Below are 55309 nucleotides of genomic sequence, written 5' to 3'. Positions count from 1 at the left end.
TGAATGAGAAAAAAAAATTAATGCTCTGATACCATATGGTTTGATAGTCTTTTGTCTCTCATCACAGGTGACCATATTAAAAGCCTCCTCAATGGTCGGCATAGGCATCAAAATCATAGTGTGCTTGCGAGTAGACTCATACGACTCATACGACATTGTCAAACAATTGTCTTTGTGTTGTAAACTAGAGAATTTAGGGGACAAAATCTCTTGTCTAATTAATCAATATCGAGGTTTACACAAGTATATATAGTAGAGTACATAAGTCTTAGATTAAACCGACATAAGGAGAACATGGCCGATGGGCCTTGGTCCAATGGACCTAAAGTCTTGAACACCTATGAACCGAGTATGGGCTTGGTTATGGAGTCCACAATCCAGTGTTTTAAAACACTCCCCCTTGGATGACATAACCATGCAAGTGCGAGGAAAGGTACAATGCAATGTGCTTGGGGATGCTGCCTCATTAAAACCTTACCAGGAAAACCCATTGGGACAAAACCTTGGTGAAGGAAAAAGAGTACAACACACATTGCTCCCCCTGTTTCAAGCATCACTCTAAGTCCTTAAGCCTACGCATTCCAATCTGGTGCGTGAGCTTCTTGAATGTTGTTGTCGGTAATGCCTTGGTGAAGAGATCGGCTGAGTTGTCGCATGCCTGAACTTGCACCACTTGAACTTCTCCGGCCTTTTGTAGTTCGTGTGTGAAGAAGAACTTCGGCAGTATGTGCTTTGTCCGATCTCCCTTGATGTAACCTTCCTTGAGCTGTGCGATGCAGGTTGTATTGTCTTCATAGAGTATGGTTGCTTCCTTGTTGTCTTCTAATCCACTATCTGTCCGAATATGCTGAGTCATGGACCGCAACCAAACACACTCACGACTGGTTTCATGTATGGCTAGGATCTCCGCGTGATTTGACGATGTGGCCACAAGAGTTTGTTTCATGGAACGCCAAGAGATCGCAGTACCACCGTGCGTAAACACATAACCTGTTTGTGACTTACCATTGTGTGGATCAGATAGATAACCTGCATCAGCAAAACCAACTAAACCATCTTTGTTATAGTTAGTATAAAATAGACCAAAGTCTGTCGTTCCTTGTAGGTAACGCAGAACGTGTTTAATACCATTCCAGTGCCTTATGGTCAGACAAGAACTAGATCTTGCTAGGAGGTTCACGGCAAAACATATGTCCGGTCTAGTGTGGCTAGCCAAGAACATTAACGCTCCTATAGCACTGAGGTAAGGCACTTCAGGACCAATTCTTCATTGTCCTTCTTAGGAGCGAATGGATCTTTATCCAAGTCTAAGCTTCTAACAACCATTGGGCTAGTCAATGAGTGAGCTTGCTCCATTTTAAACCTCTTGAGTACCTTTTCTGTATATGCCTTTTGATTCACAAGAATCCCATTATTTCTGTACTCAAGCTGCAATCCCAAACAGAATTTTGTCTTGCCTAGGTCTTTCATCTCAAATTCTTTCTTGAGATATTCTATAGTTTGGGCGATTTCCCCAGAGGTCCCAAGGATTTTTAAATCATCCACATAGACTGCTATTATCACAAATCCTTTGTTTGCAAACTTCTTTATGAATATACATGGACTGATTGGGTCATTCTTATAGCCTTCCTTAGCTAAATATTCACTCAATCGGTTATACCACATTCGACCACTCTGTTTCAATCCATAAAGCGATTTGTCTAGCCTTATGCAGTACTGGTCTCGAGAACCACTCTTATCTTTGAGTTCTATACCCTATGGTAATCTCATATAAATCTTATTATCCATTGGACCATATAAGTATGCAGTTACAACATCCATTAACCGCAAATCCAGTTTTTCTCTTATAGCCAGACTTATTAGATACCTAAAAGTCGTTGCATCCATCACAGGGGAGTATGTCTCCTCATAATCTATGCCAGGTCTTTGAGAGAATCCTTGTGCTAGAAGCCGTGCTTTATATCTCACTATCTCATTCTTCTCATTTCTCTTTCTTACAAAGACCCACTTATGTCCAACTGGTTTAATTTCAGGTGTTGTCCTTAAGGTCGGACCAAACACACTTCTCTTCTTTAAAGAGTTTAACTCCACATCAATAGCTTCTTTCCATTTAAGCCAATCTTTGCTTTGAGTGCACTCTAATATAGATGTGGGTTCTAGATCCTCATTTATCTCAAGTGCTACCTTGTATGCAAATATATCATCGATGTCGACATCTTTACGGTTCCATTTAATTCCAGACATTATATAATTGATTGATATCTCATTATTATCAATACCTTCAGGACCTTGAGGTTCAGCGTCCTGAACCCCATTCGGCTCCTTAGGATTTGCCGCAGCTATGTCTGCATTTTCTGTAATTCCCTGAACCTCGGTCTGTTTTGCACCTTTAGACTTCTGAGGGTTCTTATCTTTGGAACCTAATGGTCTACCTCGTTTCAAACGTGGTTTAGACTCTGTAGCAACTTGATTATTGTGTTCCTTCTGAACATCAATACGTACTGGTGCATTGCAAGCTGGTATGTACGATTTTGTTACTCTCTTTGGGTCAACAAAGGAATCTGGCAATTGATTAGCTAGCTGTTGTAAATGTATAATCTTTTGAACCTCTGCATCACATGCTAGAGTTCGAGGATCTTGCCAATTTAAGGATGTTTGATTCCATGTTAATTCCTTGACCAGCTTGCTAGTCTCACCACCTAACGTAGGGAATTCAGACTCAACGAATTGACTGTCCGCGTATCTGGCCTTAAATAAATCTCCTGTTAATGGCTCAAGATACTTTATAATAGTGGGAGACTCATATCCAACATATATTCCCATCCTCCTTTGAGGTCCCATCTTAGTTCTCTGTGGTGGAGCAATAGGTGTATAAACGGCACAACCAAATGTTTTGAGATGGGATAAGTCTAGATCTTGACCCGATAATAGTTGGGATGGTGAATATTTGTGTTCACTAGATGGTCTGATGCATATGAGCTCTGCTGCATGTAAGACCGCGTGTCCCCAAGCCGACACAGGAAGCTTCGATCGCATTAACAATGGTCGAGCTATCAATTGTATTCGTTTAATGAAGGATTCAGCTAATCCGTTTTGTGTATGGACATGTGCCACAGGATGTTCCACACTCACCCCCATGGACATACAGTAATCATTAAACGCTTGGGATGTAAATTCACCAGCATTGTCTAGACATATAGTCTTAAGTGGAAGGTCCGGAAAATGTGCTCTTAATCTTATGATTTGAGCTAACAGCTTAGCAAATGCTAAGTTTCTTGTGGATAACAAGCAAACGTGTGACCATCTGGTTGATGCATCTATCATCACCATGAAATATCTAAATGTCCCACATGGTGGGTGTATTGGTCCACATATATCATCTTGTATCCTTTCCAGAAAGTTTAAAGTCTCTTTTGTGACTTTTACTTGTGATGGTCTTATGATAAGTTTCCCTTATGCACATGTTACACAAGTGAGATTTGTAGGGATAACTTTTCTCTCTTTAAGATTGTGCCCATTAGAACTCTTAATCAGTTTACGGATCATGTTCGAACCCGGATGGCCAAGCCGGTCATGCCATAGAGTGAATTGTTCTTTGAACATTTTGTGCTTTGCCAAGTTAGCTTCTATCATGTTAATCTTAGCATGGTATAAACCAGTGGCTAGTGCAGGTATAGACTCTAGGACCTTCTTTTGTCCTTTTACAATTTCTGTAATGTATAGGAATTCTTTAGTTCCTTCACCCTTGGTTTCAACATGATAACCATTTGATCTTATATCTCTAAAGCTCAATAAGCTTCTCATAGAGCTGGGTGAGTATAAGGCATCACTTAGTTCAATGTGTGTGCCATTAGGCAACAATATGTGAGCCTGGCCGTAGCCTTCTATCAAATTTGCTATACCCGCAATTGTACTAACATTGGCACTTTTCATTATAAGATTTATGAAATATCTTTTGTCTTTTAGTATAGTGTGGCTGGAACCACTGTCCACCACTAGTTCACTCATGTCCTCGGCCATTTCTATAAATAGGACAATAATTTTATGTTTTAACAAGACAATCATATAAAATAAAATAAAATCCATTGAATTTAAGTCAAAGTCATTACATAGAAGGAAATTAAATCATAAAAGCATAGAAATTAAACCAAAATAAAATTTGAAATTCAATCATCATTCTTGAGGCAATCGGAAGTCTCATAGTCAAGTAAGTCATCCTTCTCATAATCGAAGTCTCCTTCGTCATCGATATGCACGTAGTTGGCTTCTGGATTCTTCTTTAGAACTTCTTGATATGCATCAATGAGATGTTTGGGAGTTCTGCAGTTCTTGGCCCAGTGATTTGACATACCACATCTGTGGCAAACCGATTTGGCCTTGGTGTGTGGTTTAAAGGACCCACGACCCCTACCGCCACGTCCGCGGCCTCCTCGGCCAGCCTGGCCTCCACGACCACCTCGTCCTCTGCCACCACGACCACGACCGTAGTGTCTTTCTCTGTGGACGTAGTTGGTCTCATTAGGCTCTTTAAGATCTTTAGGCTCTAATGCATTTTTCTTTCCCAAATCAACCTTGTGTGCTTCTGGTAATGGGGCTGTACCAGGAGGTCTCATAGCGCTGTTCATCAGCAACAACTCATTGTTCTGCTCAGCTAGCAATAAACATTCAATGAGTTCCCCATAGTCAGCAAAACCTTGATGCCGATATTGTTGCTGAAGAATTCTGTTATTAGGGCTGAAGCTAGACAATGTCTTTTCTATCAGCTCCTTCTCAGTCACCTCTTTTTCCACACAACCTAAGGAGTGAGACAATCCTAAAAAGCTCAGAGTTATAGTCCTCCACGGATTTGTAATCCTGGATCCTTAGGTTCATCGTCTTTTGGTGCCCGTATCAGCGTTTAAGCTGTGTCCAAAGGGCGAGAGGATCTTTTATGAAGAGGTACTGACTTTTGAGACACTCAGCAATGTGATGATGCATATGCTGGAGACACTTATTCTTTTTCTTGTCAGTGCTATCAAATTCCTCATCGATGCACTCATGCAAGCCATTTGATTTCAGATGGATCTCGGTGTCAACTGCCCATTGCAAGTAGTTCTTTCCAGAAGCTTGCAAGATAGGATAGTCTAGGCTCTTAAGGTTTGCCATCTGCATAAAAGGATAGACAACCGATAGTTAGCATGCGATATTTGAGATTGAACCATGCAACAAATATTGATTCAGGTCATGAGGTATTTGAGACCAAACCATGCCTTAGGCCATGCGGTAATTGAGACCGAAACATGCCTTGCCTCTTATAGATTTTTGTGGTTTAAATTCATGCATGCAAGACAACAAAAGCAAATAGATAATGCATGCAACAATTTCCTTATTTCTAGATAGGATTTCCTTTTTTTATGATTTCCTATTCTTTCTAGGATTTAGTAAATTTTGTTTCAAGAGTTTTAGATAATTACTATAATTAATTAGGAACTTATCCTAACCAATATTTTAATTTCCGATTTCATGTTTTAATTTTATAGAAACTTAACAAAAGTTTTAATTCAATCGGAATTTTCAATCCTAGAACACAAGATTAATTTTTGAGTTTTAAGAAATCCTAAAAGTGAATTCATGCAGTCGATTCTATAACATCCTATACAAGGTCCGATTTTAGTTATGATGCATGAATGATCCAAGTTTTAAATCCTAGAACAATTAGATTAACAATACTCGATTTTAACAGTTTTAAGTTCTAGATTCTTATGCAACAAATAATCAAGCAAGCATAGACAATTGATCAATCAATCGGATTTTAAGCTTGATATTTTTTGGTGCAATTCACAAACAATCTAACAGTCCTATGCAACCGATTTTAAAGTTTTACAGGAATAGAACTCTTAAGATTTGTTTGTTTGTATACTTGGATGTTTTAGGGTTCAATAGCTGGTAGGGTTCAGATTCGGTTATATGGTTCTAAGAGGGTTATACTTTATTTTACCTTTCACCGATTTGGATCTGACTGGATATGAACCGGGAGCTAACAGACCTCGGTTGTACCTCTTTCTCGATCACGAACCTCGAACAGAACCACGAACAGCTTTCCCGCGAACAGCTCCTTGTACCGCTTGCACTCGAACTCACCCCCGAACCGCGAACCACGAACCTCGATAAAGTTATCGATAGAACTTGATCACAAGCTTAAGGTATGCTCGTGAACAAGAAGATCTTCGAACAGAAAGGTGTTTAGTCTCGGATGGAAGTAAGAACAGAAAAACGGTTTAGGGTTTTTAGGGGAAAGAAGATAATCGGCGGCTGCCTTAGAGTTTTAGGGTTTAGAGGCTATCGTGCTGATAACGTGTTGTAAACTAGAGAGTTTAGGGGACGAAATCTCTTGTCTTATTAATCAATATCGAGGTTTACACAAGTATATATAGTAGAGTACATAAGTCTTAGGTTAAACCGACATAAGGAGAACATGGCCGATAGGTCTTGGTCCAATGGACCTAAAGTCTTGAACACCTATGGACCGAGTATGGGCTTGGTTATGGAGTCCACAATCCAGTGTTTTACAACACTTTGTTAGTTTTTTTAAATATTTAATTAAAACTATAAATAAAATAAATATAATTAAAAATTTAAAAAACAGATTTAAGTTTTCTACAGTAATCTAGTATTTTAATTTCCTAGATTCTTTAAATGAAAAAAATATTTAACATTAATTAATGTTAATAAAATAATTTCCCACAAGTACAAATTTAATATAAATTGTTAGTCCAACAATGTTTTGTTAGTTTTAAGCTAAAAATATTAATAAAAAAAACTATACATAAAACAAATATAATTAATTAACAAATAAAATAAGTTTAAGTTTTTATCTAATTTGAGGTTAGAAACTTTTGAATAAGTGATATTTTCCGTTTTAGAATAGGTTTTAGTAAATTTCAGTTCGAAATTTTTATAAGATGAGTTTCTTCTCGTTAGTCTGGAGACATAACTACACAACTAAAACATTTTTCAAATATAATTTGTTGTACTCATTCTCATTTTTACCAAAGAACCAATCTACAAGTACATACCCCATCCAAGAAATAATAATTAATGAATCGTCTTGAGAAATATTGTATTAATTTTTAATTTAAGAAGCGAGATGATTACAACCATAAGAGTAAACATATTTGACATGATGGTTGTATTTATGATGGTTATACTTAGGGATGTTAATTTGGGTATAAAACCCCCATTTAATATATTGGTATGTGTAAAATATTTTACCCATATAAACCCATATATCAAAAATAATCTAATGGAATAAAATAGGTTTATCTAACTAAACCCACATATTAAATGGGCTTTTATATTTCTAAACAGGTACCTATTATCATTTTTTTTTGGTTGCATAAAACAAAACGGTGCCGTTTTGACTTAGGTTAAACAACAATGTCTTGCTTTTCTTCTCCAATCCCCACGAGTCCAAGTCGAGAAAATGAGAGAGACTGAGCTTAGTTCCGGCAACAATCTCGATTCTGACGTGAAGATTGCTTAGTTTGCTGCTTTTTTGGATATGGGTCGTCGTCCTCTCTTCAATTTTCGATTTGGGTCATCTTCTTCTGTTCAATTTAGGGTTCCTACAAGGCTACAAGGTTAGTATCTTATATCGTTGAAGAGATTTGAAGAGTATCTTATATCGAAAAGCTTTTGATCATGAGTAGATTGAATTGAAGAGATTTATGAACTTTGTAGATTGAAGTATGTCATGAGTAGATTGAATTGAAGAGATTTATGAACTTATTTCGAAAAGCTTTTGATCATGAGTTGATTGAATTGAAGAGATTTATGAACTTTGTAGATTGAATTATGTCATGATTATATTGAATTGAAGAGATTTATGAACTTCGTTAGAACTTTGTTGTCTATATTTTGATTGAATTTGTATATTGATTGAAGCTTTTTTACTTTTGATTGAAGGATGGATTTGGAGTCTCTAGAAACAATCGCATATCTCAATGCCAACAATGAGATGATAGAAATGAATGAGGAAGATGCAGTGCAAAGTCTGCAAGCAACAGAGGAAAGTGAAACTCAAATTCAACGGTTCACTCAAACTCAAAGTCAAGCTCAAAGTCAGCGGACTCAAGCTCAAAGTCAGCAGACTCAAGTTCCACGTAAGAGACGCAAAACTTCACATGTTTGGGATGATTTTGTTTCAGTAGGAATAGAGAAAGATGGTAAAGAAAGGGCTAGGTGCATTCATTGTAGTACAAAATTAGTGATAAGTAGTAAACAAAATGGAAACTATGGAACACACCACCTGGGTCTCCATTTACAAAAGTGTCCAAAGATGCCTAAGAAAATAGATAAACCTCCATATGATCATAAAGTAGACCGTGAGATGATTACTGAAATTATAATCTATCATGATCAACCATTTAGGTATATCGAATATGAGAAAGTTAGGACTAGAGATAAATATTTAAATCCAGAATGCCAACCCATTTGTAGGAAAACTGCTGATGATGTATATGTGAAATATGAGATAAAAAAGAAAAAGTTAAGAGAAGTATTTGCCATGCATAATGGTAGAGTTTGTTTTACTTCAGACATGTGGTTGGCTCGTGGTAGATCGATTGATCACGGTGATTGAGTGATGGTACGAATTGTGTACATAATCAAACATCAATCGAATTAAATTTATTATTAAATAATATTTTTGTGTATTTAGTGACAAATAAATTCATAAAATCATTTCGATTTTTCTATAATTTTATTTTCAGATTTTCTTGTTTCAAATCTCTATTATACAAACAAAATAACAAAAAATTTGACGTTGGTGGAAATTTTCTACTAAACAATCAGACACTGGTAAAAATAATCTAAAGTATTATTTTCATCAATCATATAATCAGATTACTATTATTTTCGCCAATGCCTAATAGCGCTTATTATAATCTGCTTGAAAGGTGTAACAGTAAAGCCCATTAACTTTAAAATTTGTTTTGCATCGGCCCAAAAATAAAACAATACGAAAATGTTATAATTTCTGTTTCTTTTTTTTCTTTGGTCGGCTACAGAATTTCGAAACGCAGCGTTTCAAGGCTATTTCCCTTTTTTTTTTTTTTTTCTTTTTCTTTTTTTTTTTTCTTTTTTTTTGTCAAATAAACTATTCCCCTTTTTAACTCTCTCTCTGCGTCTATAAACAAATAAACCCTAATCGATTTTATCCCAGAAACCAGTTCGTCTTCTTCGATTCTCATTGTGACTGCTTTCGATTTCGGCAATGGAGAAAGAAGAGCTTAACAAATTGAATCACCTCTCTCTCGTATCCAATGTCTGCAACGAGTTAGAAACGCATCTAGGATCTGCGGAGAAAGTTTTGGCAGAGTTCATCATCGATCTCGGTCGTCACTCCGAGACTGTAGATGAATTCGATAAGAAGCTCAAGGAGCAAGGTGCGGAGATGCCTGATTACTTCGTCCGGTCGCTGTTAACTGTAATCCACGCGATTTATCCTCCGAAGCCTAAGTCTGAGAAGAAGAGAGAGGAAGGTGAGGATGTTAAATTCAAAGGTTTGGCGATTAAGGATACTAAGGATAAAGTCAAGGAGCTTGAGAAGGAGATTGAAAGAGAAGCTGAGGAGCGACGGAGAGCCGAGGATGGGAATAGGGATAGAGAGAGGGGTCGGGATCGGAGGGATTCGGGTAGGGATAGGGATAGGGATAGAGGTAGAGATAGGAACCGTGATGATAGAAGGGATCGACATAGGGATGATAGAGAGAGTCACCGTGGAGATGAGGAAGGTGAAGATAGAAGAAGTGATAGGAGGCATAGAGATAGAGGTCGTGGCGATGAGGAAGGAGAAGATAGGCGTAGAGATAGGCGTGCGAAGGATGAGTATGTGGAGGAAGATAGAGGCGGTGCGGTTGCGAATGAGCCTGAGTTGTATCAGGTATACAAAGGGAGGGTTTCTAGGGTTATGGATGCTGGTTGTTTTGTTCAGTTTGATAAATTTAGGGGAAAGGAAGGTCTTGTTCATGTTTCTCAGATGGCTACTAGAAGGGTTGATAAGCCTAAGGAGTTTGTGAAGCGGGATATGGAGGTTTATGTGAAAGTAATATCTATTAATAATGAGAAGTGCAGTCTTTCTATGAGAGATGTTGATCAGAATACGGGTAGAGATTTGATTCCTCTGAGGAAGCCTTCAGATGAAGATGATTCGTCTAGGAGTAATCCATCGTATAGAACAAAGGATGGACAAGTAACTAAGACTGGGATTTCGGGAATCAGGATTGTAGAGGAGAATGATGTTGCACCTTCACGTAGGCCGTTGAAGAAGATGAGCTCTCCTGAGAGATGGGAAGCGAAACAGTTGATTGCCTCTGGTGTCTTGAGAGTTGATGAGTTTCCAATGTATGATGAGGACGGAGATGGGATGCTTTATCAAGAGGAAGGTGCTGAAGAAGAACTTGAGATTGAGATGAATGAAGACGAACCTGCTTTCTTACAAGGGCAAACTAGGTACTCTGTTGACATGTCTCCGGTTAAGATCTTCAAAAATCCAGAAGGTTCCTTGAGTCGCGCAGCTGCACTTCAGTCCGCCCTCACCAAGGAGAGGAGAGAAATGAGGGAACAGCAGCAAAGAACAATGCTTGACTCAATCCCAAAGGATCTGAATCGTCCATGGGAAGACCCTATGCCTGAAACTGGTGAAAGGCATCTTGCTCAAGAGCTTAGAGGTGTTGGGTTATCAGCTTATGACATGCCTGAGTGGAAGAAGGATGCCTTTGGAAAAACCCCTACTTTTGGACAGAGATCTAAGCTTTCTATTCAGGAACAAAGGGAGAGCCTTCCGATATACAAGTTGAAAAAAGAGCTTATACAGGCTGTGCATGATAATCAAGTTTTGGTGGTCATTGGTGAGACTGGGTCTGGAAAGACAACACAGGTAACTCAGTATCTTGCCGAATCAGGTTACACAACAAGGGGAAAGATCGGGTGTACTCAGCCTCGTAGGGTTGCTGCGATGTCTGTTGCCAAGAGAGTAGCTGAGGAGTTTGGTTGTCGTTTAGGAGAGGAGGTAGGGTATGCTATTCGGTTTGAGGATTGTACTGGACCAGATACAGTGATCAAGTACATGACTGATGGTATGCTTCTTAGGGAGATTCTCATAGATGAAAACCTCTCTCAATACTCTGTAATCATGCTTGATGAAGCTCACGAGCGGACAATCCACACTGATGTGCTGTTTGGTCTTCTAAAGAAGCTGATGAAACGTCGACTTGATCTTCGTCTGATTGTCACGTCTGCCACATTGGATGCAGAGAAGTTCTCTGGGTATTTCTTCAACTGCAACATCTTTACCATTCCTGGAAGAACCTTTCCTGTTGAGATACTGTATACTAAACAGCCAGAAACAGATTACTTGGATGCGGCTCTGATCACAGTCCTTCAGATTCACTTGACTGAACCTGAGGGGGACATTCTCGTCTTTTTGACTGGACAGGAAGAAATCGATTCTGCATGCCAATCTCTATATGAGAGGATGAAAGGTCTAGGTAAAAATGTTCCTGAACTCATCATACTTCCAGTTTACAGTGCCCTTCCTAGTGAAATGCAATCTAGAATATTTGATCCTCCACCTCCTGGTAAACGGAAAGTGGTCGTAGCTACAAATATTGCAGAAGCTTCTCTAACAATAGATGGTATATACTATGTTGTTGATCCTGGGTTTGCAAAGCAGAACGTGTACAATCCAAAGCAAGGGCTAGAATCGCTAGTCATTACTCCAATTTCACAGGCATCGGCAAAGCAAAGAGCTGGACGTGCTGGTCGTACTGGGCCCGGGAAATGTTACCGTCTCTACACGGAAAGCGCATATCGTAATGAGATGCCTCCTACATCAATCCCTGAAATTCAAAGAATTAATCTTGGAATGACAACCCTGACCATGAAAGCCATGGGTATTAATGACCTGCTATCGTTTGACTTCATGGATCCACCTCAACCACAAGCATTGATCTCTGCAATGGAACAGTTGTACAGCCTGGGAGCTTTGGATGAAGAAGGTTTGTTGACGAAGCTTGGTAGAAAAATGGCAGAGTTTCCTCTTGAACCGCCGCTTTCTAAAATGTTGCTAGCAAGTGTGGATCTCGGGTGCAGCGATGAGATTTTAACGATGATTGCTATGATCCAGACGGGCAACATATTTTATAGACCGAGGGAGAAGCAAGCTCAGGCAGACCAAAAACGGGCAAAGTTTTTCCAGCCCGAGGGTGATCACCTGACATTACTGGCTGTATATGAGGCGTGGAAGGCAAAAAACTTCTCAGGTCCATGGTGTTTTGAAAATTTCATACAGTCAAGATCGTTACGACGTGCTCAAGATGTGAGGAAACAACTTCTTAGCATTATGGACAAGTAAGTAACTAAACTAGTATTGAGCTCAACTTGTAATGATAATGTGTGACAATCCAAGTCCAGTTTCTAAACGTTTGATTTTTGTTTTGCAGATATAAACTAGATGTGGTGAGTGCGGGGAAGAATTTCACGAAGATAAGGAAAGCAATCACGGCAGGATTCTTCTTCCATGGAGCAAGGAAAGATCCACAGGAAGGTTACAGGACACTAGTGGAGAATCAACCGGTGTATATACACCCGAGCAGCGCGCTGTTCCAGAGACAACCAGACTGGGTTATATATCATGATCTTGTGATGACGACCAAAGAGTACATGAGGGAAGTAACTGTGATTGACCCAAAGTGGCTTGTTGAGTTAGCTCCAAGGTTTTTCAAAGTCTCTGACCCAACGAAAATGAGCAAGCGCAAGCGCCAAGAACGCATTGAGCCTTTGTATGACCGGTACCACGAGCCTAACTCATGGCGTCTCAGCAAAAGACGTGCTTGAGAGTCTTTTCCTTTTGGTAAACGAATTCTTCTTCCTGACGTTTATTTTGTCATCTTCAAATGTACTCTTGTTTATGTATTGAAAGCTAAAAAAGCTAACAGAAGTGATGGATGAGCCACATAGATTATAGCTGCATCATCGTTTTTTGTAGACATGTATGAAAATTCATCTTTCCTTGTGCTTAGTCCAAATTGATTGTTAATGACATGCAGGTATGTTGTTTATCAGATGTAGTATAGAGGAATAGAGATGAAGTGTGATGTGAGTTTAGGCATTTCTGCGACTAGTTATTAGATATGTCAATCAGAAAACACCTAGAAAAAACAGAAATCGATTTTGACAGTCAAATTTATGTATGTTTTGAGCTTTCAGATCAGTTCATATACGGTTGAGATTAGAAGACCTGCAAGTCCAAAGGACTGTCTGAAATTTTCATTGAAGTCTGAACATTGAAAATGTATTGTGGTTTACTCCTTTTTTTACCTACTAATGCAATAATGCATGCAAGAAAAGATTAAGACATCAATTATTTGAACCTAAGATTTTGTAATAATATATAAAACTAAACTTTAGGGACAAGATCAATGATTACTGGAAATTTATTTTTGTTATCTTCTCTAAACGAGGTTACCAAGAAAACCAATAGTAATAAAATTGTACCGCAATTGGAAATCAATTTAAAAAAAACAACTCTTTTGGGGCCACTCAAACTCAAATATCGAAAACTTTTCTATAACAAAGAATATAAAAAGACCAAGCTTAGCTGTATTCCCAAGTTTTATATTCAAGATCAACTGAGTGTATGTGTAATATATTGCAAGAGGGAGAGACTGGGAAGAATAATATCACAAAAAAAATCCAATACCCTTTTGTAGCAGCCATGAGTTCCATGGGTGTATTTCGTAAAGTGGAAATGGATGAAAAATCATATTTAGTATACACATCAACACAAACAGACCACCCAACCTCCTCCGGTGAAGCTCAAGCTGTGGATTCTGGTGGTGATGACCTCCGTCTCCAACCTCAATTTTTTTGTCCACATGCTCGTATCAAATCTCATAAATTCATAGTAGAGAAGAGCTATGATGGTGTTGATTTCTTCAAGTTTCATCAATTCAATTCTTATCCTAACTTCCCAAGCACAACAAGCGGTGATCAACAAGGCGAATCTTTGCTTGACTGCGACGTCGACCACCATGGTATCTGTAAGCTCCCTGTAGTCCCTCTGTTTTGGTGCAATAATAAAAAACCTGATCGTCACGAGTTTAAGTGTGGTGCATGCCAAATGGAAATGCTTAGTGTAAGCTATTATACATGCCTTGAATGTGAAGAGAAGTTTCACAAAGAATGTGTAGAGTCTCCTCTTGAGATCAAACACCCTTCCCACCCCTTTCATTCTCTACGACTTTACAGTCATCCAATGCATATGGTTTGCGTTTGTTGTGGAAGACTTGTGTCCAACATGTTTTATCATTGTGCGACATGTGATTTGAGTATGGACCCGATTTGTGCTATGAAAACCGTACCCTTTGTTTTAGACCATCCAAAAAGCCACCTCCACCCTCTCACCTTTTTCCCTACACAAGCTTCTCTAGTTTGCAATATTTGTGCCCTTGTTAAGAAGCTTGATCCCACATACATCTGTATCCAATGCGTCTTCGTCATTCATAAAGATTGTATCGGTTACCCACATGTCATAAGAATATCTCGACACCAACACCGTATCTCATTTACTTCTTCTCTACCATCTGGGAAGTTGTCTTGCGGAGTCTGTCGTCAACAAGTTGACAACAATTATGGAGCATACTCTTGCAAGAAATGTGGTGATTATTTTGTTCATTCAAAATGTGCGTTTCATAGAAACGTGTGGGATGGGAAAGAACTCGTAGGAGTATCAGAAGAAGATGATAGAATAGATGATGGTGAGCCATTTGAGATGATAGTTGATGGAATAATACTTCATCCGTATCACAATCACTATCTACGACTTGAGATCAGCAGAGTTTATGATGAAAATAAGTATTGTCGAGGGTGTACTCTTCCAATCTACGAAGGTCAATTTTATTCATGCATGGAATGTGGCTTTATCCTCCATGAAAGTTGTGCAAAAGCTCCACGCATGAAACGACATCCCTTACATCCACATCCACTTACACTAAATGTTGCCACAAAGGAGCTTGGTAATAACGAAGGCATATACAATTGTAGTGTTTGTGGTCGTAACGGTAGTGGCTTCTTCTATGACCATCAGGTAGGAGAAGGAAGATTCAGGCTAGATTTAAGGTGCGCCTCAATTATCGAACCATTTGAATATGAAGGCCACAAACATCCCTTGTTCCTAGCTTCAGAGCTAGAGAAAAAGGTACGGTGTCAAACATGCAAAGGAAAAAGCTATTCAAAGTTATATTGCATGGAGTGCGATTATGTTATATGTTTTCGATGCGTTACCTTCCCATACAAGGTAAGATACAAGCATGACAGTCATTTTCTTAGGATATGCGATGGAAAAAAGGCAAGTGATGAACCGGACTGGTGCGAGGTTTGCGAAGGCAAAATAGAAGAAGTAAAAGAAAGAGAGTCGCCGTGGGACGAAAGAAAAGAAATGCGGTATTATAAATGCAGTGACTGTCGCACCACTCTTCATGTTGAATGTTTACTTGGGAGAGATATGTACATGAGGCCTGGTTTTAGTGTGAAAGATTACATTTCTTTTTCTAAGCATTCACTAGGAAGTGAGGGTTCGAAATGGACAGATGTTAGAATTCTTCTCAACAGTTCGCTCTCTCGACCAATATGCACTGGATGTATGCGCCGTTGTCCATTCCCAATAGTTTTCAAAGGCTACAACACAATCTTTTGTTCATGGGATTGTATTGGATATGGCGACGTGGTGACCGGGCTGCCAACGAGTTATCCTTTTTTCTCTATCACAGAAGTGGACTTAAACTGAAATATGCTGGTATTTCACTTTTGTAATCATTGTTTAATAAATTATTTAGTTACAAACTTACAATGATAGAGAGCTTATTACAATGAGCCGATGAAGTTTGATCTATGGCATAGTGAAGTGACCGGAGTTGCATAGAAACATCTCTGAATCACTTTGCAGATCTCAAGCCCGGCCCGTTTAAGGCCCAAAAAACCTTATATATTAACGTCATCGTTTTTTCTGTTTCGCACTTGTATAATCAATCAAACCTTTCAAGTTTCAATCCTGTTTTAAAATCTTGGTTGTTTCGCGTGTGAATCATCTTTTCAGGGTTTTAGGTTACGGGGTTTTAGAGTCTTTGTCTCAAACTTTATTCAATTGAAAGTAACGACTTGTATAAGATTCAGAGAGCTTATGACAATGATCCGTTAAAGTCTCAATCTTTGCAGGGTCATGAACCATGGCAGCGACCGGAGTTGCTTCTGTATTTGGCCGTATCTTGAAACAAGATAAAACCCACAAGCGTGTTATCCCCACCCGACCCAAATTTACAGTGACCCGTCAAATCATTGAGCACCTCGAAGGCGGCAGTGTATCTAAAGCTGTCTCTGTTCTCTTTGCCTCTCCGGAGCCAGTTTCGTACTGGCTATACGAGCGTCTTCTCCGTTGCTGTTCCTCGAAGTCACTAGTTGTGCAAGCCCGTAAGGTCCAATCCCATTTAGTAACTTTCTCTCCGTTGCCTCCGGTTTTCTTATTGAATAGAGCTATTGAGGCTTATGGGAAATGTGGGTGTGTGGATGATGCACGCGAACTGTTTGAGCAAATGCCTGAACGAGATGGTGGGTCTTGGAACGCTGTGATTACTGCTTGTGCGCTTAACGGTGTCTCGGATGAGGTGTTTCGTACGTTTCGTAGGATGAATAGGGATGGAGTACGAGCTACAGAGACTTCTTTTGCTGGTGTGTTTAAGTCTTGTGGTTTAGTCTTGGACCTGAGATTATTAAGGCAGCTTCATTGTTCTGTTGTGAAGTATGGGTATTCGGGTAATGTAGATTTGGAGACTTCGGTTGTTGATGTTTACGGGAAGTGTGGAGTTATGAGTGATGCGAGGAGAGTGTTTGATGAGATTGAGAACCCTAGTGATGTTTCATGGAATGTGATTGTGCGGCGGTATCTAGAGATGGGTTTTAATGATGAGGCAGTGGGGATGTTCTTTAAGATGCTAGAGTTGAATGTTCGACCTTTGAATCATACGGTTTCTAGTGTTATGTTAGCTTGTTCAAGATCCTTGGCCCTTGAGGTGGGGAAGGTAATACACGCCATTGCTGTCAAAATTTGTGTTGTGGAAGATACAGTTGTTTCTACTTCTATCTTTGATATGTATGTGAAATGTGACAGATTGGAGAGTGCTCGCAGAGCATTTGACCAAACCAAATCTAAAGATTTGAAATCTTGGACTTCGGCAATGTCGGGATATGCAATGAGTGGTTTAACTAGAGAGGCAAGAGAGCTCTTTGATCTGATGCCTGAACGGAATATAATCTCATGGAACGCAATGTTGGGTGGATATGGACGTGCTCATGAATGGGATGAGGCACTGGATTTTCTCACTTTGATGCGCAAGGAGATTGAAGATATTGATAATGTCACTCTTGTCTGGATGCTAAATGTCTGCTCAGGTTTATCAGATGTTCAAATGGGGAAGCAAGCTCATGCTTTTATCTACCGACATGGATATGATGTGAATGTAATTGTAGCCAATGCACTTCTTGATATGTACGGAAAATGTGGTGCCTTGCAGAGTGCCAATATTTGGTTCCGACAAATGAGTGAACTAAGGGATGAGGTTTCATGGAATGCTTTATTGACTGGTGTAGCTCAAGTTGGCAGGAGTGAACAAGCCTTATCTTTCTTTGAAGGAATGCAAGTGGAGGCCAAACCTAGTAAATACACACTCGCAACGCTCTTAGCAGGTTGTGCAAACATTCCTGCTTTAAATATAGGCAAAGCAATCCACGGGTTCCTAATCAGAAATGGCTATGATATTGACGTTGTTATACGGGGTGCTATGGTTGACATGTATTCCAAATGCCGATGTTTCGACTATGCTATTGACGTATTCAAAGAGGCAGCTACACGGGACTTGATCCTGTGGAACTCTATTATCCGTGGATGTTGTCGTAATGGAAGAAGCAAGGAGGTCTTTGAGTTGTTTATGCTTTTGGAAGATCAAGGAGTTAAGCCTGACCATGTCACCTTTTTGGGAATCTTACAAGCTTGCATACGTGAAGGTCATGTCGAACTCGGTTTTCAATATTTCAGTTCTATGAGCACCAAATACCATATATCACCACAGGTTGAGCATTATGATTGTATGATTGAACTCTACTGCAAGTATGGATGTTTGCATCAGCTCGAAGAATTTCTCCTCTTGATGCCTTTTGATCCACCTATGCAAATGCTGACAAGGATATATGATGCTTGCCAAAGATACGGCTGGAAAAAATGTGGAGCATGGGCTGCTAAACGGCTCGATGAATGATCATCACCTTCAGTTAACATGTATGACTCAAACAAAGAAATTGTGTACTGCAGTCATGTCGGACCATATGTATTCAGAAGGATTGCAGACAAATCCGGTGTCTTTTGAAGACCAGGAAGAGCAACGGGAAGAAAGCAGTTGAATTAGGACGTGGACGGATTAGAGAGACATCATTAGTCTATCCGGAGTCCGGACTCTCTAAATCATTTGTTTCTTCAGAAGGTAATTACAAATTCTCAACTCTTCTTTTTCTATTGCTTTTCATGGGCTTCTATATGAATGTGTGTGCACCTCCAGTTCTCATGGTAGCGTTCTCATGGTAGTAATGAGGAAGCGTCTGAACCTGATTTGAATACTTTCTTATAATAGGATGAACTTTGTTTTCTTTGTCGGTGAAACTAGACTTTAATACTTTCTTGAACCTGATTTTCACGAATATCAGTATCTACTGTGACAAGACTTTCTGCATTTGAACTCGTGCCTCAATGTTTGTGTCTTGATTTGAGGCTAATGGATCTTGGTTGAAGATGGTATTAAAGATATCTGCTAAAGAATGCGCAGAAGTGGTTTCAATCTGTCAGTTTTGCTTCTCAAATTCATTAATTTGTATTAGTTGAAATCAGGTGAAAGGATTTGTCTTTACCCCAAAACAAGCCAGAGCAATAGAGCTCTGAGTCTTTTCGCTTTGAATGCCTTAGACCCCAGATATGGTAAGCTTTCAAGTCTTCTGTATGGTACATATGGTATTTGATGCTGCTATATTCATGGTCAAAAGTTAGATGGAAGTTTGATGTTTGAGGTTATAAAATTTTTGTGATCAGTGATCAGATGTGTCCAAGCAAGTTCTTCTGCATTTCCTTGATGAAGCAACAGCTACAAGCTTACGATTTGGCTTCCATACATAAGGTAAAGTTATTCACACTCATGCAAATAGAGTGTAAATATTGCAGCTTGATCTCGACTTTTCGCATTTTTGTGACCAATTTAACACCATTTTTTGTTTTCTTAATCTCTGTTTCTAATTTCAGTCTTGAGATTTAAAGAATTCAGATGTGTATACAAAGCGCTCTGGACGTTGAGAGCTTCATATTGATTTTCAATTGTATTTAGGAATTTGATATTGGTTTAGTTTGCTATTCAAGATTGATATCAAATATCAAAATGTATATATTTACACAAATTTATATAAATATACAAGTAGAAGAATTAGAATTGAACCTGAATAAAAAGTTTAAACCGTTTTTTCTCCGTTCTCTCTCCAGAAGCAACTCTTCAGAAACCTTCCATATTCCTCCCCTTTCCGGCCGGCGCTGGCTTCTCCGGCGTCGGTCGGCTCTTTATTCTTTGCTTTTCCTTATTTGCATAGTTTTTGATTTCCAATAATACTCGCCAATGATTTCCAAAACTGTTTGGTTGATTTTAATCATCCGTTTACTTGCCCTTCTCTCCCTTTGTGAGAGTTTCTTTCCGACTACAATCCGGCCAGATCATCGGAGCAGTGGCGGTGATTTTCCGCTGAATTTTGTTTCAAGCGGTTTTCGTTGGTTCACGATTGAAAGAGATCCTCATCACCATCGTCAGATTTTTAACTCCGACGCAATCAAATCGAGGAACGGCTTTCAGTTCCAGATCTGGGATCCAGGCGGAACAAATTTTGGGGTAGAAGATTGCGATATGAATAACCGATTAAATTGCATCACTAACACTCGACTGCTTCTTCTCGGTGGGTAAGACCTTGTTTCTCCAATTATTGAAGAAGTTGACAAAAGTTGGTGATGGTGATATTATCTCCATCCTCTGGTCCGAAACTTCCACTTCATCGTCTATTTATTTGAGTTTTAGAGAAATTGGTTTCAAAATTAAGAAAATTACTCTTCTTGATGATGATGGTGGTGATTTCTTTTACCGGTCGGAAACTCTCCCTCTGTCGAGAAAAATCCAACATTTTTTTTTATCTCTGGTATAATCTGAGACATGAACCATTCATCTTACATGATTGGTATTCTCTCTTTATTCGGATAAACCAGATTCAAGAGATTAGCTTTTTGTCTCGATAACATCGTCGATGAGAATGAGAGATATAGGGATTCGATGACATCTTACCTTTGCTTTATTCCGTTAAAAACCTTTTCAAATTTATTCCGGTGGCATCAGAGACATACATGGGTAAGAGGACTACATCTTCCAAAGGATTTCAAAGGAATCTTGGTTACTATGTACAGACAGTGGTGTTCTGATTGGCAAATATGGCATGCTCTATCAACCTTCAGAAGACAGATTTCAGATTCGTTTCAAGCAACAATTCAGTTTTTCCTATCAACTAAAGTTATGCCAAAAGCATTTTGGAGTCTCAGCTATATGCTGTTAGCCAATAAAAAGTATGTGAAAGGGAGACATAACAGATCATATCTGTTAGCCTATAAGTATAAAGAGAGCATGGTTATCCTCCACTCTTTCATCGAAATTGTAATAATTTACTATATTTGCGTAAACGGTTGTTTTGAATCGATTCTGTATTTTGTAAACATTTTCTGATATCAATATATGTTGATTTGCGGAAAAAAAAAAAATACAAGTAGAAGAACACCATGGGCCATATTATTTGAATCGTTCGAATGTTGGCCTGGTTCCCCTCCTAAACCACGTTAGCCTCATGAGGAGGCGGTTGAAGCCGCAGTTGAGCCTCAACCAGAGACGTGGGAATGGGAATGGTTCCCTCCGCAGCAGCATTGGTTCCATCCAAAGCATCTACACATGCTTGCAACACCAAGTTACTACTGTCCCCTTGGGAATGGTTCCCTCCCCATCCACATGTTTGCAACTTAGGTGATTTTAATTTTGACTATAAACTCCACTGTTACGTAACGTTTTAAATAATACATCTGTCACATAAATTAACATTTATCATTACCATGTTTTCACAATTTTGATTAAGCGTAACCTTCTTTATCCTTTCGCAATGAAATAACACTATTGCATATAAAATAATTAAGGAATAATATTATGTCGACTAGTCTGGCCGTCATCGCCGTTATCGTGACATAAATATTGCCAAGTGACATATACATACTAACCATTTCTTTTGGACTAATGCTATTTATAAAATATGGTCCTACTATATATATTATGGATCCCTATACCAAGTCATTCTAATCTCAGTTGTTGTCCACCACGTATTACGTATACGCACTTACGCAGAAATATAAAACCTTATCTGTTTGGTGATTAGTATTATTCTTTCGCCTTGCTTTTAGTTCTTCTAAACTAGATTTGATTAATGATAAAATAATACGAATTAGTATTTGTGATCAAAAATATACATTCAATCGATATGTTTTGTGGGTTATTAGTGTTGCATAATATTCACATTCTTATAAGATTTCTAAACCATCTAATTACGCTGATCAAAAACATTCGCATCGGGAAGCATGAGAAGTCTTGGGAGTCTTTCATAATCGGTCAATTCTACTCTGACCCTCCATCTCAGGGTACAATTCACACCATTGTCAATGGCATATGGAGCAACAAATTCCGAGATATCTCAGTCTCAAAACTTGAAGGTAACGCTTTTCTCTTTAGAATACCGAATTTTCAGACACGGTCTAGAGTTCTAAACCAAAAACTCTGGAGCATCGACGGTCAGACAATGTTCGTTGCAAATTGGAAGCCTGGTTTCATTACAGTTAAGCCAGAACTAGCGTCGGTCCCAATATGGTTAGAACTGCGTAATGTCCCTTTGCAATTTTTCAACGACGATGGTTTGGAGCATATTGCAAGCCTTGTTGGAGACCCAAAATGCCTCCATCCCTCGACGGCAAACAAGACAAACCTAGAAGTGGCAAAGGTCTTCACTGTTATTGATCCTCGTAAACCATTGCCAGAAGCCGTCAATATCAAATTTCAATCAGGTGAAATTAAAAGGGTTCTAGTTTCTAGTCCTTGGATGCCACCAGTTTGTGGACACTGTAAGGAGATAGGACACAGCAAGATGGCCCATGTCTCTTGTTCAGGCTGCAGCTCAACTGCACACACGATCGTAATGTGTCCCAGGGAAAAAAAGAAGAAAAAGACATTAACTTATCGGGTCAAGCAGAACAAGTCTCCTAACTCTAACAGTCCTCCAGTGGTTCCTGATAAGGCTTATCTTTTAGAAAAATAAAAAGGCGTGCTGCCTTCTTCAAACACGACATTCAAGGATCCTAAGACAGTTGGTGATTATAGCGGTTTAGGTGATGCTAGTACCTCTGCAGGAGTCTCTGGTGCAGATGCAGATTCCTCGGATGTCTCCTCTAGTGACTACAATGGGAGCGAGCCCTATGAGAACAGTGAGTTGGAGCAAGATGACTTTGAGTTCACTACTGTGGTGTCGGCTAGGCAGCGCAAGCGTGAACGAGGCAAGAGCCTCAGAATCAACTATTTTTTATGTGTATAGACATTTTTTGTTGGAATGTCCGAGGCTTTAATAAGCTATCTCACCGGACCGGTTTTAAGAAATGACTTCGAAGAAATAAGCCTCTTTTTGGTAGTTTGATCGAGACTCATGTACAGCGGCCCAAGTGTGGCAAGTTTATCAATAGTTTAATGTCGTGATGGCAATATGAGGAGAATTACGACTTCTCAGCTCTGGCAAGGATTTGGGTCCTGTGGCACCCTAGTGTCAAGGTCTCCATTTTGTCAAAATCTCTCCAAATGGTAACATGTGAGGTTACTCTTCCTAGCTCAGCTGTTTCTATGGTTGTTTCTTTTGTCTACGCTTCAAATGAGGTAGTGGAAAGACTTGCTCTTTGGGATGAAATTTCAAACTTTTCTGTGAACCCAGCAGTCCAAGGTAAACCCTGGTCAGTTCTTGGCGACTTTAACCAAACCCTTCATCCTAGCGAGCATTCAAGATCTGATGGTTTCTCGGTTGATAGAGCGACTTCAGTCTTCAGAAAATGTCTTCTTAATGCTTCCCTACATGACCTTACTTTAAGAGGCTGCTCTTACACCTGGTGGAACAAAAGAAAACAAGACCCGGTTGCAAAAAAACTAGACAGAGCTCTAGTAAATGATCTTTGGGCTACACATTTTCCATCTTCTTTTGCATTTTTTGGGGAGCCAGATTTCTCGGATCATGCTTGTTCTTCTATCACTCTCTTTGTTGATTGTCAGAGGCAGAAGAGACCTTTCAAGCTTTTCACTTTCCTTCTTCAGGACCATCGTTTTATCGAGCTTATCTGTCAGAATTGGTTTTCTCTCAATATTCAGGGTTCTGAGATGTTCCGTATCTCACAAAAGCTAAGAGCTCTGAAAAAAATCATTCGGGACTTCAGTAGAGAAAATTTTTCGGGCATTGAGCTTAGAGTCAAAGAAGCACACGAGATAGTGATTCAGCACCAAGCCACCTTACTTTCAAATCCCTCATCTTCTAATGCTGAAATCCTCATCGAAGCTGAGAGAATATGGCAGTTCCTGGTCATTGCGGAGGAGAAGTACCTAAGCCAGAGAGCAGGTATAACCTGGTTGCGAGATGGAGACTATAACTCTGCGTATTTTCACAAGATGGTAAACTCAAGAAAAGCGATAAACCACATCCACTTTTTGGAAAACGCAAACGGTGAAAGAATCGATTCCCCTCAGGGCATCCAAGACATCTGTGTGGATTACTTTTCAGACCTCCTAGGAAGTGCCGTTTCACCTGCCTCATTCACACAGGAAGACATCACAAACCTCCTGGACTTCGGATGCTCAGTTGATCAACAAAACCAAATGGTAAAGCAATTCTCCTCGGAAGAGATCAAAGAGGCTTTTTGCTCTTTGCCAAAAAATAAATCTAGCGGACCAGATGGATATCCAGCAGAATTCTTTATAAATTGTTGGAGTGTTGTCGGGGGAGAGGTTATCTCAGCAGTCACAAAATTCTTTTCTTCAGGAAAACTCCTCAAGCAATGGAATGCGACCTCGTTGGTCCTGATCCAAAGATCCCGAATGGGTCGAAACCATCAGAGTTCAGACCAATTTCCTGTTTAAACACTCTCTATAAGGTCATTTCAAAGCTCATCGCAAACAGGCTCAAGGTTTTACTCCCGGATGTCATTTCCCCCTGCCAATCTGCCTTCATCAAAGGGAGAAACCTCTCGGAGAATGTGTTGCTTGCCACAGAAATAGTTCACGGCTATAACAGGAAAAATGTAGACCCTCGCGGCATGCTAAAGTTCGACCTGAGGAAAGCCTTCGATTCGGTTAGATGGGACTTCATTTTATCAGTTCTAAAGGGTATCAATCTGCCGGAAATCTTTATTAGTTGGATCGAGGAATGCATCACCACTCCGTCTTTCTCTGTGTCGCTATAAATGGAGTCTCTGGAGGTTTCTTCAAGAGTAAGAGAGGCCTAAGGCAAGGTGACCCCATGTCACCCTATCTTTTTGTTCTTGCAATGGAAGTGTTCTCAAAGCTCCTTTCATCAAGATACTCCTCAGGCTATATCTTTCATCATCCGAAAACATCAGAACTTAACATCACTCATCTGATGTTTGCGGACGATGTGATGGTTTTCTTCGATGGAGGCAGCTCTTCTTTACACGGTATAAATGAGACGCTCGATGATTTTGCTGGTTGGTCTGGGCTTAACATGAATGTAGACAAGACTGAGTTGTTCCTCGCGGGAGTGACTGAAGCCGAGGAATCAACGATTGCTCAATACGGCTTCCCTCAAGCTTCATTGCCTATAAGGTACTTAGGGCTACCCCTAATGAGTCGCAAAATCAAAACCGCCGAATATGCCCCTCTTGTGGAGAAACTCAAGAGTAAATTCACCCTCTGGTCTGTGAAGACTCTATCTTTTGCAGGGCGGCTCCAACTGCTAGCTTCAGTATTTCTGGCATTGTTGTTTTCTGGATTTCTACATTCAGGCTCCCGAAAGGTTGTATCAAAGAAATAGAGTCTTTGTGCTCTCGTTTCCTTTGGTCTGGAGGTATCGAAAATCCTCACAAAGCAAAAGTAGCTTGGTCTCAAGTTTGCTTGCCAAAGGATGAAGGTGGCCTTGGTTTCAGAAGTTTTTCCGACTAGAACATAACTCTCAATCTCAAGCTCATTTGGTTGTTATTCTCAAACAGTCGGTCCCTTTGGGTTAAATGGCACAGGCACCACCACCTCCCAGGATCCGTAAACGGCCCTATAGCAGCATTTTGGTCTATAAAAGAAGGCATAAATGACACCATGAACTGGAGATCTCTTTTACGACTTAGACCGATTGTAGAGAGATTCCTTAAGTGCTCTATTGGTAACGGTTTATCTGCTAGTTTCTGGCATGATTCCTGGAGTCCGTTTGGCCCCCTAATAAAGCTTTTGGGAGATGAAGGTCCCAGAAACCTGTGTATCCCAATAGCAGCCACGGTAGCCGATGCCGTCGAAGGAGCCACCTGGCGACTACCTTCCCCAAGATCTCAAGAAGCCCTTGACCTGCATACCTATCTCACTACAATAACACTCCCGCTGCACCCTGACCTTGAAGACTCCTACGGTTGGATAGTCAACAACATCGACTGCAACGACTTCTCTTCTTCAAGGACGTGGGAGGCTCTAAGACAGAGAGAACCTAAAAAAGACTGGTCACCTGTGATCTGGTTTAAAGGTGCTACCCCGAGGAATTCTTTCCACATGTGGGTATCTCATCTGAACAGACTCCCCACTCGCTCTCGGATGATCTCCTGGGGTCTGCAGGTTTCTCCACTTTGTTGCTTATGTGCAACGAGTGATGAGACTCGAGACCACCTCCTGCTTACTTGTAACTTCAGCGAATCAATTTGGAACCTTGTGTAGTCCAGACTAAGACTTACTCCACTTCAATTTCGAGATTGGGAAAGTATTCTCTCCTGGATCAAGCTCAGCACGACCTCTTCTCCGTCGGTGCTCCGGAAAATTGTCTCTCAAGCCACCATCTACGCTATCTGGAAGCAGAGAAACAATGTTCTCCATCATTCTCAAGTCATCCCACCAGCTGTTGTTTTCAAGACCATCAACCGAGAGATCATCAACACCATCCATGCTAGAAACCATCGCAGGAAATTCAAGAAGCTGTTGAGTCTCTGGATTATCTGAAGTTTGCATCAACCAGTTCAAGCTTTTCACTCTAACTTTGCTTCCTTATTTTTTATTTTATTTTTGCCAAGAAACCTAAAGCTGGGTACTCATTTATAAAACCAAAACTTTTCATTTTATATGATATTTACTCACTTAGCAAAAAAAAAAAAATTCCATCAAATTACAAGAAGAAAACAACTTTTGTCGTCGTCTATTGCATTATTGTTATGTTCATCAAAATCATCTTATAAAGTAGTAGACTCAACATGTACTATATACGTTGAAATTTTCGTGTATCAATGATTGATGAGAAATACTATAAACTTTTTAACTCCAAACAAGTGATATTTTTAGTCAACCAAAAGACAAGAGCACTTCTACGCCATTTCTCGTGTGTCTTGTATATCAAATAAATTAACTCATATAGTTTTCTATCTAAGCCCTATCTAAAACTTTGAAGAAGCCAAACATGTACACTTACACGTGGTGCACGTATACCCGACCGTGACCTTTTTATTTCTCTTGTTTATTAGCTTACGGACGTATTAAAAGTTCATCAAATGATTAGATGCTCTCATTAGTTTTATATTATTTAAACTAATCTGTTTGTTATGCATAATGAGATCATAAGTTTTGTTAGCCATATCCTAAAAGCATATTCTTCTTCCCAGTTTTATAACGAAGTGGTCAGTATTCTTTTGGCATTTTATATGCAGTCTAAATTAATTAGTCCAATTCTTATAATTATCTAAATTAGCTATAGATAACGTTAACAATTCAATTTTTCTTAAAAATGATGCAATCAACAGGACAATAATATTTTATGTAGCCTTTGTAATTAAATAAAGCATATAGAATTATGAAAAATTACATTTTTGTTATAAACTAGAGAAATCAAAGGAGGTTTTCTCTTGTCTTATTAATGAATCAATTGAATGTTACATATATATATAGGTTATAGAAAAACCCTTAGTACAAACCGACTTAGAAAAAGAAATAGGTAAAAGGTCTTCGGCCATGAGCCGTAAACACTAGGACGTGTATGGGCCTATGGACCGGTTATGGAAATCCACCATTCATGTTTTACAACACTCTCCCTTGGATGACATAACCGTGCAAATGCTAGGAAGAATCTCTGTAATGCGTTTGGGGGTGTTGCCTCGTTAAAACCTTACCAGGAAAACCTATTGGGACAAAACCATGGTGAAGGAAAAAGAGTACATCACACATTACTCCCCCTGTTCCAAGCATCCCTAGAAGTCCTTAAGTCTCCACATTCCAATCTGGTGTGTGAGCTTCTTGAATGTTGATGTCGATGGTGACTTGGTGAAGAGATCGGCTGAATTGTCGCAAGACGGAACTTGTACCACTCGAACTTCTCCGGCCTTTTGTAGTTCATGTGTGAAGAAGAACTTGGGTAGGATATGCTTTGTCTGATCTCCCTTGATATAACCTTCCTTGAGTTGTGCGATGCAGGCCGTATTGTCTTCATATATAATAGTCGCTTCCTCGTCATCGGCCATTCCACAATCTGATCGGATGTGTTGAGTCATCGACCTCAACCACACAGCTTCATGCATAGCTAGGATTTCGGCATGATTAGATGATGTGGCCGCGATGGTCTGTTTCATCGAACGCCATGAAATTGTTGTACCACCGTGTGTAAACACGTAGCCGGTTTGAGACCTTGCATTATGTGGATCTGATAGATAACCTGCATCAGCATAACCAACTAAATCTTCTTTGTTATAGTTAGTATAATATAAACCCAAATCTAACGTTCCTTGTAGGTAACATAATACATGCTTAATACCGTCCCAGTGCCTTTGGGTTGGACAAGAGCTAAATCTAGCTAGGAGGTTCATGGCAAAACATATGTCTGGTCTAGTGTGGCTAGCCAAGAACATTAACGCTCCTATAACACTGAGGTATGACACTTCTGGACCGAGAATCTCTTCATCGTCCTTCTTTGGACCGAATGGATCTTTATCCAAATCAAGGCTTCTTACAACCATTGGGCTAGTCAATGGGTGAGCTTGGTCCATATTAAACCTCTTGAGTACCTTTTCAGTATATGCCATTTGATGCACAAGGATTCCAACATTTATGTACTCAAGCTGCAACCCCAAACAGAACTTAGTCTTACCTAGATCTTTCATTTCAAACTCTTTCTTGAGATATTCAACTGTTTGGGATATTCAAATCATCCACATATACTGTTATGATCACAAACCCTTTGTTTGCAAACATCTTGATAAAAATACATGGACTGATGGGGTCATTCTTATAGCCGTCTTTGGCTAGGTACTCACTTAGTCTATTGTACCACATTCGCCCACTTTGTTTCAGTCCATAAAGGGATTTGTCTAGCCTTATGCAGTATTGTTCTCGAGAACCACTCTTATCTTTGAGCTCAATACCCTCTGATAATCTCATATAAATTTCATTTTCCAGTAGACCATATAAGTATGTGTTTACAACATCCATTAACCGCAAATCCAATTTTTCTTTTATAACCAGACTTAGCAAATATCTAAAAGTCGTTGCATCCATCACATGGGAGTATGTCTCCTCATAATCTATTCGTGGTCTTTGAGAGAATCTTTGTGCTACAAGTCGTGCCTTATATCTCACGATTTCATTATTCTCATTTCTCTTTCTTACAAAGACCCACTTGTGTCCAATTGGCTTTATATCGAATGGTGTCCTTAAGATCGGACCAAACACATTCATCTTCTTTAAAGAGTTTAACTCCACGTCAATGGCTTCTTTCCATTTTAACCAATATTTACTTTGAGTGAACTTTAATATAGACGTAGGTTCATGATCCTCATTTATCTCAAGTGCTACCTTGTATGCAAATATTTCATCAATGTCGACATCTTTTCGGTTCCATTTTATTCCAGACATGATATAATTGATTGAGATCTCATTATTATCAAAACCTTCAGGTCCTTGAGGTTCAGCGTCCCAAACCTCATTCGGTGCCTTAGGATTTGCCGCGGCCATGTCTATAATTTCCTTAACCTCGGTCTGCTTTGCACCTTTCTTAGACTTCTGAGGGTTCTTATCTTTGGAACATAATGGTCTACCACGTTTCAAACGGGCTTTAGACTCTGTAGCAACTTGATTATTGTGTTACTTCTGAACATCAATACGTACTGGTGCATTACAAGCTGGTATGTACGATTTTGTTACTCTCTTTGGGTCAGCAAAAGAATCTGGCAATTGAATAGCTAGCTATTGCAAATGTATAATCTTTTGGACATCTGCATCACAGGCTAGAGTCCGAGGATCTTGCCAATTTAAGGATGTTTGATTCCATGATATCTCTTTAACCAGCTTGTTATTCTCTCCACCCAACATAGGAAATTCGGATTCAGCAAACTGACAATCCGTGTATCTAGCCTTAAATAAATCACCGGTAGTTGGCTCAAGATACTTAATAATGGTGGGAGAATCATATCCAACATATCTTCCCATCCTCTTTTGAGGTCCCATCTTTATTCTCTGTGATGATGCAATCGGTACATAAACGGCACACCCGAATGTCTTTAGATGGGATATGTCTGGCTCATGACCCGTTAATAATTGGGATGACGAATATTTATTCTTTATTCTCACTAGATGGCCTGATGCGTATAATTTCTGTTGCATGTAATACTGCGTGTCCCCAAGCCAACACAGGAAGCTTCGACCTCAGGAGTAATGGTCGAGCAATCAATTGTATTTGTTTAATGAAGGATTCAGCTAATCCATTCTGTGTATGTATATGTGCCACAAGATATTCCACACTTCCCCCCATGGACATACAATAATCATTAAACGCTTGGGATGTAAATTCACCAGCATTATCTAGACGTATAATCTTAAGTGGAAAATCTCTTTAGTTACTTTGACTGGTGATGGCCTTATAAATGAGTTTCCCTTGTGTACATGCTACACACATGAGATTTTTTAGGAATAACTCTTCTCTCTTTTAGAGTGTGCCCATTAGAATTCATAATTAGCTTACGCATCATGTTAGAACCCGGATGGCCAAGCCGGTCATGCCATAAAGTGCATTGTTCATTGAACATTTTATTCATTGAACATTTTATTCATTGCCAAATTAGCCTTTATCATATTAATCTTAGCATGGTAAAAACAAGTAAATAATGCGGGTATAGTCTCTAGGATTTTCTTAGATCCTTGGGTGATTTCAATAAAGCATAGGAACTCTTGGTTTCCTTCACCCTTAGTTTCAACATGTAGACCATTCAAATGAATGTCTTTTAGACTTAATAAGCTCCTTTTGAGCTGGGTGAATATAAGGCATCGCTTAGTTCAAGATGTGTGTCTGGCCGTAGCCTTCAATTAAACTTGTTATACCCGCTATTGTGCTAATATTGGCATTTTTCAAAATGAGATTACGCAAAATATCTCTTATCATTCAAAATTGTGTGGCTTGATCCACTATCCACCACAATTATATTCTTGTCCTTAGCCATTTCTCAATATGGACAAGAATTTATGTTTTAGCCATAAAAGCATAACAAATGCATATTTAAAGGTAATAATATTATTGAATTTAAACCAAACAATAATCCAAAATCATAAGCCAATCAAATGCAAAGCATGAAACATAAAATTAAATCAAGACCACATTTGAGTTTAATTATCCTTTCTCAAGCAATCAGAAGTTTCATAATCCAGTAGGTCATCCTTCTCATGGTCGAAATCACCTTCACCATCGAGATGAACCATGTTAGCTTTTGGATTCGTTTTCAAATTCTCTTGATAGAGATCAACAAGGTGCTTAGGAGTTCTGCATGTCTTTATCCAGTGGTTATCCATACCACATCTATGGCAAGTGGACTTGGTCTTATGTTGCGGTTTAAATATATCGCGGCCTCTACCCCGACCTCGGCCAAAGCCGAATCGGTTTCCACGGCCTTGACCACCAAAATTGTGTCCTTCGTAACTCCCACGACCAGGACCACCACGTCCACTTCTCCCACAGCCACGGCCAAACCGGTCCATGCGGACATAGTTAGACTCTTTAGTCTCTTTCGGCTCTTTAGGCTCTTTAGGATTTTCTTTGCCATGTCAACCTTGTGAGCTTCCAGTAATGGAGCTGTACCCGGAGGTCTCAAAGCACTATTCATTATCAATATCTCATTTTTCTGCTCAGCAAGCAACAAACAATAGATGAGGCTTGCAAACGTCTTAAACCCCTTTTCATGATATTGTTGTTGAAGCAGTACGTTATTGGAGTGAAAGGTAGAGAATGTCTTCTCTAGCAAGTCCTCCTCAGTCACCTCGGTACCACATAACTTTAGGATTGAGACTATCTTAAATAGCTCTGAGTTATACTCATCCACGGATTTAAAATCCTGGATCCTTAAGTTTTTCCAATCAAATTGAGCCTTTGGTAGGAGCACCGTCTTTTGGTGTCCGTATCTGTTTTTCAACGCTGTCCAAAGGTCAAAAGGATCTTCAATAGTGAGGTACAGGTTTTTGAGACTCTAAGCAAGGTGATGGCGAATATGCATTATTGCCTTGTACTTGTTCTTTTCAGAACAATCATTATCATCCTCAATGCACTCACAAAGATCCTTTGATTTTAGATTGATCTTAGTGTCCAATGCCCATTGCAAGTAATTATCTCCAGAAACATTAAGGGCAGCATAGGAGAGGTTGTTGAGCTTTGCCATCTATAAAATAGAAAAACATGCATCCGATTAGCATGCGGTATTTAAGACCGAACCATGCAACAATTTAGGTCATGCGGTATTTGAGACCGAACCATGCCAATCACTTAGGGCCATGCGGTATTTGAGACCGAACCATGCCATGCTTATTTATACTCAAATTTTCGTGGTTTAACATGCATGAAAATACAATCCTAGACAAATTCTAGTATGAACAGGAAATATGCACAAATTTCAGGTTTTAGCAATTTTTCTTTTTCTTAGATAAAATTTTCTTTTATTAAATTTTCCTTTTTCTTTAAACAGGATAATGACAAATTTTAGGGAGATAATAATTCTCTAGGATTTCCGATTTTAAGATCTAATTTTAGGGTTCTGATTTTAAACAAAACAGCCAAGAACAATCGGATTATACTTAGAACAAAACAGATTAATATTTTCGATTTTAGGTTTCTAGTTCTAACGTTTTCATGCAACAAGCAAACAATCAATATCTACCAAATTTAAACATATCATAATTAGTGTAATTGCAAACAATCTAAGTAATCCTAAACCTCAAACAATCAGATTTTAAAGTTTTAGGGTTTTAGGATTTCAAAGCTTAGGGTTTTGTTTGTTGATTGTTTACTTTTAGATTTTAGGTTCTTATAGGATTTAAGTCCAGATTCGATACATGTGTTCTTATAAGGTTTGATTATTTACCTTATACCGTTTGGGGTTGACTGGAATTGATCCGGGAGCTAAAGACCTCGGATATACCTTGATTTTGATCACGAACCTCGGACTAGTCTCGAACAAAACTTGATCACGAACTGAAGCTTGACCACGAACACAGATTGATCACGAACTAGAACCACCGCCGAGCTACGAACTTGATCCGGTTGAGGGCTTGGACGAACATGGGTTTTATGTGTGGCGGTTTTTAGGGTTTTAGGGTTAGGGAATTTTCTCAGTTGGACTTTAGAACAAGTCGTGATGATAACGTGTTGTAAACTAGAGAAATCGAATGAGGTTTTCTCTTGTCTTATTAATGAATCAATCGAATGTTACATATATATATAGGGCATAGACAAACCCTTAGTACAAACCGACTTAGAAAAGGAAATAGGTAAAAGGCCTTCGGCCATGGGCTGTAAACACTAGTACGTACATGGGCCGTATATGGGTCGGTTATAGAAATCCACCATCCATGTTTTACAACAATTTTCTGTATATTTTAAGATTTCACAGTTAGGAAAAAGAAAACTGTTTTGTAATTGCAGTCAGTTATAAAAAAAAGAATGGTGTTTAGTGTTTTACTTCACAGTTAAATATTTACTGGATATGACTGTTTTGTAATTGCAAAAATCACAAATTAATGTCAATAATATTTCAAGGATTCTTATCTATAATTAAAAAAAAAACCGTCATTTACATTTTAAAAAAAATAGTTTAAATCTGAATATTTGATACATTTTGTATACAGCATTTCTAATCCTATTTGATCTCGTTCTACACTAACCATATTTTATGCACGGCGCTTTCTAATATCACCATTTGAATTTTCATCAACGTAAATGTCAGTTTATATATAAACACTTTGTTTGGTCAAGATATAAATATACTTTATATTTTTAAATTTGAGCATGTATATTTGATTTGATTATTTATGTTAATGTATGAGAACTTGAGAGGTCCAAAATCCCCACCGGCCATGGTGTCAGGCCGGCGATAATGGAGAAAAAAAAGCTTCACGGACCTGTCCACATTATTGTGTTCTTGTATAATAATTAGTTTGATTTGACAATAGTGAATAATAATGTTTTGTTTTCTAAACATTTTAAAGTGATAACGATTGTGATTAATTACTCGTTTCTACGATATATGAGGTGGATTATTTTCGTATTAACGAAAAGACAAAAATGATATAAAAACGAATAAAAACAAGAAAATTTTAGAAAAAAAAAACTCTCAAATTTTTAAACTATTGCTTCACTTTCTTCTATCTATTTTTTTGTACAGTTTTTAACTATTTACGTACTACAAAACTAAATTTTTTTCCCAGTAAATTGTTTTGTACTTCTTTGTGGTATCAGTTGAACTCAACATTTCAAAATTTAGATGATTAACAGTCGAACGATTGCTAACTAAATTGGGTTATTGACAAAAAGTGGAACCAAGATGACACAAAATTTATAATCACAATCAACTTTATAGTCTACTATGATGAATTATGATATTATTAAAATCTATTTCTTGAATCTTATACTAAAAAATGTATAAAAAGATTGAGAAACACCAAAAATTCACAAATATTTGTTTTTTTTTACAAAAGAAATTAAATAAAGTTTAAGGAAATCAAAAAACTATTTTAAAATAATACTTATTTTTATCAAACATTAGGAATCACAAACATAAATTAAATATAGAGAATATCTGATTTTTTTTGTGGAATTTTAGGATACATAACTTTAAACTTAGGAATCTCTTATTTAAAAAAAAAATTTACAGAAAAATTTAGACCAGAATTTTTTTTATTTATTGAGAGAATATGGGAAGAAAAATAAGATGGAAAAATTAATGGAAAGAAAGATCCTAAAAGTGGAAGAGGGTAAGGACAGGCTGGCACTTGTGATTGGTCAGTGACAAATCCAGCTGTAACTCATTCACTAACCTTATCTCTCTTCCTTAGCCGACCGACACGTGATCAATTAGACTCCACCCATGTGACTTTTTATTATCCCTAATCGTCGCGGTTCTGGACAAACCGGCTTATTGGTCTGGTTCGACCCCCTCAATATCTTGTGACTGAAACCTCTCAACCTCAAATCCAATTAGGCGATTGTTAAACCACTCACCCATTTCATTTTTTTGTTTTCAGTTTTTGAAATCATCTATTACATTATTATTTACTGACTAATTAAAAATATTGTAAATGGTAGTATATATTATATGCAAGAGGTATATAATATTGTAAATGGTAGTATATATTGTACTATTTTTAGAATAGAAAATCTAAATGGTAAGACATACCTATCTTAGACGATTTAATATACAGTATGTTAGGATTTTCCCGCAAATGTTACATCATTTTTCTATAAAAGTTTTGTATTTTATAAAAAAAATTAACCTCTGTATAATGTAATCTTAGTGTTTTTCAAGTTAAAAATATGTTAAAACGCCAAAAATAAATAGCAAAAAAATGCGATGATAAAAAAGTTTGTTTTCACTGTGTAATAGTATATTACTTCTATTTTTAGCCACTTAAAAAATATTATATATCATATTAGGTCTCTCTTTTATTAATATTATACAACGTTAAATAACAAAATTACGTGTTAAATTATGACTAAGAGAATACGCACACTCCTCTAATTTCAACACCCGGTAAAAAAAAAAAAAAGTTTTATGTGACGAGAAATGGATTAGATCATACTTGGCTATAGCTATATATATACCTCCAACACAAAAGAAAAACCAAACCAATCATCTCACAAAACCCATCACTCTCTACCAAAAGCTTTAACCTCGGCCGTTCGATCTTTCTCCGACCATGCCGACCAGAAACATAGCCATTGGTGGAGTCCAACAAGAGGTCACTCACCCCGACGCACTTAGAGCGGCGCTCGCTGAGTTTATCTCGACTTTGATCTTTGTCTTCGCCGGCTCAGGCTCCGGAATTGCTTTCAACAAGCTCACTAACAATGGAGCCACCACTCCTTCCGGCCTCGTCGCCGCTGCCTTAGCTCATGCTTTCGGTCTTTTCGTCGCTGTTTCAGTCGGCGCTAACATCTCCGGTGGTCATGTTAACCCCGCTGTTACCTTCGGTGCCTTCGTCGGTGGTAACATCACTCTCCTCCGTGGTATTCTTTACTGGATTGCTCAGCTTCTTGGCTCAGTCGCCGCTTGTTTCCTCCTTAGCTTTGCCACCGGTGGCGAGGTAACTTCACTTACTTGCTCTACTGATTTGGTTTAAAATTTTACCTCACTAAACTATAATCAAATCTAGTACGAATAGGTCTGATCTGAGGTCTTACTCTAATTTGTGTCGAGCAAAAATGCAAATATGTGATTAGTTTTGTAATTATAAAACGAGTCTAATTGTATGAATGTTAATTTTGGTCTTCCGACCATTATTTTTGTGATTTTAGTAGTATTGTCCAAGATAAATAAGTTTACAGTCTGTTTTTGTTTTTTCTGTCTTGTGGTTTGGTTCAAAATTATATTCAATCTGATTTTTGAACTGATTTTATAATTGATTTAATACCCATATTGAATATTCCAACTAATCAAAACTCATCCGTTTGACCTAACTTCTCCGGCAAGTAAATAAACCTAATTAATTAATTTTTTTTTTTCAGGCAATTCCAGCGTTCGGTCTATCTGCTGGAGTGGGATCCTTAAACGGTTTGGTCTTCGAGATCGTGATGACCTTCGGGCTAGTCTACACCGTATACGCCACAGCCGTTGACCCAAAGAACGGTAGTCTCGGAACAATCGCACCAATCGCCATTGGTTTCATCGTTGGAGCTAACATTCTAGCCGGTGGAGCTTTCAGTGGAGCCTCAATGAACCCAGCCGTCGCTTTCGGACCAGCAGTCGTGAGCTGGACATGGACCAACCACTGGGTTTACTGGGCTGGTCCTCTCGTCGGTGGTGGACTCGCCGGACTCATCTACGAGTTCGTCTTCATCAACGGAAACGACCACGAGCAATTGCCCACCACCGATTACTGAAGATGCAGATTCACTGTTTCTTAATTTCATGAATTTTTCGTGATTTGTTTCCTATTTTGTATTGTAATGGGTTTCTGGCCGTTGGATCTTTTAAAATGAATCTTTTGTCTATGTGTATTTGGATTTGTTATTGGAGTTCTAATTTCCTTGGAATGTTCTTGTGCAATTATAAGGTATGAGTGAACCGTAGCTAAACCAGGAAAACCAGGAAACGTGATTAGGAAAAAGAAGATTTTCTCTTTATTTTTAGGCTTTTAGTTAAAGAGCCGTAGCTAATTAGATCAAAACTTTATGAAACATATTGAAAATGGGGTTTTTTTTATAAATGATTTATGATTGATTTCATTTTATTTTAAATCAAAAGTAGTATGTAGTTACCCATATTTATGTTCCGACAAAAGCGTAATCTAGACACAGACAAATGAGTTAGTGGAATGTGTAACTTATTGTAGGTGAACCCATTCACGCAGTTTATGCCAATTTTATAGAATTTAAGTTGGGCAAATCAGAGAGTGTAAATTATTTGGCAATTTTTTAAAATAATTTAAGTTGTATAAAATTACATCCTTACGACTTATATTTGTGATTGATATTTGGCCAAAAAAAAAAAAAAAGAGAAGATAACACTAGCACATACTCGCGCAAACTTTACATAAATACATACTTTGAAACTCACTCGATGTTAACATAAATTTACATGCACTATCATGTTCGCTGGAAATGACAGTATGTGTTAGCTTTAAAAGTTTTATGAATCATATATGTAGTTTATAAATCGTTTTCATTTTCCATATTAATATATTAAAGAGATTTTTTTTTTTTTTATAAAAAGAATCGATTCATCTTTCAATTAAAAGCATAACTCCACAAAGACATGTCATGAGATCTCAATTTGGCGCTTTATTATTATAGCTGAAGCAAAATACCAATCGGAGTTAGCAACGACATGTTTTGATCACTCCATATCGTCCAATCGATATCACAGTATTATTATTTTTCTTCTTCCAACATTTCGGCGGGAATATGTATGGACATTTTCGTCATTCGATTGTCAATTTGTTTGGTTTCGAAACGTGAATAGCAATAGATGGATGGGAATAGATTCGCTAAAATCTTGTGGGGTTCATCGGATAATAAAGTTCGTGAAACGATTGGACGCACGAACCATCTACCTCTAAGAACCTACCCTACAAGCCAGGCCAGCCACAACATGATTTAATAGCTCTTCTGCTAAGAAACAAAAAGTTTATAAACTCTAGCAAACGCATACTATTACCCTAATTTATTACACCAAAATATATCCATCGTGTATCCAAAAACATCCAATCCTTCAGCTGAAGAGAAGACCAATGAAACCAAACCAAAACAGCACAAAAAACTGTCACATTTTTGGATTTAAAACGGTTCCATGCATGTGGATTGTGGTCTAATACATTGATCAATTTTTTTTTCTGTTCTTTATAATAAATCAGATTGATTTTGATAGTGTGGACGTAAAGATTTGCGAAGATATAAACTAGAACTAATACAACCAGCTAACTCTAGGCTTACCAAACCACGAACGATGAATCAAAGGCAATAAATTATACACATGCAGATGCAGATGCAATTCATATATACGATATGCAATTACCATGTGCAGCGTTGGACTATTCGTACACCACACCATTACTTAATTGTTCCTACCTTCTTTTTGGTTCTTTCCATATAAATCTATTCCATAATCTGACACACACAAATCCGTATGTCTTCCCATTGACGGCATTTAAATAGAAAGAGAGAGAGGGAGATTGATGTCGGTAATTTCTTAGAAAAACGAAGAATAACACATGCAAAGCTTAACATCTAAAAGAAACCTTGAAATCAGTTATCACCTAAACTTGAACTCAGATTCTAAAATTTTGGTTTTCTTGATGATGGACATTTTCTTTTTACATTAAAAAATATAGTAAACTTTACATTTGGCTCGGTAAAAAAAGGTGGGATACGTACACTAATTGACTGAGAGAGCTATTCTGAAATAAGTACAGCAGTGTGGCACATGGCTGATTAGCCTGATTTTCATTTTCGGTGCATCCCAGTCAATTTTGTTTTGTCTTGTTACTTAAATTTTGTTTCAGACAATGTAATAACAGTTTTCAAATATTGAACTGGTGATATGTTTCGTACCGGCTCTGTTTAAGAATAAAAAGAAAAAATTGGTAACACAAAAACAAGTTCACACTAAAATTCAAACTAATTTTGAAATCTTTAGTTTGTATATAATTATGAAATTTCAAACGTAATTAAAAACCTTTAAAGTTCATGTATTATAAATTAGTTTAATTTGCCAAAAAGAAAAAAAAAAAGTATTCACCGAACATAAAAAAATTATGCTTAATAGACTCACTATAATCATACGTACTCACTACTCACCATAATCACAGTTCCAAAATTCGCCGTGAAGCACGGGGTTAAGTCATTCAAAAGGTGGACAATCACAGAATTACATATACACTTACCAATATTTCTTATATTATGATATTCATTGCCACAGATTAGAAAATTATGTTTTTTTCTCCCATTTGCCTTTGTTTTTTTTTGTTTGGACATCATTTTCTCATTTTGCTTAGAATCATTTTTGAAGCACAAAATTTTAGTCTTTAAAAAAAAAAAAAAAGTTGGCATGGCTTGGTCGGTTTGGAGCAAGTAAAGAGTTCAAAAATCTAATTCATAGAGATCACACATTTAAGTTTTTTGGTCGGTACGTTCACGTCCCCCCGTCATTCTCCGACCAACTACGTCCCCGTCTCTCTGTCTCTTCTACCCAATAAACGTAAACATTTTCAGGATTTTATACACATTTAATTTCTTAGGAAGTTAGGCCCTACACCATAAAGTGACAATTTAGAGAAAGGGCTACTTAGATTTTTGTTTGTTTGTGATTTTGTGTGGAGGATAAGTAAACAGTAAACTGTTGTAAAATTGTGAATTTCGATTTTAAAAAATGAAAACATTACTATTTGTTCATAAACTTTTTGTTAATATCTTTTTCTTTATAAACTTTTTGTTTAAAGAGGTTTCCAGAATTTTTGTTCATAAAGTTTTTTTTAATATCTTTTTGTTCAAAACTGTAAAAAATATCTAACATTATGGGTTAAATGTTTTGGACTCTCATATACTCAAATCATGGGGATGGGGACTTCAACATCTTGCATGTTATTGGTTGGTTTGTACAATTTAATCTCGTCACTATAAAGTATCAACAAGCACTCAAATCTTCTTTGTCATCGTTGTGAGTGAACGTTTATATCGCTCTCTACTCTTTGTCACCAGCAACTATTTTGACGTAAACGAAAGTAAAAAACGAACTCATAAAATAAATTTGGGCTACAATAGTTGAAAAGATTGTAAGCCCATTTATTTTGTTATATGAATGATGGGATTCTCTGAAGAGGCGTTGTGAGAAGTTTCTCTTATACCGTTATACGAAGCCTGACCGAGTTCGAATGGGCAATGGTCCAGGACAAAATATATAAATTTATGTCTTAAGGTTTGTCTTGTGGGTTAAATTACTTAATTCTATATTAGGTACTAACCTGCGGTTGCTGAATTTTTTATATAAAAAATCGTAATAATTTATTTTGTTATTATATTATTTATTAGTTTTTAACATCTAAGTTGTTAAAACTGATATAGATTTTATTTCATTAGATTTTTGATAAAAAAAATTAAGCTGTTCGGGTAAAAACTGTTGATAAAATTTGTAGTTGTAGATTTTATTCAATTAAAATTTTAAAATCTTAGCTGTTAAATTTTTAATAATATTTTTTTCAAGTACTAATTAGTTTAGATTGGAATAGATTTTATTTAATTTTGTAGATTTAATTTAATTTGATCTGTCTTAAGATTTATTTATTTATTAATAATGAATAAAGATTAATTAATTAATTAAACTTTTTTAATGGCAAATGAATGTAATTTTTTACACATTTTAAAGTTAGTTTTATATTTGTATTTCCCAATTAATATAGTAGGATGCATTCTCCAAAGTTTATGCAATGTAAAAGTTCGTGAAATTAATCAAATTTTAAAATAATAGCAACACGTACGGTATTAAACGTTATAACTTTTGTCTAACTAATCCGTAACAAATTTACAAAAAAAAAAATTAGGTTGATTGGTAATTCCATATTTCTAAAAATTGTAAAGAATCGGTTCAGTTCTATTTGGAATCAAGGAGATTACTCGTACGACGATATTGATGGTCTCGCCCTATGATTTGCCACTCGCATCCTGCAGCACTTATCAAAGAGGATGGAGAACTGATTTATTTTGAGTGTTTTACATCCAAATCTTATATTTTGAGTGTTTTACAATCTTATATTGTAAAAACAGTTTTTTTTGTTTGAATAATTTTATATTCAACTAAAAAAAAATCGGTAATTCTTTGGTACACCACTCACAAAAATAATATCAACAACGTTATCCTTGTTTTTCGTACTATGTTTTTACTTTTTTTTTTACTATTCTAGTACCGTTTATGTTTCATTTATCCACTAAAAGTAGACTTATCGGTTTGATGGTGGGGGTGGGACTACCCACACAAAACAAAATATGGGCTCATCAATCCTTTGCAATGCACCGAGTCGGAGTGGAAGCGTTGAATGTGTCACATTCGATACAAATTGCCTTTAATTAGTCCTGGCCGTTCGGGTATTCGGTTCGGTTTCAGATATATCCATTCGGTTTTGGTTAGTTTAGATATAGAGGTTTAGTATCCATTCGATTAATTTACTATTTCGGTTCGGGTTCGGTTCGATTTCGGTTATTTTTGGTTCGGTTCCGGATATCCGAAATAGTGTAATATAAATTTTTAAAATATTATTTAAATAAAATTTGATTATATTTTAACAAATATATCTAAAAACTTCCTGATATTTGATTTATTTCAAATATTTTTGTATTTTTGTCTAAATATATATGGTTTTTTAGTTTACTTTTTGTTACCTTATATAAATTAACACGTAATACAAAGCTAAAACTTCAACGTGGCGCAGTGGCCATGTTGCACACTCCAGTTTGTAGAGGTCTCAGGTTCGATTTTCGGCTTAAACATAATTTTAGTACGTGTTCGGTTTGATTCGGATAACCGAATGGATATCGGTTCGGTTAATAACTGATATCCATGGATAATTAAAACACTATCCAATCGGTTATTGTCCACTATCCATACCCGAACCGGAACCAAAATTTCGGTTCGGTTCATTCAATTCGGTTTATTTGCCCAGGACTACCTTTAATGTAACATGATTTCATATTTTACATTATAAATACTTTTTTGCTAGATTCCAACATTTATTTGATAATACTTTTTTTTTGTTCTTTATAAAGACTGGTTTTATATTTGATAATGTTCATCTACGCATTAAATTAAATATTAAATTATACTTTGTAACTTTCAACCGGCTTGTATGCAACTAACTATGCATCATATATATCGTCTGTGATATACCTTATCTTCAGTGTTTGTTATCTTTTGTTATATCAGTGTAGCTGTCACATGTCACCTTCTTATTCATATTTTGATCTTACACCTTAGCTTAAAACGTTTTACTTCTATTTTTCTATGCGTATTCACTACCACAAAACGAGAGCAGTACTCCATCAAATTTAGATTTGTAAATATTTATCTTCGGTTGAATCATTCACCAACTAATAATCTATTAGGCACCTATATAAATCATAAATCGTTTCTTCTCCTTTTTTGTTTTTGTTTTTGTTTTTGTAAACGGCAAAAAGGACAATAATATGTACTTTACTTAAAAATGATCCAAAGAGTCCCACGTACATATAACTGTAAAACAAAAGAAGTAAGAATCACATTTTACCAAAATAGTATGGACCAACAAAAAACACCTAAAAATGGGCGGGGGAAATGACCATTTCATACCTATATATACTCCAAAAGTGCGATTTGCTGCTGTCTGTACAAATATGAAGTGCCAATTTAGATATGTACCCTAATACATTACAAATTTCATACCTATACTCACAAAATTGAGTCAATTACAAAGTCCACGTTAACGGATTTAAGTCAACTGTTAGAGATGCTGACTCAGAATCCACATGTGTATTGACGTGTCATTGAAAACGCAAAACGGTGTCGTTTTGTTATATTTTCTTCGCAAAAAATTGTGGACTATCCACACTCTGGTGGTTCGAACCCACGACCTCATACATATTAAGTTTAGCACTTAACCAGTTGATCCTACAACAATACTCGATAATATGATACAAATTTATCCTCATAAACCTAACGTTGCATCCATCAAAATCAAAAAAAATTGTGAGAAATCCACACTCCCGTGGGTCGAACCTGCGTACTCAAATATAATTAGCATATGATGTAAACTGTTGATCCCACAACAATACTCAATTATAAGATACAAATTTATCTTTATAAACCTTAAATAGATCTAAGTCCCAATTAAATGAAATTTTTATATTTATATTTATAAATTAAATTTAACTGAGAATATAAAGATAAATTTGTATAAGTGATAAATTTATAAATTTATATTTAAATAATAACTGAGAGTTAAATATAAATTTATAAATTTTATAAATTAAATATGACTGAGAATATATTTATATTTAAATTAAATTAATTTATATTTATAAATTAAATGAAAATGAGAATATAAAGATAAATTTGTATAATTGATAAATTTATATTTAAATTATAATTTTATAACTGAGAATTAAATATAAATATATAAATATAAATTTATAAATTAAATATAACTGAGAATATATTTATATTTAAATTAAATTAATTTATAGTTATAAATTAAATGAAATATTTATAAACCTTAAACCTTAAACATTTCATTTATCGGGACTTAGATATTGTTTAGGTTTATAAGGATAAATTTGTGTGATATAACTGAGTATTGTTGTGGGATCATTTGGTTATTCCTATGATATTAGTGTCTGAGAACACGGGTTCGACCCACGAGAGTGTGGATTTTCCACAATTTTTTTCGATTTGGATGCTACCTTAGGTTTATAAGAATATATTTGTATGATATTATCGAGTATTGTTGTGGGATCAATTGGTTAAGTCCTATGCTGGAAATGTTCAAGATCACGGGTTCGAATCCCCAGAGTGTGAAATTACCACAATTTTTTGCGAGGAAAATATATCAAAACGACGTCGTTTTACATTTTCGATGACACGTTAATACACACGTGGATTTTGAGTCAGTATTTCTAATAGTTGACTTAAATCCGTTAACGTGAACTTTGTAATTAGCTCAATTTTGTGAGTACATGTATGAAATTTAAAATGTATTAGAATACATATCTAAATTGGCACTTCTTGTTTGTATAAGCACCAATTTACACTTTCGGATTGTATACATGTATGAAATGGCTTTTTCCCTAAAAATGGGAATGCCTCGTTGGATACACGTATCACCCGTGCCATGCCAAATCGACAATTGCCTTGTATTTTGCAAAGTCGATCCAACTTGCTCAACTCAAGCCAACTCTCGTTATCCTAGTCACCTTTTTGGGTCCCAATGCACCCTACATTAGGGGATCACAATCCCTCAATATGTGTGTGACTAGGCATTGAAGACTTTAAAAAAATTAGTAACTGACAATAGCATTTAAGTTGATTTTAAATTCGTTTTTGGAGTAAACTTTGTTTTATTTGAATTTTACCGTGGATGAATCTTATGGATCCCATATGGGACAAGCTGTTAACTAGACTAAAGTTCAAAGTCTTTTATCGTCTTCAATATTTATTAAAATTTACAGTTAAAGATTTTATTATTCAATTTCTCCCCGCTCCCTGTGTTTTTAGGTAATACTCTTCAAAATTTCAAATTCTGTGCAAATCCATTTTTTAGTCTTCGAGGATGTAAACTGCAATATGACAAAACTATAAAATAAATTACATTTGAGTTCTCCCTAGCCGCTTCTCTTTCTGGCACAATTTCCGATGTCTCCTCCTCGGCGGCGTCGATTCCATCGGCGGCGTCGCTGGAAAGTTGTGTTTGCATCTCCATGTTCTCCTCTTCTTCTTAAGTCTTGTTTCCTTTTGGTTCGGCGGTGAACAAACCGGAGGTTCACCATCTTTCCACCTTGCAAATCCGGCTATGCTTAAGCTTCACTCCCTCCCCCTCACCCCGTCTCTTTCAGTGGTTCCTCTCAGTGAGGTGATTCTCCCTAGGTTCCAGCCTTTCATCGCTAAATCTGAGAGCTCAAAACGCCTATACAACCTTGTGTTTCAGTCTTTGTCACGCGCCTCCCTCGAAGTCAACTTCTTCATCTATCTGCTCCTTAGATCTAGATCCCCTCACCAAGCGTTTGGCTCGGTTGCAGTTGGACAGGAGCTCTGTATCGACGTTGGAGCTGTGCAAGATTTTGCCAAGGCCTCGTAACCCAACCTATGTACCTCATAGTCCCAGGTTTGTTCCAAATCCTCTTCCGCCTTCCTGTAACATACCCTTGGGTCGGTTCATGGAATCATTTGTCCGAAGACTGCAATTGAAACATAATCACCCTTGTATGCTCTGTTGTTGCGAATTTTGTTTGAGAACCTTGCCTCTAAATCTGTTTAGGTTCGTTCCTTTTGACAGCCAGAGATTGATGAGGACCAACATTATGACCTAGTCTCAACCGAGAGATGGTTACCGGTTCCTCTTGGATCTAACCTCTTTGTTTCAGCTGTTCCATGAACTATCTCAATTGCATCTTTGTTTTACTTGTGCTGAAACCGAAAGCTATAGGAAGATCAGCATTATGTCCTTCTCTTCAAGAAGAGAAGGTTACCGAAACCTTCCCAGTCTTCTCTACACACTGTCTATGCGGCCTGCTTATTCCAAAGTACAATTCATCAATGTTGGAAAGTGTGTCCCCCCTTGGCAAAGTTTGATGAGTATCGGCATTATGACCATAGTTCCATGGGATATGGTTACCGAAATCTCCTCAAGTAAGCCATGCCCAACCTTAACCCTCCATTCACCCTCCTTGCCAATGAGCAGATCAAACCATCTAGTCTCTCGGCTATGGAAACCCATTCAACGTCCCAATGTCAATTTGATAAGGACAATCTACCACTCTTCCGCTGTATCAACGAATGTGGCGCCGACTACCCCAGAGTTATTTTGCGGTTTGATGCTCCTTGGCTCAAGTCTCCAACACCTCTTGGACATGTTTGTCGATTTATCTATCTTTACTTTTGTTGCACATGTTTATCTATCAAACTTTGCGCTAAAAACTCTCATCCTTTGTAACCATGCTACATTGTTCAGTTGAATGAAAGTAAGGTTCTGTTTGTTTTAAAAAAAAAAAAAGTCTTCGAGGATGTTGTTTTTGGGTTCAACTATAAAACTTCCTTCGTAAATGTTCGGTAACAATTAAACTACTTCTTAAAAACAAAAGAAGATGTTCTAGGATATGGAAATTGGTCATAATCAATATAAACTCACATTTTACATCATGCATTAACTTTTTTTTTCCTTTTCACTCTCTCCTGACAAAGAGTTCACCCTAGCCATCAACAACTTTTAGATTTGCGTTTGTACTTTCTGATGGTCAGCACTCTCTTCCGCTGCTGTGAGAGGGTATCTTAGTCTCTATATAGTTTGCCTTTCGTTTACAGTTCTTTTGACTCTCGAGTGGGGAACCTTCGGTCTGTTTCAAGCAGTGGTTCTGAGATTTTGTGGAAGCGGTCGAGTGGCAAGAAATGTTTGTTTGGGTGGTTCTTGTGAAGAAGATGGAGGTGGATCTGTTAGATCTACGATGTAAGTCATGAAAAATTGCCTTTTTTTTCTCCGACCTAGATCTGGTTTCCATTATGGTGTTTGTAGTCGCTCCTATGCCGTCGGTGGAGGTTGATTTGGGGTCTAGTCAGTCCAGCCTTTGTCTTTCTGCGCTCTCTTTATCCCTTTGAATTAGCCATCACCTCTTTTTTGACTCGTTCCCTTTCCAAGAGGAAGCTTTGATAGTTCTGAATTTGGGTCTAGTTTCTTTAGTTGCAAGTGGTCTCTCTTCTTGGTGTTGGTTGCAGTGGGTCGTTGTAGGTGTTAACTGGCTTGTGTTGTTGTTCTCGCTTTTGAGAATGGTATGAAACATGGGGTCAGACTTCTCTCATTGTCTCTGCTTTCGAGATCTTTTTTGGGTCTGCTAGCTTTTTGAAAGGCTTTTTATCTAAGCGTTCATTGGCGTTAATGTCGTCGACGTATCCGAAAGTCAAACGTTGTTGTTCTCCAATTATGGGTCTTGCTTGTCGGGTTTTGAGGTCTTAGTTTGGAGAGATCGGCTCTCATTGTGATAGGAAGAGGTAGATGTTATCATTGGATTGGCCTGGGGCATCTTTGATAAATCTCATTCACTGGTTTCTTGTAAAGAAGAGGTCGCTTTGCTTTCTTGGGATCTATTGACTCGTTTCAGTTTAAAGTCTTGTTGCTTTTGTTCTTGATGTAAAGTTATGTGTTCTTTCGAGTTGAGTTAAAAAGTTCGGAGTTGTATTTCTAGTTTATATCAGTTTCCTTGTATAGGGCTTAGTTTCCGGAAAAAATCTCATCTTCCCTTGGCTGTGACTCCGGGGATATTATGTTGTCCGCCGGTTTTAGTATCCCTCTTTTGGGCGTTTGTATTCTACTTGTTTTGAAAACAAGTTAATCAATATAATTTATGTGACAAAAAAAATCAAATTCTTAGTTAAAGATTAAAATCTGATTTAACATCAATTTATTTCCCTATCATTATTAAAATAAAATAAAGTCATTTTTATTATTTGAAAACTCATAAATTTTTTCTCCACCAAAAACTCAAATATAACTAAGGGAGAAGGTTAGTCAAACCGTAACATATATAAGATTATAGTTATTACATGTGTTTTATTAGTGATAATTATATATTTTGGTTTGAAATTGAAGTTTCTTGACCCTTCATGTTTTTGACCATACATATTCATTTTTTTGTTTAACCTTAATTTCCTTTCCAATTTTATTTTGATTTTCTTCTTCTTCCAAATGGCTACATATCTAAAACATAGTCCATTCTGCTTATCCTCTCTTTTATTCAGAAAGTATTCTTAACAAAAATAATGTGATTATCAATGTATAAATTAATATATATTTAAAACATCATTATACTTCCTCTTACAATAATAATTCCTAAAATTTTCCATAGAACCAACCAATTTAGATTAACTTTGTTCTCTTCGAAAAGGATCACAATATACTGAGATTTATAGATATGTTTTTGAAAGTGGTAGCAAAGTAACAACAACAAAGAAATTCCTTCAGGCATGACTTTACTTGATGCACTCACATAGACAATATGATATCCAGAATTTAGATTAACAGATTTGTTAAAGATTTTTTTCTAATACATACAATTTATAAAACTTAGGGAGTACAATTTTACGTAGGAGTATAAACATATTTCAATTTTTTTAATTGGATAAAGATGTTTTAGAATGGATCTTGTGATAGTCCACCATATAGATCATCATGTTGGGTATTGTTATCTTGTTATATCATCTTCGTCGTCCGAGGAGGATATTTGCATAAAAATTGTTTTGAGGAGGTTTTTTTGAGTTTTTTTGCCTCTACTTTTCTTGGATCCGGAGGATGAAGTTGTTGATTCTGTAGGACTTGATGGTTTGCGGGGAAATTTTTTTGTTTGAATAGGTGGTAATGCTCGGTATACTGTAGCGATGCACTGCTTTATTTGTTGATGCGTCTGAATCCATTTCTCCAAGTTGGTTAAGGAGCAGTGGTCGAGGTTGTATTTGTCCCACCATTTGATTTTGAATTCGTAGAATAGTGAGTATGGCATTTCTGGTAAGAAGGGTACAAGGTTTTAGTGCCAATATAGTATCTAGGGTATTTCTATATCAATGTGGAAGACTATCTTAGGTAGAGGGCCAATGACTTGATGTTTTTCGTGTTTAGTGTAGTAGGGTAGTGAAACATTAGATATTTGGGGAGGATATATGTCATCGGACGGGCCGAACTAGTACCACCATTCGTAGAACCATCTTGGTATTGTCTTGGGGCAATGAAAGTCGAAGGAGTGGAACCAAGAGTGATCATAGGTCCGTGTGTAAAAGGTATGGAGAAAGGCTTTTTGGTAGTCTATGTAGGTCAATCTTGGAATATGGAAACCCAGGATGGAGAATTTTTTTGCGGTGTGGAAGTTTATAAACCCAAGATTTTGGGGATTGCATACTTTAAGGATTTTACAGGTTGAGTAGGAAATGATGTTTGAGTTATTTTTATCGGTATGATGTGTTATTTCTACTGATTTTGTGTCTACGAGAATGAATCATAAAATGTGCGGATTTTGGTAAGGATATCGGTAAGGTATTGGCTTTCCTCGTAAAATATGCAGTTGGTATATTGGGTTAGGTTTTGAGAGATATTGGTGTGGTAAACGAGATTGCAATAAGGTGTTGGCGTTGTGGTTTGAGGAAGTAGGAAGACTTTTGGTTTGTGGTTTTTTGTGAGGAGGATGGATTGGGTATTTTTTTTGTGGCTGGGGATTGACGGTTTTTACATAGAATAAAGGAGAAAATTCCGCAAAGGCAGAAAATTTGTTACTAGTGATTAATTGCTTCTCTTGTAAGTGCAGTTGATTCTTGATGTAGTCTGATGCACACATTGGTTTCTTTTATGTTTCACTCGTTTTGACGATCCTGAGATTTAACCTATAAATACTGGTAAATAATTATTTTCTCCTTTTATGTATTGTATATCAAAATAAACAAACAGATAAAATAGCTTGACATCTAGCAAATATTTGCTTAGAAACTAAGTTTTTAACATCTTTTTGTAAAATCTTTTTGGCTGATTTGCAATCGACACGTATTAAAAACGTTTTGTTTATTAAATCATCTTGAAATTTAGAAATACAGTTTACTATAGATAAAACTTTCTTTTTAACTGTAGAGTAAATCTTTGTGGTCCAAGCCAAACTCCTGAGTGAAAATGGATTATAGACTCTTGGGTAGACTCTGGCATTTTCTGTTTAAGGATCCCCCGTAACCTATTTCTGATGCATCTGTCGCAACTATCATGAATGCATTTGGGTGTGGGATGACTATACATGGTTGTGTTATTGCCATGTTTTTGATATCCTGGACTAGACTAGTATGCAGCCTCGACCATGGTATGAGGTTATTTTGCAATCTTTGAAACAATGGTTGTATAGTTTTTCGTAGATTAGGTAAAAAAAAATCATATATGTAATTAAACAGCCTAAATTTTTTTGTAATTGTGATTTCTCTTTTATTTCATCTGGAAATTTATTTGCGAATTCTATAGATCTAGATATAGGTGTAATAGTACCTTGATATATGTTACGACCTAAAAATCGTATTTTTGTTTGAAATATTTGCATCTTTTTTGCGGATACTACTAGTCCACGTTTTTAACAATGTTCAGAAAGGTGTATAGAAGTTTAAAGTGTTGATCGATTGATTTTGAAAATATTAAAACATCATCTGTGTATACGATAGAAAAGGTGGAGTAAGGGTTAAATATTTCGTTCATAATATTTTGAAATTCGGATGGTATGTTTTTTAAACCGAAATGGATAACATTCCATTCGTAATGTCCAAAATGAATGTTGTTTTATATTTACCCTTCTCGGAAATTTGTATTTGCCAAATCCACTTTTCATGTCAAATTTAAGAATATGCAAGCATCATATAATCGTTTTAATAGATCTTGTTTGTTTGGTATTGGGTATCTTTATCTATTGTATAACATTGTGTAAGGGTTTATAGTTGATAACTAAGCGTGGTACTCCTGTTTCCTTTTTATCTTGGTTGTTTACATAAAATTTTGAACAACTCCAAGGAGATTTAGATTTTCTTATTAAATTTTTATTTAGTTTTTTTTTTTGCAATGTTCTAAAAGTTCTTGATTCATTTGAATAGGTCTAACTTTAGTTGGAATAATTTTTTCATGCAAATATTTAGTTGGAATCCATTTCTCCAAGTTGGTTAAGGAGCAGTGGTCGAGGTTGTATTTGTCCCACCATTTGATTTTGAATTCGTAGAATAGTGAGTATGGCATTTCTGGTAAGAAGGGTACAAGGTTTTAGTGCCAATATAGTATCTAGGGTATTTCTATATCAATGTGGAAGACTATCTTAGGTAGAGGGCCAATGACTTGATGTTTTTCGTGTTTAGTGTAGTAGGGTAGTGAAACATTAGATATTTGGGGAGGATATATGTCATCGGACGGGCCGAACTAGTACCACCATTCGTAGAACCATCTTGGTATTGTCTTGGGGCAATGAAAGTCGAAGGAGTGGAACCAAGAGTGATCATAGGTCCGTGTGTAAAAGGTATGGAGAAAGGCTTTTTGGTAGTCTATGTAGGTCAATCTTGGAATATGGAAACCCAGGATGGAGAATTTTTTTGCGGTGTGGAAGTTTATAAACCCAAGATTTTGGGGATTGCATACTTTAAGGATTTTACAGGTTGAGTAGGAAATGATGTTTGAGTTATTTTTATCGGTATGATGTGTTATTTCTACTGATTTTGTGTCTACGAGAATGAATCATAAAATGTGCGGATTTTGGTAAGGATATCGGTAAGGTATTGGCTTTCCTCGTAAAATATGCAGTTGGTATATTGGGTTAGGTTTTGAGAGATATTGGTGTGGTAAACGAGATTGCAATAAGGTGTTGGCGTTGTGGTTTGAGGAAGTAGGAAGACTTTTGGTTTGTGGTTTTTTGTGAGGAGGATGGATTGGGTATTTTTTTTGTGGCTGGGGATTGACGGTTTTTACATAGAATAAAGGAGAAAATTCCGCAAAGGCAGAAAATTTGTTACTAGTGATTAATTGCTTCTCTTGTAAGTGCAGTTGATTCTTGATGTAGTCTGATGCACACATTGGTTTCTTTTATGTTTCACTCGTTTTGACGATCCTGAGATTTAACCTATAAATACTGGTAAATAATTATTTTCTCCTTTTATGTATTGTATATCAAAATAAACAAACAGATAAAATAGCTTGACATCTAGCAAATATTTGCTTAGAAACTAAGTTTTTAACATCTTTTTGTAAAATCTTTTTGGCTGATTTGCAATCGACACGTATTAAAAACGTTTTGTTTATTAAATCATCTTGAAATTTAGAAATACAGTTTACTATAGATAAAACTTTCTTTTTAACTGTAGAGTAAATCTTTGTGGTCCAAGCCAAACTCCTGAGTGAAAATGGATTATAGACTCTTGGGTAGACTCTGGCATTTTCTGTTTAAGGATCCCCCGTAACCTATTTCTGATGCATCTGTCGCAACTATCATGAATGCATTTGGGTGTGGGATGACTATACATGGTTGTGTTATTGCCATGTTTTTGATATCCTGGACTAGACTAGTATGCAGCCTCGACCATGGTATGAGGTTATTTTGCAATCTTTGAAACAATGGTTGTATAGTTTTTCGTAGATTAGGTAAAAAAAAATCATATATGTAATTAAACAGCCTAAATTTTTTTGTAATTGTGATTTCTCTTTTATTTCATCTGGAAATTTATTTGCGAATTCTATAGATCTAGATATAGGTGTAATAGTACCTTGATATATGTTACGACCTAAAAATCGTATTTTTGTTTGAAATATTTGCATCTTTTTTGCGGATACTACTAGTCCACGTTTTTAACAATGTTCAGAAAGGTGTATAGAAGTTTAAAGTGTTGATCGATTGATTTTGAAAATATTAAAACATCATCTGTGTATACGATAGAAAAGGTGGAGTAAGGGTTAAATATTTCGTTCATAATATTTTGAAATTCGGATGGTATGTTTTTTAAACCGAAATGGATAACATTCCATTCGTAATGTCCAAAATGAATGTTGTTTTATATTTACCCTTCTCGGAAATTTGTATTTGCCAAATCCACTTTTCATGTCAAATTTAAGAATATGCAAGCATCATATAATCGTTTTAATAGATCTTGTTTGTTTGGTATTGGGTATCTTTATCTATTGTATAACATTGTGTAAGGGTTTATAGTTGATAACTAAGCGTGGTACTCCTGTTTCCTTTTTATCTTGGTTGTTTACATAAAATTTTGAACAACTCCAAGGAGATTTAGATTTTCTTATTAAATTTTTATTTAGTTTTTTTTTTTGCAATGTTCTAAAAGTTCTTGATTCATTTGAATAGGTCTAACTTTAGTTGGAATAATTTTTTCATGCAAATATTTTTTTTTAGGGTATTTCATCAATATGTTTTTGTTTCCCAAAAGGCATTTGGGAGTTCATAACGTACTTGGTTTAGTAGTTCAACTTCTAATTTTTTAATTTTATTTGTGACTTGTGGATCACTTAATTGTTGGTCTATTTGCTGGTATTTTATTACATGTTGTAAATATTGTATATGTTTTTGCTTCCCATCTATTAAATTTATAGATTTCTCTATTGTTGAATTTTTTAAAGCTAAGATTTTTTTTGTTTTCATTGGGAATAGAAATTCAGATGTTGTTTTTTCTCCTACAATTTTTATGGTGATTCCTAATATAACTTCTTGACTTATGTTTTTTACAAGGATAAACTGAGTTTTAAAACAATAATTTTTGTTAGAGATTTTTGCTTTGGGTAATTTGTAGTTGACCTTCAAACTACTTCCATTTGCACCACTAAGTTTTTCATATGTTTTTTCATACAATTTTGTAGGAACTATTCTTTCTCTAATACAATTATAGTCAGCTCCTGTATCTTGAAGTGCTATTGTTTCTAGTTTAAAATCATACCCTATATGTAATGTGATTTTTGTATACTATTTTTGATAGTTTATTTTGTTTATTATCTAGATATTCTTCTTCTTCTTCTTCTTCTTCTTTTGTTTGCTTATGGTTTTCAGGGTTGCTTGTGGAGGGTTCGTTTGTTGTTGTGGGTAGAAATTGGTGGACTTTTGGTTCTATAAGGGATAATCTAGCATCTACTTGCAGTTGGTGAAGTTGATGTTGGAGAACTATTTGTTGTAATTTTTTTTGTGTTTAAAATTTTTTAACTTCTTCTTGTAATTCACCAGTAGTTACTTGTTTAAATAGTATTGGGGAAAGATATTTTTCTAATATTTGGGGAAGTGAAGGAGAAAGCTAAGAACTTGGGTGAAGAAGACTAGAAGAAAGCTAGGAAGAAGATGAAGAAGAAAGCAGAGGAAGAAAAAAAGAAGACATTGAAACCATAATTATGATGAAACTGAACTAAAACGGTGGCTGATTGATTCATTTGGTTGATATTTTTAGTTTATTTGGTAATTGAGTATTTTAAGTTTAATCTTATAACATGTTTCTAAATGTTTTTTTTTTGGTAACAAATATTATAATGTCTCTAATTTTCCCTAACAGCAAATAACTGCAATTTTAAAGAAGTGTTGAAATACTTCAAAATCTTAAATGGTTGTGGAGTTAAAGAATTATTATTTTTCTTTGTACTAAATCTTTTAATTTTAATAAATATTCTTTTTTTGGTTTATTAATCATCTATTTTGCCGATAATATCTATTAAAAACTGTTTGTCAATATCTTTTGTAATTGTTTATTGTTTTACAATTGCATATTCGATCTGAGATATCACTTCTGTTGGTCTGAGAAACAACAACTAAAAGGATTCGAATGAAGAGTAAGATCTGGGCAGACTTTGAGTAGAAATCGACAAGAACTAAGAAGAATGACGAACTGGATTAGTTTGTCTCTGTTACTTAGTAGAAAATTACATGTCCCTTTTCTTAGCCAAAACTTGAATATTTAAACAGAAAATGACTTCGAAACTATCTCCTCTATCTCCTCTATCTCCTCCAAAGATCTCGGCTCGTGATCCCGCCATCTCCTCCTAGATTTGACTCGACGTTCCTCTTGACCGAACCTTCTTCTTGGGCCCTAACAGGACCGCTACTACGTGTGACAATCGCCCCTTATTAGGTTTCTCCTATGGGCTTGTCGATCATCGAAACCCAACACCAACAACTTCCATTTTCTATTATGTCTATGGAAATGTCACTACTAGGTTCTTCAGAATTTTTGGTTTCTATTATATCATGTTCGAAAATGAGTCGCAGTGATAGCAATCGGTGACAGGAAAAAAAAAACAGGGCTTTTAAGTCATGTAGTCCGATGATCTTCCACGTAGCCAAACGGTCAGTTAAAACCGTTCGGTTATCGTATGCGTCATTGGGATAATATGTAACTAATGCCAACGGTGGACTAACAATTTTTTTTCTGTCAAATTACATATACAACATAAATAAAACTGTTATTAAAAAAAAGAAGAAAAAACGGTATCAAGGCCTATATATAGTTAAATTAAATCCAACTTAAGTAGATTTTATTTGGTGATAGCTTTCTCTCTCTTCTCTCTCTAAAATCTTTCGGAAAGAGAAAGAAGCTGTATATTATTCCGACGACTCTTGTCGTCTGTTTTTTGTTTCCGGCTACGTCCGGTTTATATTTCTCGCTTAGATGCGAGTT

General features: G+C 36.7%; 5 protein-coding genes and 2 pseudogenes across 6 annotated transcripts; 5 read left to right on the top strand and 2 right to left on the bottom strand.

Annotated features, from left to right (window-relative positions):
- Positions 1-4166: 4166 nt before the first annotated feature.
- Positions 4167-5145, bottom strand: LOC147945418 (uncharacterized). The gene is made up of 3 exons (XM_087509244.1): positions 4947-5145; positions 4601-4795; positions 4167-4288 (listed from the first exon to the last, which is right to left on the bottom strand). Exons 1-3 carry the CDS (start codon positions 5143-5145, stop codon positions 4167-4169), a joined length of 516 nt encoding a protein of 171 aa, XP_087365370.1.
- Positions 5146-9079: 3934 nt separating this feature from the next.
- On the top strand, positions 9080-13053 carry LOC104779867 (putative pre-mRNA-splicing factor ATP-dependent RNA helicase DEAH5). The gene is made up of 2 exons (XM_087509911.1): positions 9080-12390; positions 12483-13053. Exons 1-2 carry the CDS (start codon positions 9254-9256, stop codon positions 12874-12876), a joined length of 3531 nt encoding a protein of 1176 aa, XP_087366037.1. The 5' UTR covers positions 9080-9253; the 3' UTR covers positions 12877-13053.
- Positions 13054-13709: 656 nt separating this feature from the next.
- Positions 13710-15126, top strand: LOC104783552 (uncharacterized; annotated as a pseudogene).
- Positions 15127-15286: 160 nt separating this feature from the next.
- Positions 15287-15826, top strand: LOC147945417 (uncharacterized). The gene has a single exon (XM_087509243.1). The coding sequence runs from the start codon at positions 15287-15289 to the stop codon at positions 15824-15826; it is 540 nt and encodes a 179-aa protein (XP_087365369.1).
- Positions 15827-16052: 226 nt separating this feature from the next.
- Positions 16053-19576, top strand: LOC104779865 (pentatricopeptide repeat-containing protein At3g26540). 2 transcript variants are annotated; one of them, XM_087509910.1, is made up of 5 exons: positions 16979-17114; positions 17204-18569; positions 18971-19057; positions 19169-19253; positions 19376-19576. In XM_087509910.1, exon 2 carries the CDS (start codon positions 17271-17273, stop codon positions 18345-18347), a length of 1077 nt encoding a protein of 358 aa, XP_087366036.1. In that variant the 5' UTR covers positions 16979-17114; positions 17204-17270; the 3' UTR covers positions 18348-18569; positions 18971-19057; positions 19169-19253; positions 19376-19576. The 2 variants fall into 2 exon arrangements, with proteins under 2 accessions (XP_010502581.2, XP_087366036.1); XM_010504279.3 differs by having other exon boundaries at positions 16053-18569.
- Positions 19577-31061: 11485 nt separating this feature from the next.
- LOC147945416 (uncharacterized) lies at positions 31062-32104 on the bottom strand (annotated as a pseudogene).
- Positions 32105-35231: 3127 nt separating this feature from the next.
- LOC104779864 (aquaporin TIP1-2) lies at positions 35232-36969 on the top strand. The gene is made up of 2 exons (XM_010504277.2): positions 35232-36020; positions 36442-36969. Exons 1-2 carry the CDS (start codon positions 35634-35636, stop codon positions 36814-36816), a joined length of 762 nt encoding a protein of 253 aa, XP_010502579.1. The 5' UTR covers positions 35232-35633; the 3' UTR covers positions 36817-36969.
- Positions 36970-55309: the final 18340 nt, after the last annotated feature.

The sequence above is a fragment of the Camelina sativa genome, chromosome 4 (genome assembly GCF_030686135.1).
Source record: "Camelina sativa cultivar CO46 ecotype springtype chromosome 4, ASM3068613v1".
Taxonomy (NCBI): Eukaryota; Viridiplantae; Streptophyta; class Magnoliopsida; order Brassicales; family Brassicaceae; genus Camelina; species Camelina sativa.
Note: the sequence above shows the minus strand (reverse complement) of the source record. Positions and strands in the feature narration are given on the sequence as shown.

What these genes read in the sequence shown, in the direction of transcription:
- LOC147945418 (XM_087509244.1), bottom strand. Translation starts at nt 5,145, where the DNA reads ATGGCAAACCTTAAGAGCCTAGACTATCCTATCTTGCAAGCTTCTGGA. An exon ending in CATTGCTGAGTGTCTCAAAA is followed by an intron (nt 4,796 to 4,946) that starts GTCAGTACCTCT and finishes CTCACTCCTTAG; the next exon opens with GTTGTGTGGAAAAAGAGGTG. An exon ending in CAGCGCTATGAGACCTCCTG is followed by an intron (nt 4,289 to 4,600) that starts GTACAGCCCCAT and finishes ATGCATATCAAG; the next exon opens with AAGTTCTAAAGAAGAATCCA.
- LOC104779867 (XM_087509911.1), top strand. Translation starts at nt 9,254, where the DNA reads ATGGAGAAAGAAGAGCTTAACAAATTGAATCACCTCTCTCTCGTATCC. An exon ending in CTTCTTAGCATTATGGACAA is followed by an intron (nt 12,391 to 12,482) that starts GTAAGTAACTAA and finishes TTTGTTTTGCAG; the next exon opens with ATATAAACTAGATGTGGTGA.
- LOC147945417 (XM_087509243.1), top strand. Translation starts at nt 15,287, where the DNA reads ATGGAGTGCGATTATGTTATATGTTTTCGATGCGTTACCTTCCCATAC.
- LOC104779865 (XM_010504279.3), top strand. Translation starts at nt 16,266, where the DNA reads ATGGCAGCGACCGGAGTTGCTTCTGTATTTGGCCGTATCTTGAAACAA.
- LOC104779864 (XM_010504277.2), top strand. Translation starts at nt 35,634, where the DNA reads ATGCCGACCAGAAACATAGCCATTGGTGGAGTCCAACAAGAGGTCACT. An exon ending in GCTTTGCCACCGGTGGCGAG is followed by an intron (nt 36,021 to 36,441) that starts GTAACTTCACTT and finishes TTTTTTTTTCAG; the next exon opens with GCAATTCCAGCGTTCGGTCT.